The 62766-nt window shown below is 37.8% G+C and overlaps 3 protein-coding genes across 6 annotated transcripts in view; 1 reads left to right on the top strand and 2 right to left on the bottom strand.

Annotated features, from left to right (window-relative positions):
- Positions 1-3179: 3179 nt before the first annotated feature.
- LOC115429384 (guanine nucleotide-binding protein G(q) subunit alpha-like) lies at positions 3180-19642 on the bottom strand. Of its 2 annotated transcripts, none has more exons than XM_030148759.1 (8): positions 19321-19642; positions 18943-19108; positions 15703-15887; positions 10165-10319; positions 9711-9839; positions 7781-7910; positions 4379-4532; positions 3180-4187 (listed from the first exon to the last, which is right to left on the bottom strand). In XM_030148759.1, the coding sequence occupies exons 2-8, from the start codon at positions 19076-19078 to the stop codon at positions 3994-3996; spliced, it is 1083 nt and encodes a 360-aa protein (XP_030004619.1). In that variant the 5' UTR covers positions 19079-19108; positions 19321-19642; the 3' UTR covers positions 3180-3993. The 2 variants fall into 2 exon arrangements, with proteins under 2 accessions (XP_030004619.1, XP_030004618.1); XM_030148758.1 differs by having other exon boundaries at positions 3181-4187; positions 18943-19102; positions 19321-19641.
- Positions 19643-23571: 3929 nt separating this feature from the next.
- hnrpkl (heterogeneous nuclear ribonucleoprotein K, like) lies at positions 23572-44848 on the bottom strand. Of its 3 annotated transcripts, none has more exons than XM_030150364.1 (16): positions 44702-44848; positions 43741-43850; positions 41120-41217; positions 38746-38802; positions 37779-37822; positions 34271-34343; positions 31831-31944; positions 31581-31709; positions 30604-30911; positions 27713-27766; positions 27404-27443; positions 25726-25741; positions 24672-24704; positions 24482-24549; positions 24217-24386; positions 23572-23891 (listed from the first exon to the last, which is right to left on the bottom strand). In XM_030150364.1, the coding sequence occupies exons 2-16, from the start codon at positions 43799-43801 to the stop codon at positions 23861-23863; spliced, it is 1296 nt and encodes a 431-aa protein (XP_030006224.1). In that variant the 5' UTR covers positions 43802-43850; positions 44702-44848; the 3' UTR covers positions 23572-23860. The 3 variants fall into 3 exon arrangements, with proteins under 3 accessions (XP_030006224.1, XP_030006225.1, XP_030006226.1); XM_030150365.1 differs by having other exon boundaries at positions 43741-43847; XM_030150366.1 differs by lacking the exon at positions 24672-24704.
- An 8526-nt stretch (positions 44849-53374) lies between these two features.
- Positions 53375-62766, top strand: part of ntrk2b (neurotrophic tyrosine kinase, receptor, type 2b) — a 35660-nt gene continuing 26268 nt past the window's right edge. Inside the window, exons 1-4 of the mRNA XM_030151123.1 lie at positions 53375-53647; positions 62257-62331; positions 62436-62507; positions 62602-62670. Coding sequence (XP_030006983.1) covers positions 53451-53647; positions 62257-62331; positions 62436-62507; positions 62602-62670 — 413 coding nt within the window. The 5' untranslated portion in view covers positions 53375-53450. The remainder of the gene's footprint in view (positions 53648-62256; positions 62332-62435; positions 62508-62601; positions 62671-62766) is intronic.

Raw genomic sequence — 62766 nt, 5'->3', positions numbered from 1 at the left:
CTTTTCAAAACAAGTGAAATATCTGTCCATGCAGTAAGATAATTTCACTTGACAAGATTTCTTGAATTAAAATTGTTAAATCTAGAAATAAACATGTCTACAGATGTACAAACACTTAGAAAAAAGAAATGAACTCTTAAAACAAGATAAATTACCTAACACTTCTAAATCTAAGTTATTGTTTGTTGTGTATTCCTTTCTCCACTCTAGATAGATAGATAGATAGATAGATAGATAGATAGATAGATCACTCTAGTCCCCTAAATCTGAACATGATGTGAAAATCATGAAAAATCATTAAAAAAACCTGTTTTTGTAAATATCATAATAAATCCTGAAATAGATTGAGCTCAGTGAAGTCTGAAGACTTGTGACCTGTCCAGTTTCAACCATGTACCTGCGCCAAAGTTGGACAAAGTCATGTATCATTAGAAAAGGTGTTTTGTTTCGTTTTTTGTTTTTTTTTGTCTATCTTTATATTAGGAATTAATCACAAAAACGTCCATTATTACAATTTGTCCTCATTTTGGAAATTAAACACAGAGCAAACAAACTAAAAGTATTCCGGAAGAAAACTATATATATAATATATGATTCTTGGATTTTCTTTTCCCCACTTATGGGTAAGGAGCCAAATACAGTAACTTCATTAATCTTAATTTTCTACATCAGACAAATAAAAAATTTCATAAAAGTAATAACATCTTATGTCCTCCAGTAACACACTAAGGTTGAAATGTTGAATTTCAGAGTATTTCTGAGTGCCTTATAAGGATTAAATTGGATAAACTTGTGATGAATGGGAAATTTTTTGTTTTTTGCTGCGATGCTTATTCTAATCAATAAGAAAAGTCATTGTACGCTATTTTTCACTTATTGAAATGTGTGTTTTGTACATTTGTTCTAAACCGTTTTGCTTGTTAATCTTTCATAGGTCGGCCAAATAGGACATTTAATTGTTCCATAGATGACTGTGATGGAGAGTTTTTGACAATGTCTTTATTATAAAAAACATAACGTGCCTGCACTTGAAAACCTCGTCTTTCAGTCCATGTTTTTGCACATACTGATGGACAGACGGACGTTGTGCTGGACACCCCCCCAGGACCTCAAACCATAATTGTGTAACATGACAGACCTGTATGTGGAGGACGTGTCGATAAAGCTGAGACAGTGAGAGTGAACGCCCCTCACCTTATCATTGTTGACTCTCTGCTGCCCCCCTGTGGTTGAGAACCAGTGGTGCATGCCAAAGTTTTTGCACATACATGAACAGACGGACGACCAGCTGATGACAATACCCTGCAGCCAGTGTGACCGAGGGTAAAAACGAACCAGACAGGTAATCTGGTAGTACTGTGGAAGGATACATGATACATGCATTAGTACTGAACACATACTGTACTGTCGTCACATCGTTGGCTGCGGACGTTACTATTTTCAGTGTGACTTCCTCCTAAAGTACCACACTGCCTCTCCCTGTGTAACAATGAAAATCTGGACCACTGCAGAAGTGTGTGCTGTTGCGGGCTCCAGCCAGATGGATGCATCACAGAGGAGGATTTGAGGACGAACAGTGATCTGGATGAGCTGATGGAGCAGCCAAGAAAACACTGAAAACAAACAGTAGAATGGCCAAAGCCCAGAGGGTCAGAGCGGACGGTAAACACAGATGAAATGAGAACCTGAGCAACCAACAAACCTGTTTATTTGAACCATCGGTTCACATCAGAAGACGATATTCATAGGCAACAGTGACAAAGACGTGGAAATTCAATGGTAGAAACTGGACTGTAAAGTGAGAGGGAAAAGGTTGTGTAAACATGAATGCCACAGATCCACTCTCAGAAGCGTTTCATGCATTTTCTTTGATACCTCTGAACAACATACTGTATGAAATGGGATCAAGTATGCACTAGTTTAATGCCTCGGAGATTACTGAACACAATTGTTCTCTGTAGCGGTTACCCTTTCAACACTGACCTTGATGCAAACAAAGGAGGGAGAAAAAACAGAACAGCAGTACCATGTGATATTTACAAAACGCATCTAGATAAATTATGAAGCCAGTTCTCAGGCCTTTTCAGCTGGAGTTGATTCTCGTGGGGCTGACTGGAGGAGTCCCTTGGAAATGCGTCTAATCTACATAGAAATAGACTGATTCATTAGAGCTCGTGTCATTTTTTACTCTGTCAGAATCTTGATTGTGGTTAATACAGGCTTTTCCACTGGAACCACTGAAAAACAAAAAAACCTTTTGAACAGAAAGAACCAGCTCTACAGTTATCCCCTTTTTAAAACTGTCAAAGAGTTAAGATCTGGTAGAACGTAGTTTTTTTAGTGAAGGATGGAGGGTTGTTGACGCTGCTTTCTCAGTCTTTAAAACTCCTCTAATAGAAATACATCGTTTACACTTTGTACACAAGTGATTCAACACCAGAAACAGTGAGTTCTGATCAATGGAATTAGAACATGTTTGTGGAAATGAAGAGTGAGGTAAGAATACACGGTGTCAACACGTACATAGATGCTAAAAAAAACAAATACAGTGTGCAAATAAATACTGTGATAAATGTGTTATTAGTGTTGATTACAACTACTTCCCCATCAAGACAAGACACAGACAGCATTTAGAGCAGGGGTCTCAAACTCATTTTCTTTCAGGGGCCACATTCAACCAGATTTGATCTCCAGTGGGCCGGACCAGTAAAATAATAACAGAATAACCTATAAATAATGACAACTCCAAAAAACTGAAATTTCTTAAGTGCAATTTTAACAACATTCTGCCTCAACTTATCATTTCTACATGTGCATTATGAATCAGATCTACAAAGACACTGAAGAACAGGCAGAAAATAGTTCAAATTGTGCATAATTTTCTTTAGACACTTCAGGTTGCTCATAGTTACCTCCGCCAAGGAGGTTATGTTTTTGCTGGCGTTGGTTTGTTTGTCTGTCTGTCCGCGTGCAAGATAACTCAAAAAGTTATGGATGGATTTGATGAAAATTTCAGGAAATGTTGATACTGGCACAAGGAACAAATGATTAAATTTTGGTGGTGATCGTGGAGGGGGGGGGGCACTGATCTGCCTTGGCCGAGGTCTGCGCTCTCCGAGTGCTTTTCTAGTTCAGGTTATTCACATTTTATTGTTACAGGATAGTTTGTAAATGTAAATATTTTCATAATTTAATGTTATCTTTTGCACTAAAATAAAGACAAAAATTTGAAGTTGTCCTTGTTTATAGGCATAGTGTAATATTTTTTTCACATCAAACCAAGAACATACTGAGTCATGATTTTTTTTAGAGTATTATGCTGCTATTTTATTTTAGATCAAATTGATCTGTATGTGGAACCTGAACTATAATGAGTTCAACTGCCTGAATTGTTGAATTTTTACACTTTGCAAATTCATCCCAGGGGCCGGATAGGAACCTTTGGCGGGCCGCATTTGGTCCCCAGGCCGCATGTTTGAGACCCCTGATTTAGAGTATTTGAAACCATTCTAAAAATTCTATTAAAAAAATAAACTGACAGAGTTGGTTTTAGTGGTGTGAGGTGCTGCGCTGCATCTACATTCACATGCACAGATTGACTGAAGAGGAGACCCAGTACATGACCAGTCCTCAGAGGCTTATGCAGCCACTGGAATACTTCCACCCGTCTCAATCCATCTATGTGCATTTATCCAGCTCCACTAAAGAGCTCCATAGATCTCAGAGTGCATACTATAATAGACTTCCCACTAAGGCAGTACTTTAATTGTCAGGACACACTTCATTATAGCTGGAGACATCCGTTTCAAAGAGCCTAACAGGAAAATTCAAAATACATCAGCAGTCATTTGGTGAACCACTCCGTAGATTCTCCATTTCCTGTTTGGTGATTATAGTGTTGAGCGGCAGCGTGAGGTGAACCCGAGCGCCGCAGAGCTCCCCTGACCGCCAGCTGTACAATGCAGATTGAATTACGGTGGCACCGCCGCAGTTTTAAACCAAGTTGTACACCGCCAGGTTTTCCTGCAAGATGTGATCTTTCACTGCACTGAAGACAAATCGAATGTTGTTGGTGTCTGTGGCGCAGGTGAAGTGGGAGTAGATCTTTTTTTCCACATCCAGGGAATTGAGACAAAGAAACATGTTTAAGATGAAATCTCTTCCTGCCATGACATCTTGCTGGGGGCCTGGAGGAGACGCAGGGCACAAAAAAAAAACAAAAAAAGAACAAAAGAAAACAAAGTCAAGGAGTTACATAAAAGCTTCAAAAGACTGGCAGTGCTTTACAAAACGGACTTGAAACAGTGGAGGGACAAAGACTTTGTCTTTATATTTAATAAGAACTGAATAACTGTTAAATAATACATTCATCTCTCACCATCATATTCAGGGAAGTAATCGACTAAATGCGAATGCATGATTTTCTCCTCCAGCAGATCCATTTTGTTCAGAAACAACATGACTGAGGATCTTCTGAACCACTCGTAGTTTATGACGGTCCGGAACAGGGCCATGCTCTCCTCCATTCGATTCTTGAAGAAACACAAACACAAACATCTCAGGACAAACATAAATGGAATGGAATGTGTCGTTTGACAGCTGCGCTTCACTGGGTTTTGTATGTGTGAGCAAATAAAAATCTAGTATCAAGGGAACAGCCTCTACAGAACAGAGCAACTAAACAGCTCCCCCTGCAGGTGGACTCCAGACACCGCTGCAGAGGACACAGCAACATTTTCACCATTACCACACATTTGGTTTCCTTGTGCAATGCTGCAGAAATGTAGGTCATCATGTCCACCTAACAGACTTAACAGTGACACAAGACAACAGCATCCATCCAAGTGGGATTTTCTTTTTATTAACCTCACAGAACCATTTTCACTTCACAACGGACTGAACATGAGAACATTTAAGCAGTGTTTCCACTGATGTTCACACACAAAAACCAAGTCAGCAGACAAACAGCAACCTTTTACATCCTCTAAACATAAGTAGTGGTATCATTTCACTGACATCTGGGACTGTCTTTAGACACTGCATGAATAAACTTACAAAACACAGAAGTGCTCTACAATGTAAACCAAGGCTGTCAAACATATGGCCCGTGGGCCAAAACTGTCCCACCAGTGGTTCCAATCCGGCCTGTGGGATGAAGTTATGAAATGTAAAAATGAGACTGAACATATTAATAATCACCAGTAAGATCTTAAATGGGTCGGACTAGTAAAACAGTATCATAATAACACTAGTCTACAATTTTTTAGAAATTATCTGCTTCAGAGATTAAATGTGCTAAATATTAGGTATTTTAATCCCATTAACTGAAAACAGATTACAAAACTGCGGGTTTGCTGATGCTTTCAAGGTATATGATACAGTGTTATTACATATATGTATATATTGGTTTATGTACATCTATACAATAGATTTATAAATGTTCCACTAGATAGAACCTGTAAAGTGAATGTATTGTCATGTGCAGACAGTATTTTGAAGTAGATCTGGTAGCTCTGAGACTAATATTCCTTTGGAGTAAAAATAATTCTCTCATTAATTCTTGAATTTCACATTTTGACCCAAGACTGGATCTTACAAACTTCAGCCAAACAGCCTTTTTGACTTGATTTTTCTTTATCAGTGACTCACACGTGGTAAAATTTCACTACTTTTATTTCTGGAAGTATTTTACTTGTAGACCAGTGCAACCTATTAATAATGACAACTCCAAAATGTTCTTTTTTAGTGTCCAAAAGTAAAAATTACACATCTATCTTTTAATCATCTATCCTTTCACAAAAAATGTGAATAACCTGAACAGCCATGAACAACTGGAAATGTAAAATTACTAAAAGTAAACTTTTAACAACATTCTGCCTGTTCTTAAATGTTTTGTGCCTTTGTACATTTATTGTGATCTGCAAGTTGTGATGCACATGTAAATGAAAAACCGAGGCATGATATTGTTAAAATTGCGCTTATTACCTCCGCCAAGGAGGTTATGTTTTTGCCGGCGTTGGTTTGTTTGTTTGTCCGTTTTGTCTGTCTGTCCATGTGCAAGATAACTCAAAAAGTTATGGACAGATTTGGATGAAAATTTCAGGAAATGTTGATACTGGCACAAGGAACAATTGATTAAATTTTGGTGATGATCGGGGGTGGGGGGGACTGATCTGCCTTGCCGGAGGTCTGCACTCTCCGAGTGCTTTTCTAGTTTTTCTTATGAAATTTGAGGTCACTTTTGAAGGATAATTTGCAGATGTAAATATTTTCATCATGTAATTTTACTTTTTAAACTCTGAAACAGAGAAAAGTTTGGAGTTGACATTGTATATATGTTATTATCTTATTATCTTACTGGTCCGGTCCACTTCAGATCACATTGGGCTGAATGTGGAACCTGAACTAAAATGAGTTTGACACCCCTGATGTAAACTGTTACAGATATGACATTCACATGACATACATTTGAAAATAAAATGAGTCTACATTAAAAAAAACAAACTGCTCTCTTTTTTAAAGTTTTTCAATCTGTCCTTGTCTAAATATCAGGATTTTTCCAAAATTCCAGACCTCTAACTTACAGGCCTGCAACGGTACACAAAATTTTCAGTTCAGTACATTTACAGTTTTCAAAGCCACCGTTCGGTTTTTTTCCGTTCGGTACGGGAAGAAAGAAAACCCCTCAAAATGTCTATTAATGCATTTATGAATTTTTTAACATTTCTCCCCCAATTTTTGGAGACAATAGAATATAGAAAAACAGGAATAATATAATTCTGCTGCTACAAATCAAATAGAAAATAAAATTAACTATTAATATTAAATGTATTTTAAACATTAGTATTGCACTTTTCCCTGAAAGGCAGTTTTGAACAAACAAGAAAAATCTAATCACAGTTCTGTCAGTTCACATTCTGCATAAAAATAACAAAAAAATTCCACATGAAGTGCAACATTAACAAGAGGGTAAACTGGTATTCTGTTTAAACAAACTGAAGAGAAACATTGACAACACAGTGAACCAAATTATTTATTTTAGGACAGAGAACAAACTGTTTAGGACACTGTGTGTATTTGTGTGTGCCTGTGTGCATGGGGGATTTTTTTTTTTTTTTTTTTGGTCAGAGCCGGGGGGTGGGGGGCGCAGTTATATACCTGGTGCAGTCCATAACTAACGTAACTAACGCTGTCGTGAAACGAAAGTGAAACTTTACATACTTCCAACGTTCTATTTATTCCTCTATTATACAGCGTGCGTGATAGACAGACAGACAGAGCTAGTGTTAGTGTTTTAGAACTATCATAGTTCGTAGGGGCCAAACAACGTCCGTCTTATTAACGTCTCTTTCCTCGTTGTCTTTCACCTGAACTTGAACTGATCCAAACTGGACTGGACTGATGGTGGAGGGTCTTCAGTCTCTTCCTTCTAGGTTCACATCATATTTCTTGTTTTTTTTAACCTTATATCAACTGCTATTTCATATTTCGGGTCAATGTGTGCATCCTTCCATATGTCCGTGTGAAACTTGCGCGGATTTAAAGTTTCGCATCGAACGACGTCTTTCATTCCTTTTTCTTCTTCTCATCGTACTGTGCCGTTTCGGTACAGCTGTGTACCGAACCGAACAGGTGTGTACCGAAACGGTTCGGTTCGCTACGTGTACCGTTACAGGTCTACTAACTTACTCCACTAACTTTGCCAGCCCTGAAAAATAAAATCCACTTTTTCATGACCCTGATAAGGAGACTGACGTTGAAATAAAAAGAATTTTCTCACCTCACTGGCTGACTCGACGAGGACCTGATCATATTCACTGAGCGCCACCAGGAACATGATGGATGTGACATTTTCAAAACAATGGATCCACTTTCTCCTCTCTGAACGCTGGCCGCCCACATCCACCATCCTATAGCCAAGGGGTTAAACCGACACTTCAACACATCTATCAGTGATTGACAGCCTGTTGGACTGTTAGTCTGGATGGAATTACAGAGACTAAGTGGTGAAGACCTTACAGCTACAGGTAAAATATCAATGCTGTATCAACTTTCTGCCCAATTCCATTTGTAGTGGTAGTATCTAAAATCATTTGTAGAAATGAAAGAGCCTTTTAGCGCTTCTCCTGCAATCCCATGATAACCAGAAAACTCTCTACTTTTGCCTGGCAGACAAAACCAAATTCTGAGAAATGAAAGTTTCACTTCTCAAAAGTACTCAGAAGAAGACAGGAAAATGTTGTAAGGCCTTGAACTCAGCCAATAAAATAAATGACTTTTATAATCAATCTTTTTTTTTACAGCTTTAAACTATTATGTCAATGTAGAGCGAAGAAAACAGTAAACATTAATAAAGAAAAAATAGATACTTTTTGGCATTACTTCAGATCATCTACTCCCTTAATAAATATTACATCAGACTTTTAGTTTTGATGTTACTTATTTTATCATTAATACAGTGAGCCTTATAAGAATACAGACAGCTGATTACAAGTGCTGACTTAATACAGAGGGACAAATACATATATTAACTAGGGATGCAACAGTACAGGTTAGCCACGGTTCGGTACATTTTGCAGTTCTTGAGTCACGGTTCATGGTACGGTTCGGATGCACAACCCGGCTGGAGCCCTGTGCGCCGAAACATAACTGGAAACTGATGGAGAACCTTAAGGCTCATTTATGCCCACTTTACGTACGTTAATAGGTACGTCCATTTTTAACATTGTCATGCATCACTGCCTTCATACTTCCATGCGTCATGTACGTTGGAACAAGTGTTTCTCAATCAATCCACCAGAGGGCGCCGCTCTTAATTTACCATACTGGCCAAACACCACAAAGAAGAGTAAAGTTTTTTGAGAAGAAGAAGAAGAAAGTCAACAAACATGGCGATGACAGAGGAGCTTTTACTAATGTGGATAATAATGTTAATATTCAGAATGGTAGTTGTCATAAATATGTTACTAGTTTTTCACTAACTCACACAGTTACTCTTTGAAAAGTGCCACTATTTATGGAAATTATTTGGTTCAAATCTCGACACTGCCTCCACGGTTCCCGGTGGTACTGCTCTGTATTCTCCGTCTGGGTAAGGAGCTCCCGGAAAGCGGACAGAAGTATATGCATAATGTACACAGGGGACGGACAGGACGCTCCGTCTGTATCGTTCATCTGCATCTTTAACGTAGAGCATAAATGAGCCCTTACTTGGAACTGGATCCGAGTTCTGTTTAAGTCAAACAGGCTGGGTGCAGTGCACAGCCAGGGCTCCACGTCTGGTTCCAACCAATGACAGTAGAATTCTGTAAGTCAGTCGTCTTGCAACGCTCTAATATGAGCACACAAGTTGTCCGGAAATATCATTTGAAAATGACAAGTGAGCTGTACATACTCGTACTGAACCACGAGGGGCGTACTGTTCAGTACGATGTGTACCGTTGCACCCCTAATATTAATGTGGGACTTCAATCAATCAAATTTTATTTCTATAGCGCCACATCATAACAAAAGTTATCTCATGACACTTTATATTTAGAGCTGGTCTAAACCAGACTCCAACATATTTTATCAAAAAGACGACAGAAAGATTTGTTTCCCTTTCATTTAATCAATAAACTCTTCTGGACTTACATTTCCTTCCACAGTTCAAAGGATTTTCATTGATTATTACCTCATAATATAAAAAGACAGGAAGAGGAAAGACTCACCGGAACACTACATTCTCCAGGTCAAAGAAGTACTCGATAATGCCTGTGGTGGGAACCCTGACCCTGAGAACATCCTGCTGGGTTGGCACATAAGCAGGATCAGCAATTCGGTCCAGGTCGTTCAGATAACTATTAACAGAGAGAGACCATGTAGGGTTATGAAATCTATACAAGGAAAATCAAGACAGAATAACATGTAGAACCAGCATAGACTAGAACACCTAAAATGCTTGTCAATAGTTTGACTTTAGTCATGGATGTTTCCCTTTTGGTTAATTCAACATATGTAATTTTGTAGAAAGCATTAAGTAGTATTTCTCATTTTTAACTACCCTTTCACAACAGCCTTAAACATAATAAACACAGAAACTGACCCTTCTTTGAGTATAAAACAGACAAATGGCTCAACAAAATATTTGGCAATGAAATTTATTATTACTCTGTTTCCACTCACTATTTAGTAGAGTCAGAGAGCTGATATTCCCTCTTCCGATCATAACATTCCTGAATCCCTGGGTCACCCCACAGGCTCTTGATGGCATCCGCGTATGGCTTTGTGAATGTGGTGACTTTCTCCACATCAACCTCATTGACTATCTTGGCGTGGGACTGAAAAACACAACAACACATGTCATAGCATGAGACTCAGATGGACATGAGGTCATGTATTTATAGGTGTGTGTTATGAAAGGTTGAGCTCAGTGTGGATGTTAGTGGAAAAGACTGGATGATGTCACTGGATTTACCAACCTTTCACATCCTGCTACATTCTCAAGTTTTACTGAGGATAAAACCGCTGTGTCAGTAGTGAACAGTTATTTCTAATAGGCCTTCATTCTGTTCTGTTATGACTAAAATTGTCTTCAGTCTTATGGATGAGTTATCAGTCAGATTGATAATGATAAGATAGATTGACGAGTTACACCAACTTAAGAAAAAAACAATTCAACTGCCACCACACAGGCTTTTTGTTCTGTCTGATGGCATCACTGGGTGTAGTTATTCGGGGTGTAAGAAAATATCTGTTCTGCAATATATTACGATATTTCATTTCACCATACTGTATCGATATTTAAAAGTACTGTATTGATACTTTTAGGTGTTTCTTCAAATGCAGATATTGTGGAGGTTAATTTTTGTTTTTTTGTTTAGATTTTATTTATAATTATTTAACACTCTTTTATTAAATAATGTTAGTTCCTTTGTGGGGATTAGACAAAAATAATGTTATGATGTTAGTTATGAACTGATAGAATATGAACATTTGAACAGGATCTTAAACTGTAATGTTTGTAAAATATGATTTAAGTTTTAACACAGGAAAATTTTATGATATTGCATTAGATCCTGTTGTGATCAAATAAAAATGTGTTTAGTATTTGTGCATATTTCTGGTGTAATGAAATTCTTCAAGGAAATAGTCATTTAAAAAAAGAAACAAACAAAAAATTGCCTTTTTAACAGTATCATGATATATCGTGATATATCGTAGCATGATCCTAGTATTGTGATTTGTATCGTATCGCCAGATTCTTTCCAATACACAGCCCTAGTAGTTATATGGGCAGAATTTCTTCAATCCCTGTAGAGGCTAATCCAGTGCTTTAAGTCACTGAGGTGCTGCACTGGGATGACCTAATTGACAGGCTGATTGTTACCGTGTCTGACGAATCAAAGTGTGAGTCAAACTTGCCAGTTGAACACTTAGTCCATTTATTTTCCATCACAAAATGTTGGTGTCCATTAAACTTGAACGGGTTTCCCAAAACGCTCCAACATCCACATGTGTAACTCCAGCACCTAGCTGCTTCAGCGGTCAAAAACTGTTTACCCTTCTGGGTGGAACACCTGACCCAACAAAGGAAGGTTCCTACCATTTACTTATGACCGCTAATTACCCTGTGAGACCTGATGCCCTATACACTATACATAAACTAACTGATTCATTCACATTCTGCTCCTACAATCCCATTGAAATTATTCTGACAGACTTCCAATTTGAGTATTTACATAGACACTGAACTGATAAGATGTGCATTCACATGTTCTCAGCGTTTAATCAAAATGTAACTTTTGATGTGTGCAAAGTAATACTGCCCATTCTACAAGAAAAGACGAATAAATGAAGAAGCTATTTTCAAGCTTTTTATTAAAATAACTAAGATGGACCAACAACATTTTTTTTTCTATTATTATGATCCTTTTAACTATCAAGCATTCAACAAACTTTAACTCTTTAATGTATATGGCTCAGCTGCGGTCCAGCTTTGTTCTTCTGAAATCTTAATGGTTTTAATGGTTAATATATTCCTGCTGAATGGATGTTCTACACCTCTCTGTTAACTGAGGCAGTTACGTGTGGTATTTTTAATCTGATTTGGCTGTGATACCATTTATTAGTGGAATATTAAGATCCATGTAATTACGGTCACTGTTGCATCCTGAAAAGATTAACCTGGAAGGCAGGCTCATCAGTCTGGTACTGCTTCCATTTCAAACCAATTCCCAAATGGACTTTAGTGGTATACTACAGGGCAGGGTAAAGGCTACCATCAGCACATCTTGGACACAAGCTTTGGCCTTTCACTGTGTAGGGAGTCTTTATTCCAGTCCTAACTCTGGAATAAAGCTTACAGGTTGGTCAAATGCACACACCAGCTGTAGCATCTGTAAGTAATTGCACTACGTACTATTTTGTCGTATGTAATTTATTGTGCTGTGATATATTGCAGTTTCGTTAATGTGCATCAAATAAATGAAATTAAAAATCCTTGTAAATGTTGAAAAAATGCCTAGCTCAGCACAGCACAGCTCAAGTCAAAAGAGCTGAGTAGTTTGGACCAGCCATGTAATTTTAATGCACCCAGGAAGAACAACAGATCCATCCCACTTTGTCAAAGACAAATTCTAACAGTGATCAATCTACATCTCTCAAATCTGACGGATTGGTTGATATAAGCTGAAGTCTGACACTGGGGCTGACCAGCAGAATCACCATTAGCAACCAAGAGGCATTCATGATCCTCCAGTGTGACTGGCTGACCAAGAAGCAAAAGGCCGAGAACAGCATCTGTCAGCTTCCAGAGACGTAATAAAGTTAGTCTGATTTAATTATGAATTATGCACCACAACGCACTGTGCACAGATGCACCTTTACTGGCAACGACTTTAAAGTCTGTAAAGTACATTCATTATATGATGACAGTACAAAAGCTACGATCAGGTGAGGATTTGACTCTCAGGACTTAAAGCAGTGTCTTCAGACTGAGCCACAGGTTGCTTTTCTGTTCTTCAGTAATCCAAGTCTCCACAGTAAATGAAACTGAATACGTGTAGTCTCACTTTCCTACTGAGCTCCTTCACCTGTTTTTAAAGTGTATATTTTATACAATCACATACACAAACAACAGTTTAAAACAGTGTCTTCTGGGTTTGTAAACCAGTATCTACATCTTCCTGAAAGTCCTAATATTTAGCTCATAATTAACTGTACAGTTTTAGTTGGATTCATTATAAATATATTCAGTTCCATTGCTGCACATGTGTACTTGCGTGCCAATATGTGTACTGGGTGTTGATGGTCACTTTTATGAAGAAATGGACGTAGGAACTCAATACTGCCATTATTGTTGCAGTTGATAATGATGGATGTGTAGGTTTGAATGCTTGATTTTTCATTTTGATTAAGTGTTTTCACATTCAGGCTGAGAAAATTATTGCAACAAATTTTGATCTATAGGTATTTTTCTTGTAACACTCAGTGCTTTAATACAGAGAAGAAAAACCCTGCAGTCAATAAAGAATGACTTTATTAAGATGTATGTTGTATATAAGTGTTTGCAGAAATGCACACAGATGCTGCAGCAGCATTTGTGTCCATCTTGCCTGGCATAAAGCAGCACCAGATATTGAACCTATTTAAAAAAAAAAAAAAAGCATCTGTAGAAGCTATTTTTTGTCTTTATAAACATTCCTGCAGGAAGTCATCACATCCACAGCCTCTCACTTTCCATGCACCTTTTAAAATTGATTTCATGGCTCCTGCTTCAGGGCTTTATCCTTGCACTGTTCCCTTCTCTGTGCCGTCTTCAATCAAAAACATCTCAGCAACTTACTTATAACCCACATTCACCTTCCAACTCGACACAAATATTCACTGCAACCATTACTCTTCTTTTGCATCTCAAATTTCCTGCATCTCAGCACATACATCTACACAGTTGCCTTTTCTTGTTACCAAAAACTCCCAGCTCTCTGCGTTTTCATAACTTCTGAGAATGTAATGTATACAGTACATGCTGACTCAAACTGAGTTAATCAGCAGCACACTCCCCCTCCTCCTTTTGTCACAGGACACGGGAAGTGTAGCTGTTTCTGCCTGAGTGTATCTCTACCTGGAACTTTAACTAATGTAGGACATTTGTGTGCAGCAGCAGACCTATGTGATTAATAAGCTGCTGCTGTTGGTATGAATGGGACAGATTCCTCTATGATTAATGAGGAATTCTGTTACCTTCCCTCTGGATGAGGAGTACCTGTCTCCACATGCCTGCAGTGTAACATCATACGTACTTTCCAGAAGACAGCGTGCTCTGTAAAAGGACATCACACTCTGGCAGCACGATTGCAAAACTAAACACTGTTGCAAATTACCAGAAGTATTCCGCAGTGAAGAAGACACAGTGCAGGCTCTTGTCAGTGTAAGAGACAATAAACCATGTACAGACTTCTGTGACACAGTGTGGTAAAAACTTTCTTGGAAACAAAGAGAGACAAAAAAAATAAGACCAATGGCCCTGTACCTCATGGGCATGTTCAATCAAGAATCTACAGCCACTTTTACACAGAGATCCCAGAAAAAAGGTGAGATGGTGATCCCACCTTTTTTCCACAGTCAAGCTAAAGGAGTAACAGAGGTGAGACCAGCTGGACTTTTACACAGCGGACCTGCCTTCTGGAATCAAAGGGGCAGTGACACAGCACAGTGGATAGCGTGCCATATAACTTACACGTCGAAAATACCCCGAGCCCAGCGGTTTTGCAAACCTCTCCGGAGTCGGCCTGTCTTTCACCATTGCACAAATGTTAGCATGGATAGAGTCCTCTGCCCAAAGTGACAACAGCTCGCGGATCTCGACATCTCCCCAATTCAACATCTTTCTGGTCATGTTGATATGTTTGTTTACTGTACATGGCCCGCACTCATTTTTGAATCCACCCGGCGCAGGGGTCGCACATGCAATACGCCATCAATACATCACACCTTGGTCGCGGAACGAGAGGTGTTCCTTTTACATAGTGTTCCAGAATCATGATTCCACGGCTCTGTTACTACCTCCAGAGGCGTTACAGAGCTGCAATAAGGGTGGGACCAAATGATCCACCATTTCATTTACACAGACGACGTTCCGGAATAAAGGGGAAATATTCCCAGAACAGAAGTGCTGTGTAAAAGGGGCTACTAACAAGTTGAATGTGCAACGTTTTAAGGTTCTGCTGCTATGTTAGAGTCCTGTGGTCTTGATGCAGGAGATCAATCTCCCAATAAAAGTGGGTGGTACTTTCGGTGGTGGATAACTGAACTAATTAAATGAAAGTCCATATATGACTTCCTATCAGTGCTCAACAGTAACTATATTGATATCTCTAATCATTTCAGTGTTATAAGCCATCAAAATATGGCCCATTATAAGTAAAGGCAAATTTTTAATATTTCAAAAATTTGTCAAAAATTCAAAAATCTAAATTTCTCAAAACTGGGAATAATCTTTGTAGACATTGTCCCAAGGAAGATATATATATATACATAATTGAAATTAATCCGACCAGTAGTTTCATCTGAGAAGATGTTTGAAGAAACTGCTAACAAAGACAACAACAAAGACAGCGACGAAGACAGCAACAACGAAGACGAAGATGGACACAGCACCTTCACAATAGCTCGTGGCCCGTCAGCCGGGGAGCTAACCAGAACAAGAGAGAGACTGTGTACCTTGTTGTGCTCATACTTGTAGGGGATTTGTAATGCATTCATGGCCTGGATCATGGCCTGCATGGCTGTGAAGATGTTCTGGTAGACCAGTCTGGTGAAGCTTCGCTTGTCCTCCTCAGAGTACCCGCGGCCATGGATGATCCGCATCTGCTTTATGAAAGTGCTTTTCCCGCTTTCACCAGTTCCTGGGGAAAGCATACATTACGTTAAACACACAGAGGGACCAAACGGGAAAGGCTGACATTATCCTAAATTTCTGGTTATAGAGCTACAAATCCCAAATCCAACACCTAAGGCATTTATCTGTCCTGAACTGACAGTACTGTGCAAAAGTATCTTTAGATTTGTTATTTTACCAAGTCATAATAACCATATAAATGCATTTCTTTGCAAGACACAACTGTAATATGCAAGAAATATGCAAATAGTGTCATAAAATGTTAGAAAAAAGTTTGTATAGACCAAAGTGACAAGTATTTAGTGCCACACTAAATACTTGTCCCTTTGTACTGAACACATCATTTGTGCAAATAATGCCAGATTTACAGGAATTATCTTCTAATGCTTTACACCAGGTTTCCCTCAACACATGTCAAATGTTTCTTATCATTTAGAATACTTGTCATGAAAACAGAAGCCACTCTAAATACTGACTTTTGCCTGTGAAGACATATAATTCTGATTGTTTTTGTATTTTTCATACAGTGTGCATATTCCCTGTGTTTTTTTGTATCCTAATGAACACAAACAAAAACAAATACATATGCTTACTGTAACACTGTAAAAACAAAGCTAAAGGTGGCTCATATTGAGTATGATATTCAGACTTCAAGAGTAATTGTGTCCAGTATAGACAGAAAGCTTGAAGAAATGCATTCTTTCAAAGCTTAATCCTGCCGGGCACTATTGAGTTAATATCAGATCAAACAGGAGTACGTTTTATGGCCTTTTGATAATTAGGACTATTTCACATTTTTGGTTTGATGGGTGATTTTTACTTAAGTAGAAAAAAACTAAGTAGGACAGAGTCATTAATGCATTTATATGTTGACAACAGAGGTCTAGTAATCACAACACAATAAGTCCTTGTTGACTTGATGAAACTTGTTTGTTGACAGTAAGAAAACCATAGCGTGTCTACCATGCCAACTGCTCTTGTATTTACAGGTCTGTCCTGTCTGGAATTTCATGTCACAACATGCTGCGGTCTCACTCATGCAATAGATAATGCAGGTTAAGTGAAGGATTACAGAGTTTTGTCTTGTATTCGGTCCCTCCCACAATACTGCTGTTGTTTTTTTATTGAGCAGTGGCAGACTGTCTTTCAAAAAAGATGAAGTTAAAGGAGTTGCAGAATTTCCTCTTTTAGCAGATGAGGTTTTAAAATGACAACGGTCCTTGCAGGCACTCAGTGAATGAGTGTTTTGTACAGACAGTAACATGAATAACGTACGCCAGATTGGCTTATTCTCATCTATCCCTCACACTTCAGACTTCTTACATTACATCCTGAGCCTTGCAGGAATTATCAGGTGACCTGTGATGCTACAAACTTTACTTTTGACCCTCTAAAGTGGGTGGTTACACATTCAGCATGAGTCAATCATTTCTGAAAGCAAAGTAATCGTGTCCAAAGCGAATGCATTAGAGCCTGCACTTAAGCAGAACTGATGCATCACAACATTAATGCTGTGGCTTCCTGGGATGATGCAGCTATCACATCACATCAGAACCCAACCAGTGATTTATGTGCCCAATATTTCCTCCCATTTCTGACATGCCCTAAACCAGGGGTGTCTCATTTTAGTTCAGGGGCCACATCTTCCCATGTATGATCTGAAGTGGGCCGGACCAGTGAATTAATAACATAATAATATATAAATAGCGCCAACTCCAAACATTTCAATGTGTTTTATAGTGAAAAAAGTAAAATTACATTATGGAAACGTTTACATCTATAAACTGTCCTTTAAAAATGTGAATAACATGAACAACCATGTGAAAAACTGAAATTCATTAAGAAAAATAAGTGCAATTTTAACTATATTTTGCCTCTGCTTATCATTCGTAAATGTGCATCACAACTTACAGATCACAATGGATCTGCAAATTTACAAAATATTTTAGTAACTGGTAGAATATTAGTAAAATTGCACTTACTTCTCTTAACACATTTCTAGTTTTTTGTACGTTTTGTGAAAGGCTAGTTTGTAAATTTACACATTTTCATGTAATTTCACTTTTTTACACTAAAACAAAGAGGAAAAATTTGGAATTGTCATTATTTGTAGGTTTTTATGGTAGTATTTTACTGATCTGACCCACTTGAGAATAAAGTAGGGCTTTTTATGTCCCCTAAAGTAAAACGACTGAATGTTAATATCTTCAGTGTAATTTTTGCATTTCACAAATTCATCCTACAGGCTGGATTGTACCCTTTGGCGGGCCAGTTTTGGCCCCCCAGCCACATGTTTGACACCTGTGACCTAAATAGACTAAAGCTGTATCTGTCAGTACTTTAATTTAATTACCTCTGCCAGGAGGTATTGTGATCACTTTGTTTTGTGTGTTTGCTTGTTTTTTTGTTAGCAAGATAACTCAAAAAGTTATGGACAGATTTTCAAGAAACTTTCAGGAAATGTTGATGCTGGCACAAAGGAACAAATGATTAAATTTTGGTGGTGATGGGGGGGGGGGGGGGGGGGCAGATCTGTCTTGGCAGAGGTCTGCGCTCTCTGAGTGCTTTTTTAGTTGAATGTGCAATAACCTGCTCTATGTCCCAGTACTTTTAATTCAAATGTGCAATAACTTGTTGGTACCTCTACGTACTTTTATTCTTATTACTCTTTTTTATAATACTCTATTTTACAAATGTGTATTTGTGCTTGTATGTACAATAACTTTTTAATATGTTTTAGCTGTGTTTATGTTTTGTATGTCTTTTATGTCATATCTTTACCTTTTTCTAACTCTTTTTCTGACTCAGGGAAACGCACAAGAATTCCAATGTACCTGTACTGCTATATGTCTGTGCAAATGGCAAATCTATTCTATTCTATTCTATTCTATTCTATTCTATTCTATTCTATTCTATTCACTGTGGTAATATAACTCACTGATAAATGGGTCACAATAATGCCTCATTATCAGGTTTCATCGGGACGTATTATGAAAAGAATATGTGCCAGTTGTGATGAGGAGCCTCAGCAGACTTTTTTTTTTTTCTTTTTTTATCATTACCGAGTAATAGGAGCTTGAATTCCCGTCGGGAGTCCCTCTTGTCCCGGCGGAGCTGCCTCTCAATCTCATCGTTGATCCTTCGAGCCTCTTTGGCCTCCGGGGTGAGGCAGCAAGCCCCAACACAGCTCAGAGTCATTCCTCCTGCTGGTAAACCCTTCACCTTAGGAGGAACACACACATACGTGACCACTGATGTACAATACAGAAAGAAAAAGAAAAAAAAAAGTCAATATAATGTCACTATCGCTAACAGTATTCCCGACGCGCGAGCCTAAGACAGAACAAAAACAAACGTCTTTTCCGAGCTGTAAAACTTTGACAAATGTTCTTAAAACACACTAAAGTTATCATTTGTCACAAACTGTGCGTGCGTTTTACCTTATTCCTCCAGTCGACAGGAAAATAAAGTTTGTGTACCAGCTGCAATAGTGTCCACTCTCGTGTTTGAGCCCACTTCAGTTCAGCTCAGTTCAGTTAGTCTCCGGGTGTGGTGGGCTGAATATGGCGGAGGAATACTTCATAGCGCTGCTAATTAAGTCACAACACTGACAAAAAGTTGACGCTCCGCGGCCAGAAGAAGAGCCCTAACGGTTACTTTCCGGTCTCCCCTTCAGGTAAAACCGAACTTGTTATCCTCCTCCTCGTCGTTCCAGTTTTGTCCGTCACGTCCCTTCGAGTCCTGGGGGGAAAAAAAAAAAAAAAAACCACTAACTGCGGACCATGTGACGGAGGGTTGTGCTCTGATGGGAAACCGTGTGGGCTTTCACTATTACATTATAGGAACTAATTTCCGGTGTTAACAAGAAATACGGATGCGCACGAGAACAGACGCCGAGGAGATTTAACTGCGAAAAAAAAAACCCCATCTAAACAAAACAAGACTCCAAACAGACACCAAGTCCTCACGAATTGATTATTCCAATGCTTGGTAAAAGAACACCCTACAAAGTAGTGAACTGAGACACAAACTTTTATTTATTCAACACCTGCAGCGGTTACAGATATCAAACGTAGATACAGATAGAACCGGACTGCTGCTCAGCTATGGAGGACTGAAGCTGCCATATTAAAACATATATACAGAAATAGAAATATGGCTTAATAAGTTCATTTCTGTACCATTTATTTATCTATTTTGTCCTTATTTATATTTTTCCTTATTTAACCCTTTCATGCATAGTGGTCACTACAGTGGACAGTTGTTCTCTTGTATATTCATGGATTTTGTTGTTTCAGTTCCATATTTTATTCTTTATTTTACGTTTATTAAACCAGGAAGTCCCATTGAGATTAGGAATCTGTTTGCAAGGGAGACCTGGCCAAGGTAGCAGCCATACAAAGTCCAAACAACACAAAACACACACGATACACAATGAACAATAAAACACGATAATTATTCAACCATAATGTCATCAGCTGACACAGTGGACACATGCATGATCCCGTACACTGTGATTCATACCAATACTGTAATTTTGCTGTTCTTGATGAACCTGATCTGCACTAACATGTTTGAATGTAAATCGGTTGCTTGTTATTGTTATTAGACGGTAATTAAGTTTGTTTTTTTCTTCTTTTTTTTTTTAACAATTTTTTTTTTTTTCATATTATCTCCATGAAGTGAGAAATAACTAGTATTAAAGTATGTTTAAATATGAGAAAACATCAAATTAGCTGCATTTAAAATGTTTTTCTTTCCTAGTTTTCACACAGTATATCAGTAAATACACATTTCTTCACTTCAAAAATGAAACACATGGTGTCCATCTGAGTGGACATCATTTTAACTCCATGAAAAATAGGTTTATACAAAAATCTCAATCGCACTGTTTTTTTTTTTTTCTTCTAAGAGGAATGAAAACGGGGGGTCATGATTGAAGTTCTCATAATTCATGCATGAAAGGGTTAATTTTTTTATCCCTGCATTTATTTCTGCATTGTTTTCTATTTACATTTTCTTCATTCTCCATACAGAAATAAATAGGCTTGTAGAAATAGAGGAAGAAAATGCAAAAGGGGGAATACTGAAGAGATAAATATGACTATGAATAAAAAAATGACAATAAATTAATAAGATATCAGATGAATTTAAAATATAGAAATAAAGAAAAGAGATAAAGAAAATGTAAATAGAAAGCAACACAGAAATAAATGCAGGGATAAAAATTAAATAAGGAAAAATATAAATAAGGACAAAATAGATAAATAAATGGTAAGGAAATGAACTTATCAAGCCATTTTTATATTTCTGGATATATTTTTCAATACGGCAGGTTCAGTCCTCCATACGTGTCACACTGCTGCAAAAAACCTTTTAAAAACTGCTCACATAGTGTCCCTGAAACACTTAGTGCAGGGGTGTCAAACTCATTTTCATTCAGGGGCCACATTCAGGCCAATATGATCTCAAATGGGCCGGCCCAGTAAAATACCAGTGAAAAATGTACAGTTACATTAAGAAAATGTTTACATCTACAAACTTTCCTGAATAACACAATCGGAAATGTCTTTGAGGGCAATTTTGACAGTATTCTGCCTCAGTTTATCATTTACACATGTGCATTGCAACTTAAATTACAATTACAAATACACAAAACATTTAGTAACAGGCAGAATATTGGTAAAATTCCACTCACTTTTCTCAACACAATTCAAGTTTGTTCATATTTGTTCAGATATTCACATTTTTTGTGAAAGTATAGTTTGTAAATGTGAATACTTTCATGTAATTTTACTTTTTTTTTTTTTTTTACACAAAAATAAAGAAAAAAATTGTAGTTTTCATTAAACTGTTTTTAAAGCAAAGCTCAAGATCCACTTGTTCACTTTGTGTTATAAGTCGTGATGTGCTTTTATTGTTAATGTTTTTAGCGTTTATGTTTTATTGTTTTATTGGGATTGATTTTATATCTGTACAGCACTTTGATTGAAAGCGCTTTACAAATAAACTATTATTATTATTATTATTATTATTTCTAGGCTATTAGGATAGTATTTTACTGGTCTGACCCACTTTAGATCATATTGTTCTGAATGTGGAATCTGAACTACAATGATTAACATCTTCAATGTAATTTGTGCATTTCGCAAATTCATCCTGCAGACCGGACTGGACCCTGTGGCGGGCCGGTTTTGGCCCATGGGGCCGCACGTTTGACACCTGTGACTTAGTGAGACCAAACGGGTCTGACCGACATCATTTATTGAGGTCCATCCTGTGAGAAGGCGGAAAATAAACCAGACACAAAGTAAAGAAGAGAAATACAAGACCTTCTTTTGGCACAATCTGACTCCGCGAAAAGTAGAAAGTAAGCTGGGTCAATTCAATCCACTCAGGAGAGTACTGTGTCTATGCAAATATATGTACACACACCACTCTATACGACAGTATGTATAATAATTAAATGAAAACAAAGCTCTCTTCATACTATTTTTTTTTTATATCACGTGTCCTTTTTCAAACTTAAAGCCCGTATTACAAAAAGAACTTCATTTTACTGTGAAATAGGATTCTGAATAGTAGATAAAAAGTAAATGTTCTTTTTTTCTTCTTTTTTTTAACATTCAGAGACTGCATTCTGAGTGTGCTTACATGAGAAAACAAATGAAATCACTCAATGTTTCCAAAAAAACCAAAAAGACAGAGAGAAAGTTCTGCATGCTGTGCCCAAATGGGGGAAATAAGATCCGGGGGGAGGCTTGAAACACCAAAAGTAAACACACAGATGAGTTTACATCACAAGCATCTCCTAAAAAGTAATTACATCAGTACAGAAACAACTTACTGATTTCTTCATCTTCTTATTTGCTGTTTGACAGCTTAAGATTTTTCCAAACTCTTAAAGCAGCACTAATTTTACATCACATCTGTAAAACCTGAGTCATAGCCTAATGCCACGTTTCTACAACGTGGAACCAACTCAACACGACTCTGGTACCAGGTCCTATTCCTGGGTCCGTTTCCATTACAGGATACTACCGACTTTACAGTGCTTGGTCGTCATAGCGATGCAGCGCGTTAATTCCATGTCGTCTGCTCAGAGAGTCGCTGATAAACTCGCTTGTTGCGTGTTGTCTCGTCAAGCTCATGGTGAATTTTTACGTCAGCTACCAAAGACTGAATCTCCTGAATGACTGGTGTAGTTTTGTGGGCTGTCATCATGTGGATTAACCTACCGCTATATTTACTGTCAACTTCCACATCTGTTTTTTGTAAAACAGCGGGTCACAGAGACAACACTCTGACCAATCAGTGGTCTACAGTGTTTACATGTCACGTTTTAGTATCTGTTCCCCAGTCCTGGAACCTCGGCGGAGGTGATACAAAAAAACTAGTACCGGGTACCAGATTCCAGGTCCTTTTTCGTAATGGAAACGCAAAAAGGCTGAGTCAAGTCAAGTCGAGCCGGTACCACGTAGTGGAAACGCGGCATAAGTATCACGAATCCATTAGTCTTTCTGTAATTACGCACCAAAACAAAACCGCTACTCTGCATTTTTGGAATTCCAAGCAGCTGCAGCAGCAATGAAGCCGTTTCCATGTTTGTTGCTACTGCGGCTGCGTGGAATTCCGAAAAGGCCAGAGTGACGGCTAGGTTTCAGTTTGGTATGTAAACGAACGGACTGCTTGTGATGGAGCACACTTCGAAGTTGTTTACCATGAGGGAAGTGATTCAGGTGCATAATCACGGAAGGACTAACTTAGGCTATCACTCGGGTTTTACAGATTTGGTGAAAAATTGGTGACGAACGTCATGCGCTGCTTTAAATAAAACTTTCGATGTATATTATTACACTTGCAGTGCATGATAGTAAGGGGAGGAGCACATCTACCCAAAGCACAGGAATGTAGGCTCTAAATAGAAATGGCAAACAGTTTCGCAGCATGGCTTCACTCGTCTTCTTTTCTTTCGTCTTCCTAGAAGAATCGACCCGAGTACTGCCTGACGCTGAAATAAGAGACACATAAACATCAGCACGTTTCAAAAAGGCATCAATATGTTACAAAAGGAGCATGATATGGATTCACTGTGATCTATACTGGAGTACAATTTGAACAAAGTGTGTCAAGGTCAAAGCTGAAAATAAACTGCATGTAAGAAGTAAAATGACAAAAACTACCTCAAAACTTCTCTAAGCAGTAGTCGTGTAAGCAGCAGTAGTAGTATACTATATATAACACAATTCACATTAGAGTAAAGACACTAGCTTAAAGTCTGACAACCATCTGCTTCACTCTTTCCAAAGTGCTGGGGGAATGTCCTGAGCACATGCCTGTTCTGCAGCAGGTACTGGGCGTTCTGGATCTGGTCCTGTGTCCCTGTTATGGTGATGATGCGGTCCTCAGAGCCCTCTAGTGGTTCATCAATCTTGATGGATGCTCCAGACTCGTGGCGGATCTGCTTGATTCTTTGGCCGCCCTTCCCGATGATGGAGCCAGCCAGCTGTTAACGCAGGTGACGCGGGAATGGATTTAAGAGTGACGCGACTTCCCTGCCCAGACTTGTGCATTCATAGTGCGGACAGATGTCTCACTTACATCTTTTGGGATGGTGACTTGTGTTGTGATGACCGGGCCTCCTATATCGCTGTACGACCCTCGTCCGCCTGGGGGTGAGAAGGTACGTTTGAGATAAATTTGTCTTTAACTAAAGTGTGCGACAAGAGGAACAGATCCCTGCAGGTCAGGAAACAAGTCACAGGGACAACAATGACCCATCCCCACTCACCAGACTGGAAGTGCTCCCAGGAAGAATTGTTGTCTTAGAAAACAGCGGAAAGGAAACAAGAGAGTGAAAAACGAAAGTGCACCAGAGGAACACAGAAAAGAGATAGTGTGACAGTAAACAAACAACACAGCCATAATTTCTTGAACCAAAGGGTTCTGTTATCAAAAAAAAAAAAAAAAAACAGCACTATATAAAACAATGCCAAATTAATTTTGTCTCCATGTTAGTGACTTTTATGTCAAACGCTGTTGATTTCCGCAGCTTTAGTCACTGAAAGATTTTCAGAAACACAAATAATCATGTATGGAGACAGTATTTAAAAGATCCTTCAGTTTAACCAAAGGTAGGCCTGCCGAAAATACTTCACGTCACCTTTTTATAATTTACATGTTTCGATTAACACTGCAAGTATTTCTGCCTAATCATGGTAATTGTTTCCATTCCTCTATAAAAAACACATCTGGATCAAACTAATAGACACTAAGTCAACTGATGCTCTTTAAATGTTAAATACTCGATGCAGATAAATGTATCTTCTGCTTCTTCATTAGATACACTCTATGTGCATAAATAAAGTACCCCCAGGTTTACACTAAACTAGCAGCATAAAATGAACAGCAAAAGACAAATTGTTTGAATAAACGCTATAACGTGTCTAGCAAAGATAGACCAATTCCACTGCAAATGCATTTGCTAGGACAATTTTGTCAATTAGCGTACGATACACCAAATTAAAGCGGAAAATCACCCTGAAAAAAGCAGTGATCAAAATCACGGAGATTCTGCAGGGTGACATTAATATGTAATAAACCATTCTTTTAGATTAGTGTCACACAGATGGATTAGATAATATGATTTAACTGCGAATTTAAAACCCTACTACTCGTGTGTAGCCAGCCAAGAGAGGCAGTTGTTACATGATATAATTAAAATAAATCATGGCCAAAACTATACAAATAAGATCCAATTTTAAAAAGTAAACATGATTCCCTTTTGATAGAAAAAAATAAATAAAGTGAAAATCTGCACAGGATTTACATAAATATTAACTCACCATATCCGCCTCCACTCTGCATTTCAGGATTAATGGAGGGAGAGAAGAAGACAGAATGCCATTTTAGTTTTCCCCACAATAATAAAACATACCACAGTATCCACTGTACAATATACCACCAGGTCAGCGGTGGGTAGAACCGTTTCTGCATCCACAACATGCTGAAATATCTGAGGCGTGTAGTCGGTGCGGTGCAGAAGCCGATGCTGCTTCTACAGTCATACACCACTCCTGCACACTTTCTGCGACATTCATGCTTCACATCTCCAATTACATTTAACCTGAACAGTCGATTACTGGCGGAAGGCCTGACGAGTACAGGCCATTTAACTAATATAAAGTAACTGTAGAACCATTCGGGTACATGACTGCATCTACATCTTTGGTCTGTGCTGTTTTTAATCTGTCCTCTGTATGTGTTCTGTGTTTTTAATGTTTTGTGTATAACGTTTGAGATGCCCTCTCCAGACTGCAGAACAAATCTACCTCTGGGTACCAGTGAAGTCATCTTGACCTTGACATAGATCATCATGTAACAGAGACTTTCAATGTTTACTTCCAAAATGTAATGGAGAAATAAGTTGTAATTCCAATACTGGCAACAAAAAGTTACAATTAACATATAAATGAAGAATGTCTGATGTTCAATAATTATCCAGGAACTAATATTTAAATATCGCTCACTGCCATGAATGAACACACCTGGTTAGTAAAGCAGTGATGGATTGATAATGTGTCTACATTTTCGCAAATATAGTCATTAATGTATATCAGGTGGAACTAGGCCCTGCTCGAACGTCCAGATGTGTGCCATCTGCAGGCGAGGGAATGAACGTCTTCACTACTGTCAGATGTTTGTTACTTTGTCAGCAGGATTATCCAAAAAGGATACCATCATGTTAAATGAAGCTTAAACAGTAGGACGTGACCCAAGGGGGAACCGTTTATGTTTTGGTGCAGTTCCATAACATGGAATTTCTGTTCAATTCTTACAATTTATGAGATAGGTTGAATGATGTGATATGCATTCTACTGAATAACCTTCTAGATTCTACCTGTTCTAGGACTCTGAAGCTGTTACAGGGCATGGTTTCTCATACGTGTCATTTTGGATAAATTGTCCACCTAAACATCCATGTTCAATATACTAATATACTAATTTAAGAACTGTTCAGAACTATAAAGGTTGCGAAAATTTGAATTTTAACAAATTAGCTAATTTTATCTCTCAAGGGTCTAATTACTGTAATTTGTATGCATTTCGAAATCAAATCACAATAAGAGCTGTCGATGTTAAGATAACTTAATGATATTAATATTGATCACTAATCATTGTCATTGTATGTCAAGAATGTATTTGTTTTTAATCAGACTGAATGTTACTGATATAAGTTTGTATCCATGAACTTAGGGAAACCTGTTCAGGAATCGCTATGGTTTCAACATGAGTTCATCTGCTAGCCTGGTGAATATCTGTAACCAAGGAGACAACTGTTGCCAGGCAACAACAGGCCTAGATCAGTGCGCATACACAGTGAAAAGCACCAGTGTCCAAGCCTTTGAGTTTGTACTACAGTACAAACAGGAACTGGCAATTCCAGACACTGTTTTGAGATGTACAGTAATTCACTATGACCCACATCTATGAGGCTAGGAAGCACAAATCCATGTGACTTACAATACTGTCGTAACGGTCTCCTCCTCTGCTTCTTCTGTCACTACAGACAAAAAGAAATATCTTAATAGAGTTTCAGTTCACTGGGGAAACATAGTGTAACTCCTAAGTATCATGCTCTATTAAATTAGTACTTCACCAGCTGAAGTATGAAAGGCCAAGCAGACTCTAGAAATGAACTGTGATCAGACTGAGTCAGGGCTTATGAGGTGATGTTTTGCTGCCAACGGCAGACAGCTACTAATCACATGTCACTGATGTCTGTTAAATCTGCTTCAGGTAAAGGTGACACTACAGGTATACTATACTAACCTGGGTCTGTCATCCATACTGCCATGATAGCTGCTGTGTGAGAATCTGTCTCCTCTGCAAACAAACAAAGAAAAAACAGTGTGGAAAAATCAAAAAATAGGACCAATGTCCCAGTATCTCAGCAGCATGTTCTACCAAGAATCACTAACATGCTGAATTTGTGAGGTTGTCAGGTTCTGTTCTATGGTAGAGTCCTGTGGTCTGGATGCAGGAGATCAATTTCCCAACAGAAGTGGGTGGTACTTTCACTGGAGCTGGAGGAGAACTCAACTAATTCAAACAAAGTCCATATATGACTTCCTATCAGTGGTACATAGTAACTAAATTGATATCTATGACCAGTTCCATGTTATAAGCCATCAAAATATGGCCCATTATGAGTAACATTTTTAATATTTCAAAAAATTGGTCAAAAATTTAAAAAAAAATTCTGAACTGTTAAACTTTGTAGACACTGTCCCAAGAAAGCTACATAAAAAAATTAAACAAATCTGACCAGTAATTTCAGAGATGATGTTTGAAGAAATTTTGTTTTAAAAATTCCATGTTTATAACCTTGTGCTGCCTTTTAGGGTGACAATTCAACATCTGCCCAGGGACTGCAGACGAAAGCAAGGTTCCCGCGGGAACTTAAAAAGTCTTAAAAGTCTTGAATTTACAAATCTGCATTCAATACCTTAAAAAAGTCTTTAAAAGGTATTAAATTTGATATGGTAGGTCTTAAGTTATTTCACCGTAAACTTGTTTGCTGTATTATGTTTAAGTGTGTCTGGGAAATGTCCAAGCTGCAAAAAAAATTAGTTTACTCAGTTCCACCCGTTCCAACTTGACAATTCATACAGAAATTAGGAACCAATTATCGCTAACTTTGCAAACCCCAGTGAGAAATGCCTTGGAACGGTGGGAATTGAGGCATTGGAGTAAATAAATACATATTCATACATTCTATGAGTCATGAATTTTTGCCAGTACGGCCGTGAAATAAGCACTAAATTCTGTTCTAAATAGTCTTAAAAAGTTTTAAATATAATTTGTAGAAATCTGTAGTGAAACATAACCATTATGGCAGCTATGGTGCATTTATAACAATGTGAATCAATGTACACTGTCCCTGTTAAATAAACCAATAAATAAAATAAATTTGCTAACGAAGACGGCAAAACATGACACCAGACACAGCGCCTCCACAATATCATTTCAATATAACACCTTATATGAACACCCTTTTGCACCAATGCGCTGACTGCTAACAGCCAACTATAGCTAACATTATGGGTCTGACAGCATTGAGCCCTCCTTCTATTAAATATTTCAAATTATAAATATATTTATAATGTATCAAATTGCTTTACCAACTGATAAAACTGATCATGCAATGTTTTTGATCATGCAACGATTACAAGGAAATGGCAGCTCATTACTTTTGTCATGATATATTATTTTAATCATATACTTGACATTTATCTTCAATAGGCATATTACACTAGCAGCTGCACATGGCTGTTGCCATGGATTTAAAATAAACAAAAAGTGTAGTGGTTCTTTAGTAAACTGTAAGGATGACTGTCTGGTACAATTGCCTTAATTGAAGGAGATAACTGCTTAATTTCCTGCCAGTTCTGTAGCTTCCTCTGTTAAATACTTCCATGATGCCATGATCCCAGTGCTGGGGCCTGTTCTGGGGGAAAGTGATGTCAGGCCATACTCACGTAACTGCCCTTAATGATCAACATCGCCTGTCGGTAAATAATTTCACCAGATACAACAGCTGATGTTCATCTGTTGTGTTTTAGTAACAGGTTGTTTCATAAATTGGTATAATTCAACATGTGCTTGTTTAAAGACGTAGTGTGATAACAATCTGAATGTCTTTCAAACACTACAGGGAGAATAAATAAAAGCAACAATAAAATAACATTATTATTATTATTATGGGTGTGAATGTGACAGTGATTGTTTGTCTCTATATGTCCAGCCCTGTAATGAACTGGTGACATGTCCAGAGTGTACCCCGCCTTCGCCCATAAGTAGCTGGGATAGGCTCCAGCGACCCCCGTGACCCTAGTGAGGATAAAGCAGGTTCAGAAAAGGAATGAAGGAATGTTATGGGATGCAGGGTTCCTACAGGATTCTACAAGTTACATTTAAGGCTTTTTAAGACCTTTTTAAGACTACTTAGAACAGAATTTAATGTCCATTTCACAGTCTATTTCACGACCGTACTGGCAAAAATTTATAACTCCTAGAATTTAGGAAAATGTATTTAATTACCACACTTTCCGGACTATAAGCTGCACTCACCCCATCTCCAATGTCTCACCATCGCTTCATTGATGCCAAGCTTACGTGCGGGAGCTCTATTTCCTTCTTCGTCAGCCAGCTCGATCGTTAGCCCAGAAAACATAAATTTGCCGCATCATTTGTGTGCGGAAAAAAGTAGTGGCTTATAGACCGGAAATTACGGTACTCAAATGCCTTGATTCCTACCGTTTCGAGTCATTTGTCACTGGGGGCTGCAAAGTTAGCAATAATTGGTTCCTAATTTCAGTATAGATCGTCGGGTTGGCACAGGTGGAACTGAGATGACCAACGTTACTTTCTTTGCAGTTTGAACATTTAACAGACACATTTAAACACATTTATGGCAGTTTATGGCAACATAACTTAAGACCTACCATAGTAAATTTAATACTTTTTAAAAACTTTTTTAAGGTATTAAATGCAAGATTTGTAAACTCAGGACTTTTTAAGACCCCACGGGAACCCTGTAAATAGGGGAAAAATAAAATAACATTATTATGGGATGGCTAACTTGTTATTTTAGGTGTCAAATTTGACCCAGATTTTCACTCCCAGTGCATCCTTAATTTAAGTGGGTGTCAACTCCTCACCCTCCTCTTGGCAGCGGTGGTGGGGGAAGAGGCAGGTTACGGGCTCTGCTGCCCCCTCGTCCACCTCTGCTCAGCGGTGGCGGAGGTCCTCGGCGGGGGCTCATATCGTCATAGTCCCTTCTGGACGGAGGCAAAGGTCTACTGCCTCGAACAGGCGGCAATCGCTCAAAGCCTCCACGTACACGGATGGGAAAGCCCCCGATGGGTCGTCTGCCTCTTTCCTCAAACAACACGGTGAAGCCGCCATAGTCATACGTCTCGTCGTAGAAGTTGGGGTCATAAGGCTGGGCGCGACCTTTGATTGGTGCCTGAAAAGTTCAATGGGAGGGCATTAAAATGGTGGACTTCAGCTTCCAGGTTTCTGAATATCCCTCAGACTACACACAGGTGGTTGTGCCAAGGTTATCGTTAACGAAAACTAACGAAATGACGAAAACTAGAATTGTAAAAACATTTTCATTAACTGAAATAAAGAAAAACTATAATTAAAAGAAAAAAAACATAACTAACTGAAACTGTATTGTGTGCTTACTAAGACGTATAAAAATGATGGATAAAATTCCCTCAGTTTTTGTCTTCGTCAATGTCGGATTGATATGAAATCAATTTATTTCCCTCGAGCAATTTTAGCTGCTGGCACCGTATGATATTTAACAGTCTGTCACTTCTTGTCACTTGTCGTTTAGAGTCGTCTTCTGGTCCCCACTCTACCTGGAAACATGGAGACTAAAGTTGGGAGAAAGCAGCAGAGTCCTGTCTGGGATTTATCTGAATTCGACGGAGAAGAAGATAAGAGATATATAAAAACTAAACTGAAACGAAGCATTTAGAAGAAAATGAAAACTAATAAAAACTAGCAAACCTGCTCTAAAAACTAATTAAAACTAACTGAATTAGAGAAAAAAAAGTCAAAACTAAATAAAACTAAACTATAATGAAAAGTCTAAAACTATTATAACCTTGGGTTGTAAACTCACCTCTGACACCAGCTCCAGGATCACTTTTATACATTCAATAACACGCTCTGGCTTTCCTCCCACCAGCACGACTCTGTCAGTTGAGTGAGGACAGCACTCTTGGAACAACTTGATGGTAGTTTGGGTGTTCTAAGGCAAGGAAACGTGAAAATGTTAAGGTTAAGTCTCCAATTCAAAGCTTCAAATCTATTTTTGTTTTCTTAGCAACTGAACCGATCCGTGACACCAGCAAATCCAGACCCTGGCATACCTCTCTTAGCTCCTTTATCTTAGCACCTTTCACTCCAATGATGCCCCCTGCAAGGCTCTGATGGATCAGCAGGCGCAGCTCAGAGTCAAAGTCAATCCCACTGTAATGTTGGTACTACAAAAACACAAGAACATCAGTCATTTCACTATGGTCTCGACTATAAATGTATGAACAGAACAGAGCACCAATGCTTCTTTCCAAATGTGGAGCAAAGGCGCCACAAACAAAAAACAAAAAAAAAAAAAAAAAAACATTTTAAGCTCATGTGAGAAAACAGCCAGTAGCAGTAACAGTATAAAACAAAAAGCAGTTTTGGACTTCTGGTCAAATACAGGATCTGACCTTTTGAGTAATATTCATCAAGATCTGGTGTTAATCCAAACACATGTTAAGTGCATTTCTATAAACATATTTTACGCACTATAGATGGGTGTTTCAGCCACGTTTTGAGGTTGAATAATAAAGTCATTACATAATCATTAACATATGCCTACCACCAAAATCAAATTAATAATTATTTAAAAACTGAGCAACAAAGGAGTGAGTGAACCATATGTACGCCATTTAATTTTTAAAAATCCTTAAAAAAATTTTCAGATTTTACTTAACATATTGTTAGCCTCATAGTATAATTGTCTAAGTCATGTTTTTGGCCAAACTGTGATATCTGCATAACTTAACTCTCCTAACGCTGCTGCTTCATTTTTCATCACTGGCTATGACTTGACAAAAAATGACTTTGGCAATCATGCAACGAGGCTAACGATATGCAGAACACTGCAGAAAAAACACCATAAACATTAGATTCATGTTTCTATGGCGTAAAACAACCTCCTCTCAACCCCGTCACCACCCCAAATAAAAAGCAGTCAGCTCGTGGTTACCGTTTTGTCTAATCAACTGATCGATCATTCTTGTGCATGCCTACTGTGTACATTTTGAAGTTCATTAGAAAAAGCTACACTGAAACAGTTAAATTTTCTTAACATTCAGAGTTTTAACATTGCCTCACAGCGCCTCTTCAACAATGCATGGGGAACAGGGACAGTACCTCTGGACTGGCAGACTGGGGTGGTGGCTCCCCTTTTTAAGAAAAGGGACCGGAGAGTGTGTTCCAGCTATAGGGGGATCACACTCCTCAGCCTCCCTGGGAAGGCCTATGCCAGTGTACTGGAAAGGAGAGTCCGACAGATAGTCGAACCCCGGATTCAGGAGGAACAATGCAGTTATCGACCCGGTCATGGAATACTGGACCAGCTCTGTACCCTCCACATGCTTCTAGAGGGTTCATGGGAGTTGGCTCATCCAGTCCACATGTGTTTTGTGGATCTGGAGAAGGCATTTGACTGTGTCCCTTGGGATATCTTGTGGGGGGTACTGGAATATGGGGTCCATGGCCCACTGCTGTGGTCGATTAGGTCCTTGTATGACTGGAGCTAGAGCTTGGTCCGCATTGCCAGTAGTAAGTCGGACTCATTCCCGGTGCGGGCTGGACTCCACCAGGGTTGCCTTTTGTCACCTATTCTGTTTATAATTTTTATGAACAGAATTTTTAGGCACAGCCAGGAGGAGGAGGGGGTTCAGTTTAGGGGCCTCAGGGTCACACAACAGTGTAACCCCGTCCTGTATGCATCTCATCTGTACTGTCAGACATTCTTGCAATTCCTTTATGTTGTAAATATGTATATAGTCCAGTGGTTCCCAACCTTTTTTGGCTCATGACCCCATTTTGACATCACCAATTTGTGGTAACCCTGACATTAAAAACTGAGACTTTTTTTGCCAAAATTAATTTGTTTTTGATCATGTAATAGTTTGCTATACTATGTTGCAAATAAACGTTAATTTTAGATGACATTTAGTCTATATAATGTATATTATTATGGACGGAGGCAGTAAAGGCAGGTGTAGATTACTGCACAAAAGGAGAATTGGATTTTCCTTGGTCAGGATATGTACAGTCAGTCCAGCTTGGATTTACAAGGCTGACAATTAATACTGAACAAACACGAACTGAAACTATGAATTATGACAGAGCTGCAGCATCTGAAACTGACCACAATGAACATTTGACAGTTGAACAGAACCACAGTGCTTCAGTTTCACAGTCAGTTTGTCATGTCTTTTATGTACTCACCATACATTTTTTATTAGTAAGTTTTTTTCTTTACTTTTATCAGTTACTAGAAATTTCAGGCGACCTCCTTTGAATTCCAGGTGACCCCAAGGTTGAAAAACACTGATATAGTTTGTATAGTTTTTATTACTATTATTATTTATTTTATAATGTTTGTTTTTTGCACTATATTTATGCATGTACACTTTCTTTCTTGCACTTTATTCTGTTGCTTCCTAAACCTTTGAATTTCCCCATTGTGGGATCAATAAAGTCTAATCTAATCTAGTAGTTACCGATTAGTTTATTTAGATGGTGGCTTACCTCCTCGAGAGTTGGTATAATTTTCAGAAGAATGTCTCCAATGGTGTCAATGCTAGCGTTCACACTCAGGATCCTGTCAGAAGCATTTTGACCAAAAGGAGGCATGACATTACGACAAAGACAAAAAGTAGAACAGCAAGAACATGACCTGACAGAAAAGCATTCAGGACCAGAAGCAGTCCAGCAAACAATTACAGAGAGTTTTCAAGCTAAAAGGAAAATTCTGGACTGCTGCATTTACACACTTTTTTTTTTTTTACTTTTCCCCAACACTAGACTGATTAAAAAAAATCAGCTGCCATGCACTCACTCTAAAGTCACTGTCAAAATAAGAGAAGCCTTGGGAGGATGGGCAGCTTCAGAACGGATCAAATTAATATGCGACTGGCCACACAAAGTTGGAGGGAAGGGAAAGGGAAAGGGGGGGGTGACAGAGAAAGAGAGAGAGAGATCTATAACCATCCCACCACCAGTAAGTTGGGGAAAAGGAAACGAACTGAAACAATAACTTGTCATGACAATTGTGCCACCATCACACACCTTCTCATAGTGACCAGGGTCGGGGGAGGAGGGGGTGAGGTGGAGGGAAGAGGGAAGAAGAGGGCTTGGGGGTGGGGGGGTGGGGGGGGGGGGTGAAGAGGAGACGAGGTGGGCAGTAGTAAAGAGTAAACAGAGCAGAAGGTTGAGCACGGGACGTGGGGGGAGGAAATGTGAGTGGTTACCAACTGTTTTGTGGCACAGGACAGGACTGGGGTGGGGGGTGGGGGGTGGGGGTTATGAAAGATTTGGCAGGCAGCTCGGATCTAATGTGGCCGGAGAGGAGTTCTGACAGAAGGAATGCAGCACAATGAAATTAAGAGACAACATTAATGAGTGACAGAGTGGGGGGGACAGAGCCTCCAGACAAGAACCACCGGCCGCTCTTTTAGAGATGGACAGTGATGCTGAAAACAGTGGGATAGGGGATGGGGGTGGGAGAAGGGGTGGGGGGGGTGGGGGGGCAGACGACAGAACAGGAAAAAGAGAGGTCTGTTTTCCACAAGTTTCATGGTGAAATCAAAAATCACAGCACAGAAAAACAACATCCAACATCTGTGCCACTAACAAAAGAACTCCTTGGTCGTGTGTAGGGCTGGGCGATACCACCAGAAATCAGATTTCAATATATGTTGCATTGGGGTGTGCATCTCTCCCTTATTAGACAATCCAATAGCACTTTTATCTGTGTGTTTTCCTTGTTTTTATGTGTCAACTGTGTGTGTTCAAGTTTGTGACAAGTGTTGCCTTTTAAAGCTACTTTCATGCTCTTTTTATATTGCCCCTCGGGGACAAATAAAGTGTGTTGAATTGAACTGGACTGGTATCTAAATATACTTGAGGGACAATACATTTGAACACAGAACGACTACGGAATCGCTGTGGTGCAATCTCATACAGCTCATACCGACTATGCTTAACATACACTTTTATTTTCCATTATATATAGAAATAAGTTACAGCAAATGTCATTCTTTTACTTCAAATTGATGTATTTCATAGCAAACCACTGAAAACCAGGTTTTGTGGCCAATACTGTCAGTAGAAACTGACAGTCTCTGCAACTAGGGATGTAAGAAAATATCAGTTCTGCAATATATCACGATATTTCATTTCACAATTCTGTATCGATATTAAAAACTACTGTATCAGTATTTTTAGGTATTTATTCAAATGCAGATATTGTGGAGGTTCTAATTGTTTTTTTGTTTTTTTTTTCTTTTTTGTTTACATTTTATTTATTATTATTCAACACTTTTATTCAATAATGTTAGTTCCTTTGTTGGGATTACACAAAAATAATCTTATGATGTTAGTTCTGAACTAATAGAATATGAACATTTGATCGTATCGTGATCCTAGTATTGTGATTTGTATCGTATTGCCAGACTCTTGCCAATACACAACCCTATCTGCAATGCATTTGTCAGAGAAATGCTGTCTACTTGATATCTTGTATCTGGTCTCTAAAGTATTTACTGTGTCATACAAGCCCTTTCTCTCAGCTGCACTCTACAACCTTAAGTCCTGAGCAGTAAAGGATGGTACAGATGTAGAATTTGGACTGGAGAAAATTCATAATATCCTCATATTTGCATTGTTGCAGTCACAGGTTTCACTTTAAGTCTCACCAGGTTTAATTTTTGTCAAACCAATGGATTTAATTGCTGTTCAACACATTTACAAACAGCAAATATTTTCTCTGATTTTCCTTCCTTCGTAGAAAAAAATACTCTACACTTTGTACTTTAGATGTAGTGCATATCACAGGGTAGGTGCTTTTTCCCGACACTAATAGCACTCTCATAAAATATCAACAGGAGCAGCAAAGTTTCAGATTCAAAACTTCAAAATCCAGACATCATTTGGATCATAATACATTAAAACTGATTGTGTTGAGACTGATTATTAAAGTTACGACTGGCTTTTGATTCATAGTAACTTTGCTTGAATGCTGATATATGAGGGAAAGTCAAAACGTTCTCAGACGAGCACTGGGAATGAAACTTGGATCTACCAGTTTGACCCAGAGAGCAAAATTCAATCAGAAGAGCAGCATCCAAAAGGAGGAGCTGAACCTGTGAAATTCAAGGCGGAGGGGGTCTGTTAAATAAATAAATAAATAAAATAAACTTTTTACTACATTATCTGAGAACTTTTTGACTCTCCCTTGTGTGTACGTATTTTTTTTTTTTTTTTTCAGTTGTCAACAAAAGACATACGGAATGTCACACAACCTATGCCCTAACCACATAATTATAATTACACACAACAATATTTATGCACAGTTATGTGTATTTCTTTAATTATCATAATGATAATTTCTTCTCTGTTACATTTATTATACTTGAAATGGAAGGACTGTAACACCCAATAATTTCCCCCTGGGATTAATAAAGTATTCTGATTCTTACAGTGCCAGCGAACACATCACAAAACTCTGGCAAGTTAACGTTTAACTACTATATGGACTTAATATACTCTGTAGCCTTGCAATATTAATGCTGTAAATGACACAAATCTGTCTATGAAATACCATAATAACACAGGTATTCTGCACTGTTTTTAATGAATCTGTGTTTGTAAGAGGGAGAGAGCAAGAAAAAAACAAACACCAAAATGAGTCTGATGCCATCGGCTTAAATAGGATTATATTACAATTTGTACTAGATATGCGTCACACATCGGATATATTCTACATATTGCCCAGCCCTAGAAGTGAGGCCTTCAATTACTTTCTGTATGGACAATGAACTGTAATGACAGTAGGTCCAAATTGATGGAGATGGACAGAGAAATCAAATGAAACCATACACGTCTCTTAAAAGTGGAGGAGTGGGTGTTTGGGGGGAGGGGGTGGGGAATTCTGTCATGTATATAAATATGTTAAAATGAAACAGAAGGCAGGTTATCAAAGACATGTTTTTCACTGTTCTAATCAGGCAGTGAGGCAATAACTGGTGGGACATACCGCTCTGGGCCACTGCTGTCTGGGACTGATACACTGGCATTGTACTGCATGGGCCGAGGTGGTGGTGGTGGTGGTAGTGGTGGTGGTTGTGGTGGAGGAGGTTGGCATTGGGCGGGGGCATTCAATCACAAGATGTCAAGTTAGGTGCCCGTTTAAGGAGGGGCACAGTTTATGGGCGGGGCCAACCGGGAGTGTCAGGTGGGCGGGCGGGCGGATGTTCAGGGGCGGGCGGAGGTTGGGCCAACGTCAAGGTGGGCAACGCAGGAGGGGCATGTCGATCCAGTACATGGGCAACGGAGGAAGGTGGCCAAAAATAAAAACAAAAAGTAAAAGGAGAAGGGAAAAGGGGGAGAAGGAATACATTTTTAATTGAACACACGCTACACTTTGTCCCAAAAGTGAAATTGTGGTGAGTGAAAAAGAACAGGAACAGTGACCTGGACAAAGATCAGGTAAATACACAGTCTGGAGCACTGCAGAGATTTATACAGTATCTCTGTGAAAACGTCAACTCCGCTGATGCACCTGTTGTCACATCGGGGTCAACCATGACTCTGAGGGGAGCTGAGGTCAGCTGACACTCACAGGGGGACACGGGAACAAGATCCAATGCATCTTTATCAAAACACCCGTCACTTCATCCAATAGGGAGATAAAAGCTCAGGCGCTGTCAACTTCATTGTTATAGATGGTTGTGCACCCCAATTATTTATGTCAAATGACAGAAATGCACCAACAAGAAATCTGGGACTGTTTCTGTGGGAATCGGATGGCTTAGGGGTGGGATTTATTAGGTCAGTATCTGGAATGGAAATTTAGATCCTTTCAATTTTCGGTCTCTTTGTGTACAGATGCATTTGTTAAGTCGAGTAAAATCTGGGAATTTTCAGCAACAGGGGGGTCAGCAGCCTACTAAGGGTTGTTCTCAGCTGCATAAATGCTAGCAGCTAATCACCTCTTTACTCACGTCAGTGCGCAGAGCTTTTATGTTCTTTCCACCTTTTCCAATAACAGCACCAGCATTCTGTGGAGAAATGCAAAAAGACAACTAAGATCCACTTGGAAAAAAAAACAAATAGATACTTAAAGGCTACGTTCAGACTACAAGGAAAGGGGGCCCAAATCAGATTTCCTTTATCTCATATGAGACTCAGCTGTATTGTCATTTGATCAATGGTACCTGATACAATGAAATATAGTTACCCAGGTCTTGGTTTTGTAGCATAGAAGATAAAAGGATAAAATATCTAAAAAGGTAAATAAGGCAGAAGAAAAACTACCATAAAATGTACAGACAATAGGGGTGTAAAGGTGCACTCATTTGCACCACACCGTTTCAGTTCGGGGCCTTCGATACAACACGGAGGTGTACTGAACGAACACATGTAGCCTGTGCGAAGAACACAAACACTCAGGGTGAACACAAGCAGAACGCGTGTGCAGAACCCATGTGCAGAGTTTCCTCTATATACATTCAGCAGTAGGGGTGTTAGAAAATATCGGTTCTGTAATATATTGCAATATTTCATCTCACAATACTGTATCGATATTAAAAAGTACTGTTTCGATATTTTTACGTGTTTATTCAAATGCCGATATGGCGGAGGTTCATTTTTGTTTTTAGTTTTTCTTTATTATTTATATCTTATCTATTATCATTACCTCCACCAAGGAGGTTATGTTTTTGACGGTGTTGGTTTATTTGTCTGTCTGTCTGTCTGTGTGCAAGATAACTCAAAAAGTTATGGTTTGGATATGGATTTGGATGAAAATTTCAGGAAATGTTGATACTGGCACAAGGAACAAATGATTCAATTTTGGTGGTGATGGGGGGGGCACTGATCTGCCTTGGCGGAGGTCTGTGCTCTCCGAGTGCTTTTCTAGTTTAACACTGTTTTATTGAATAATGGTTATTTGAAGCATCCTAAAAGCACTTTTTACTGTCTGAGAGAGGCAGATGTTAGTTTCTTTGGAAACTAGGAGAACTAGAAAAATTTTGTGATATAGCATTAGATCTTGTTCTGATCAAAGTAAAAATGTGTTTAGTATTTGCACATATGTCTGGTGTAATTCAATTCTTAAAAAATGAAAAAAAAAGAAACTTAAAAAAAAAGAAACAAACAAAAAATTGCCTTTTTAACAGTATCATGATATATCGTGATATATTGTATCACGATCCTAGTATTGTGATTTGTATTGTAACGCCAGATTCTTGCCAATACACAGCCCTATTCAGCAGCGGTGAATTCTGAGCACCACTGCATAAAAACAAAACAAAACATGACAATAGAGAGTATAACAGAGGCACAGAACCCAAGTCACACATTCAAAGCATGTTAAGTTTCACTTTCGGCTTTCGGTTTGTTGCAGTTTTGTGGCACAAAAGAGTCCATGGGTTCCGTTATAGCAAAAAGTTTTTTTTGTTATTTTGTTTTGTTTTTGTTTAACTCAAGTTGGCAAAATCAAGTGAACCTGCTCCTCTTCTCCGTCACCGTGCCTCTGCTGTGGTGTTACTATGAGGTCACATTCACAGCACCTCAGGGAGTACTGTGAGGCGTTCACAAACACTCGGTAAATTATAGTGTTTGCCATAAATTAATATTGAACATTCAAAAATACATAACATGTAGGGTGTCCGTTAATGCACAAATGACTGAACAATATTTTGTAGAAATGCCCCACAGGTAGTTAAGGAGCACACCCCCCCCCCATTCACTGGTCTCCTTCACCGTCCCGAAAATGTACCAAAAATTTATCAAACCGAATTTTTTCTGTACCGTTACACCCCTAGCAAACAAAACAAAAAACAATTTAATTACTTCTTAATATGTAAAAAAAAATTCACAGTATGCAGATACAGTGCAGTTTAAAGTGATGAGATGAGACATACAGATGTGAGACTCAGATCTGTTTTTTGATGACAGTGTGAACAGCACAAATCACACAGAATCAGACCTGATACTGTTCTAGTTGTGGTCCTTTATCAGAAACAGAAGATCTGATTTTTGACACCGTGACCTCAGCCAGAAGGGTCAGATAAGAATTAATGCAGCATTTGTCATAATTGTGTATCGGAACTAGTTATAATAAAATATGTCTCTTACTCATACTCCTCGGGAGCACAAATGTTTCCGGTGTACCTCAACTTATGACTGAAACTGTGAACACTGATGTGACTGATCTCGGCTTACTTCAGTCAAACAGCATGTTACATTAACGTCAAACCACGGGCCATGACCCTTTCACGCCACATTAAAAAAATATGCGAACAGCCAAACAAATCTAATCTGGGCTATAAAGCTGAACTGAACTGAACGTCCACTGTATCAAAGAAGCTTTACTTTGCTTTGAAGCAGAACGCGCAGCTCCACCATCTCGTCTGTGTTGCGTGAACGTTTAAAGGCCTGCTCCTCGTCCATGTCTTCAGCTGGACGTTTACCTGAGAGAGAAGATATTTCAGGTCAAAGGTCGAACTCTAAATCATGCTGCAGAAGGTAACAAATGACAACAAACCTACCAGAGAATTCTGAAGCTCTAAATAACAACTTCCCAATACGGTAATAGCAAAAATACATCTTTCTTTTTCCAAAATAATTATTTTCTTTCCTAGTGACAAACATTTGCAATATTCTTCTATGAAATATATACATTTATACATATTAGTTTTGCTGAATAGTCAGTTCTAATTTGTCAGTGATGGTCGTCTTAAATAACCATATTAGTCTTTTGTACCACAATGCTCAGTAACAACCTTAGAATTAACCTTTTTTTCCCCAGAAACAAAAAAATACATATTGAATAAGAAAATTCACATATTTTTGCCAGATAATGTCCAGTGTGCCTATCATTACAAAAGCAAAAGGATGATGCATGACTTTAATCACTTTCTATTTACTGACCCACTGTATATTATCCCTATACATTACATACAAGAATTAGACAAAGTGGTTTCATTATTTATTATCCGTTATAAATATATGTTTACCAGAGCATACCAAAAGAACCAAATTTATCTTTAACCAACACAGTGATCGAAGAGTTAACAAATGTAATATACTGTAAATCCACAGTGAGTTCCAGGTTTACAGTATGCTCCCCCTCAAATACAGGCTTCATACAGTAGCCAACTGTATTTGGAATGGACCCAGCACCACCAAAGATGTACCCTTCCTGGATTAAAACACAGGCGGATCTGCTCAGGGACCCCAGAACAGCAGTATCTTGGAGAGGAGAATCCCTCCACCATCTGACATGTCCACATGCTACGCAGTGCCGGCCAAAATCTATTTTTCTCCTTTGATTGAACTAAGCATCACCTTCAGTTTCAGGATATAGAAGTCTTGGTACATTTTCCGTGGATATGTCAATTCATGTTGTTTATAGTATGGTCCTGAAGAGGGGTCGATGGATTACAGATCCAATACTAAACATTTTTGGGATTCCTGCTTTAAAATAAATAAACCGTATTTCATCACATTTGGCTACATTCTGCTTTCAGAACTTCCAAGCGTTTACCTTCTGTTCACTAGTGCTACAACATCTAATAGATTAACTGATTACTTGTTGGCTACTAAATTAATCAGTCACCATTTTGGTACTTGATAATCTGTATTATAAAAGGGGAGTGGACTCTGTGTGTGTGTGTGTGACTGCTACAGTTTGGCATATTTATGTATTTTTGGTTAATGAACAGAATAGCGAAAACAGCAAGATGATAGGACCAATATTTTGGGAGATATTAGTAATTCTGGAATACAGTAGCCTTACGATCACATTGCTATGCCCAGAATTATATAATCATCATTGACGTGGGTTACCTAGCAACATACAAACAATGGGGCCATGTTGCCATGGTGTCAAAAGAAACAGACATGCCAACTGAGAGGTTATTCAACTGAAAATGCCAGTAGAATTTACCAAGAAAGTAAAGGAATGAACTGTATCAGAGGATCTAAAACCCATGGTTCCCCATGGGTCAACATGCTAGTTTGAAATTTTATTTTATTTTTTCTTTTAAGTAAAAAAAAAGGTCCACATTTTGAGATTCCCTCTTCTTAAAGTGAGTATTTTCTAGTTTCTTTCCATCTGTGACAGTAAACCAAAAATATTTGGGTTGTGACTAAAAAAAACATTCAAGAACATTATGTTGGGCTTTACGGAACACTTTTTTTTTAAACAACTTCCCAACATTTTATAGACCCAACAACTGGTAAATTGATCTGTAACTGACAGACTGATTGTAACTGAAAATAATCATTAGTTGTAGCCCTACAGTTCAATCTCCTCCATCTTTATTTGTGTGGTTTTCATTATGACACTTAGAAGATTACAAAATGTCCAAACGAAAAAAAAAAAAAAAAAGGTGACAAAGAGTGTGATTTGAGACACAATATCCTGCTGAGACCCACCAATGCAATTTTGTCCTCTGTAGGAGACAAGAGTTTCACAGCTCTAATAGTAAAAAAAAAAAAAAAAAAGTATCTGAAAAAACTGTTGCATCATACTTTTTCCAATCAAGATACTTATTCGGTGTAAAAAAAAAAAGCCACAAGTTTTACTTTCCTGGGTCTCAGGAGGATACATAAAATACATTTACTATAAAACAATACACACACCATGAATATTGTCATATTGCACATTCCGTTCTTTATTTGATTTCAACAAGGTTGTTTTTGTGGAAATTAGTCTAGAATTTCCTCTTCAGAGTCAGAATTTATTTATGTCATTGCACAGCAGTACAATGAGATTAAAAGCTAACCTTAAAGTGCAATCACACAAAACAATAAAAGTATTTACTGCAAATGTGTCTCAGCTCCCAATATCAGTTATCAGTCTAATTGATTACTAATAATCATACATGAGTCCGGGAAGGAAAAAAAGACAAAACACTGAATCTTCAAACCCAAATCACTAGCCCTTAACAAAAGTTATCGTCAAGTGCCAGGACCACTCTTCATCTCACCGTTAGTGTCACTGTTGCTGAATGAGATATCTTCGTCCTGCTGATCGATTTTCACCTCCATTGTCTAACACCTGCAGTGAGATGCAAACAGGCTCCTCTCCTTGGATCTGCTGAAGACACAGGCCATAACACAGTCAAGCAGGTCACACAGCAGACACAGTACATGCAAAGACAGTCTGGATCAAACTGCCAGGGTTCATATGCATGCATGTCATGTTCATGATTGGCTCCTGTCATAGCTGTCACACATCAGCCTGTGTTCATCCAGCCTTTGAGCAGAGGTCCTGCACTGCTGCTCATTGATCACTGCAAAATGCATCGCTCCTGAAATGAGGCCCCGGTAACATACAAGGAAGATGGTGGTCAACGCCTACATATCTTAGGAATTAGCAGCACCTATTTTAACTCCCATGTGTCCAAGAGCAGCCAGTGACATCTCATGCTTGGATTAAGGCTCCAGAAAACACAACATACTCTTTATCTACATGGGAGGAGAAGCTCGTCACGCACTTCAACTTCATACAGTATCCATCATATTGAGTGTTAGCTCAAAATAAAACCTCAACAGCTCGTGGATGCAATACGTGAATGGAATAAACGGATTTTTGTTTTTTCGTGTCGAATGAAAAAAGCACTTCCAGTCTGGAGGAACACAGAAGTTAGCTAGCTTCTTCAATTTGAAGCTAAGTTGTCATGACTTTGCTAGGCTAGCAGGTGTGCTAAGCTAGCCAGGCAGTAGCCTCCCGTGTGTGTTTTTGCGAGGCGTGTCTACCAGCTTGTGTACACGTTGCGACCATACAACATTCAGCAGCAGCGACAAATAACACAAGCACAGTCGTTTGTGTGTCTGCAACCGGCGGAAAAAAATCTAACGTACATGAATTACAGTTAACACACACACATTACATAACTGAGCACAGTATCCGAAACTGTCACAACAGAACACTGAAATAAAACCAACCTGCAGCAAAACCACATACACTGCGGTCCACCACGGTTTCCTCCCCTGAAACGTTTGCACGTTTTTCGGCTCGGAGTGAGGAGGAGGAGGAGGAGGAGGAGGAGGACGACGACACTGGATGAGCTCGATTCGTCGAACCTGACCGGCTGATGTGCTTCATATGTGTCTAAAGTCAGCACGGGCGGGCGGGGTTAAGACGCATTACCTTTACCGTGCAGCGCCAAAGCACCCGCAGGGAAACAGAGAACAACTTATCAAACTCATCCTGTAAATTGAGAGGGATTTTTGTCCTTTGACAGGACTCGTAGGCAGACAGAGCTCAAATGGAGGTAAAGTGGCATTTACTAACGTTTATATATTCAACATCTGCGTAAATTCTATCTATATCTATTTACCCATTTAGCACAGATTGTTTCGAGTTCTCTTTATGACCTCCTGTTGAATGTAAATTTAAACATATGAATATTTACTCCTCTTTCCCTTTAATTCAGTCTCCATCTTCCTCATTGATGGTCCAGTCTAGGGATGCACCGATACCACTTTTTTCCAGACCGAGTACAAGTACGAGTACTTACATTTGAGTACTTGCCGATACCGAGTACCGATATGAGTACTTAATAATCCCATTCCAGTTCTTAGTTCCTTTTGTAAATGTGCTTTATTGTCGTTGTCATTAGTCTGACTGGAACAAAGTGCTGCTACTGACATTTAATGTGTTGGAATGAGCGTTTCTCAATTAATCCAACAGGGGGCGCCGCTCTGAATTAAACATACTGGACAAATACCACGAAGAAGAGGAAAGTTTAATGAGAAGAAGAAGAAGAAAGTCACTTTGGACTAAACAGCTGATGCTGCTGACTACTGTCACAGCAGTGAACCAACTAAACAGTGAATATTTCTGTCATATACATACCATTGGTTTGTTTGACAGTCGGATCCACTGCGATCGTTGTGGTCCATTAGTTTCTTTTAATCCTACATACATTTCTTCTTCTTTTCTTGTATTTCTTTACGCTTGTGTCTTATATTTGGCTCCGACAGCTTTTACTCACTCGTTTCGTGTCGGCGATTCAAAGTCCGTCTGAATTTCCTCGTCGTCCGTCCACTTGTTGTAGCTTCTCTTTTGGTCCATTTTCCGAATTATCAAAATGCAAAGCTTGTGGAAATTAAATGAGTTAAATATTGGCGGTGAACAGAATGCGGAAATGCTGCCAGTCAGTCCACCACTCAGCCTTCTCCAAAACACAGCTCCGCCCCTTAAAGTTCCTGGTAATCTGGAAAGTACTACCTCTCTACCAGGAACTTCTTTGGGGTAAATTCGGGGCCGGGGGAGGGTCAGTTACCAGGGTAATTTTCGGTGGAAACGCACCAGGAACTTTGAAAGTTCAGGGTAATACAGAAAGTTCCTGCAAAAGTTCCTGCGGTGGGAAAGGGCCTACTGACATTTAATGTGTTGGAATGAGCGTTTGTCAATTAATCCACCAGGGGGCGCTGCTCTGAATTAACCATACTGGACAAATACCACGAAGAAGAGGAAAGTTTTTTGGGAAGAAGAAATAAAAAGTCAGTAATAATAAACATGGAGACAACAGAGGTAACACTAATGTGATCCTAATATTGCAGCGTTTTCACTGGTAAGGTTTAAAAGTTTAGCTTCAGCAGGAAGAGAAAAGAGAAATGAGCCAGAAGTTTGGTTTTCACTACTTTTGGCGCACCACTCTGTACTCCCGCTGGTATTCTCATTCTATTTACGCATCCGCGAGCACCTGGTAAACAGATGGAATGTACACAGAGGACGGACAGAACGCTGCGTCCGTATCTGTCTGTGTCTGGAACGTTACTTGCAGTCAGCGTTACTTTTATCACCGTCATTTATTTTGAAAAATCTCCACACTCTTCACACTCCACACACATTATTCCTCCTCCTCGTATCTGCTGCACTGAACTGTGAATGTCACACAGCTGTAAGTGGTATCGGTGCATTTGTATTGGATATCTTTTACGAGTATGAGTACACACGCTGAGTATCGGAGCTGATGCCGATACTCGTATCGGTATCGGAGCATCCGTAGTCTAGTCCCTTGGATTTATGAGGTAAATTTGTAGAAATGGAGTATAATATATATAATAATGAATAATAACGAGAATTATTGTGTTTTCACTACCTTACAGTGAGCCTTTTATGGGTAGGTTGTCATCGTGGCTGTCATCCGGCATATTCCCACACTAGTTGATTTAGATTTCATCTTTTTTTTTTTTTTTTTGATCAGTGTATTTTTATTCATATTCAGTCTTTCAAACACAAAAAGTAAGACAAATACTGAGACATATAACAGAGGTATAAGATGCCACAAATAAATAAATAAATAAATAAATAAAAACAAAAATTTAAATTAAAGGGTTCCACTATGTCAACACCCAATCACTTTGTACACAGCAGAATTAGACTTCATCTAATTCCATTTTTTTTTTTTTTTTTTTTTTTTTTGTTGGCCAGGGGGAGGCATCCACTGGATTTGAGTTAATGTCCCATTGACTAAAAATCCCATTTGTGGGTGGGGCTTAGTTACTACTACTAGTACTACTACTTACAACTTTCTCACCACTAGATGGCATTAAATGAACAATTCACAAACCTCATTTCGGTAGGTCTAATGCAGTGGTTCCCAACATTTTTGGCTCGTGACCTCATTTTAACATCACAAATTTCTGGCGACCCCAGACATTCAAAACTGAGACTTTTTTTTGTTGCTAAAACTAATCTGTTTTTGATCATGTAACAGTTTGCTATACTATGTCACAAATAAATGTTAATTTTGGTTGACATTTAGTCTATATAATGTATATTATTATGGGCAGAGGCAGTAAATCCAGGTGTAGATTACTGCGCAAAGGGAGAATTGGATTTTCCTTGGCCAGGATATGTACAGTCAGTCCAGCTGTGATTTACAAGGCTGACAATTAATACTGAACAAACAAGAACTCAAACTATGAATTATGAAAGAGCTGCAGCATCTGAAACTGACCACAATGAACATTTGACAGATAAACAGAACCACAGTGCTGCAGTTTCACAACCACAGTTTGTCATGTCTGTTATGGATTGGGATTGTCTCTCAACTCACGATACATATTTTGTTAGTAAGTTTTTATTTTTTATTCAATTGCTAGTAATTTCAGGCGACCCCATATGAATTCCAGGCGACTCCACGTAGGGTCCCGACCCCAATTTTGAAAAACACTGTATTACACATTAAATGCGACTTCAATCAGTTTTGAATATGAGCTGAATGCCAACAGGAAGTGACCTGCATGTGCAAAAGAGGTCCTGATGTAAAACGTAATCACGTAGGCACACACTGTGTTTATGTAAGTAACATTCTTGGGACGCAGAATTGTGTCGCATTTCAATGGCATAAAGGTCGGATAAAGGTGACCTGGCCATTCAGACTGAAGTCGCATGACAAAATATCAGATGTGTGTCAGATTTAGGACCACATATGAAATTGGCCTGGGTCGAATTTGAAAAAATCAGACTTGTGCTTTTCAAACTGTCTTAACAGATCGGATACAGGTCGCATAAGGGCAAAAAAAATCATATTTGGACCGCATTTGCCTGCAGTCTGAACGTAGCATGTGATGCAAAGGCTCAGCTGGTACAGATGGTGATTGAACAACTGGACTTGTGTCCCATTCATGGCCACGTGGACGACATGAACAATAAAACTATGGGATCAGATAAGTTGTGAACTGTGTCTTGAAGTCAATGGAGTGAGGAAACTGGCACCTATATTTCATAATCAACAATGCCTGGGCCAAGCTATTAACTGATTTGAGAACACTAACAGGACAAGGACTTGTGGGAATACTTATGGACCTGTGTTCATACAAGTGGATGTTTGACAGTGACCCCACTGAAGATATGTAATTCAACTATAAAGCCTCATACCAGGGGTCAGCAACCCTGGTCCTAGAGAGCCACTAACCTGCATGTTTTAGATGTATCCCTCTTCCAACATACCTGATTCCGATGATAAGCCAATCATCAAGCTCTGTAGAAGACTGATAACGACCATCAGGTGTGCTGGAAGAGGGAAACATCTAAAACATGCAGGATAGTGGCTCTAGAGGACCAGGGTTGCTGACCCCTGCCTTATACCATGACTCATGACCTGGATGGATGGATGGATGGATGGATGGATGGATGGATGGATGGATGGATGGATGGATGGATGGATGGATAGATAGATAGATAGATAGATAGATAGATAGATAGATAGATAGATAGATAGATAGATAGATAGATAGATAGATAGATAGATAGATAGATAGATAGATAGATAGATAGATAGATAGATAGATAGATAGATAGATGCAAAATAACAGTGCACTTGAACAAAATTTCATTGCACGACTCTCAAACATAGTATAAAAGATAAATAAAGTTGTCAAATATGCAATCTCAATTTGTCAAAAGTGCCATGTGATATAAAAACTGCCCTGTTACATAAACATGCTGTGTGCATACTATTAAAAAAAGCTGTTTAAAAGTGTAAATTAACATTAATGTCATGTATAACTATGCCGCTAAAGCTAATGCCGTTGATTATTTCAATATTCAGATGTTTTTGACGGTCAATACTAGTCTTACGGCTGGACTACCTATAAAATACAACATGTGTTTCTGGGGGTTGATAGGGAACTTTGTCCTGGACTGAAGTGAAGTGATCCAGCTTTTCTTCCACTGATGGGTGACTGTGGGTAAAAGTTGCCCACAGAGGGGTTAAAAGTTAATTTTGGGTTTAAACTGTCCCAAAATCACCTAATTTCATGGCCTGAATTGACCTGAGTTTAGTGTCCTAAACTGACCTTCTCCTGGGCTGGAGAACCAAGTCTATATCAGACTCTTATCGATCTCATCACCAGGTGTATCCTGTTCTGAATCCTCTTTGTTATGATGAACGTGCTGGTGACCACACATCAGATTGTCTTTATAATCTTTCCCTGTCCTATCAAAATGAGATTTCCAGATTCGTAAGCCTTTGTCTCGTGTCTTTACTTGTGAATTTCCTCCACCACGACAAGTGTTGTTATGCTTTCAGATACAGACAAGAGCTCTCTTCACTCTCCCATAGTCTAAGGTTACCATGGAGACAAATACAATTCAGTTCTTGTTTCTCATAAAAAAATAAAAAAAAAAAATCCTGCGTGCATATTTTCATCTGCAACCATAGCAACACTTGACATTTTCCGTGCTATTTGTAAAAAGCAAGTCACCATAGCAACACTAACCATCCAGATTGTGTCATAGATCATGTGTCCTAGCTGTGTATGCCTCCTCATTACGGGGGAAATTTAGGAACCCACAGGTAAACAAAATTTATTGAATCATGTCGGAGGTGATGTATGTTGGACTGCATCTTAAATCAGGCTAATTTTATCTCCTCATTTTATTATAAAAGTATAAGAGCCAACTTTGGAACTAAGGGAATGAGTTATTAGTAGTAGTAGTAGTAATTTGGACCCTGAATATAGTTTACATGTTTTAAACACTCTCATCAAAGTATGTTTCTCAAGTTTTGAGGTTTTCAGAAAATTTTCTGTATAAATGCAATCAAAACATATACATACAGACTTTTCTGTGATAATCTCAGACTAAAATACATTAAACATTCAGGGGAAAATGTTACTTTTTGGTAAGGGAAAAAAAACACTAAATTTTTCCAGTTCCTTCATTCAAGATGGGGGAGAAAAGCTAATTTTCTATCCTCATTTTATGATAAAAGTATTAAAGGCAACTTTGGCACTAAGGGACTGAGTTTTGACATAGTAATAGTAATAATAATAATAATAATAATAATAATAATAATTTGGACTCTGTATTGTTTATGTACTTTAACCACACTCATTAATGTATGCTTCACAAGTTTTTAGGTTTTCAGGAAATGTTTTGTGTAAATGCAACCAAAACATATACACATACATTTTTCTGTGATAATCTCAAAATAAAAAACATTAGGCAAGGCAGATTTATTAGTATAGAGCAGTTCATACACAGGGCAATTCACAGTGCTTTACAAAAATGGAAAAGAGACAAGTTAAAGACACAATTACATTTAGTACATAATCAATAAAACATAATTAATAATCAATTAAAATAAAGTAAAAGAGAAGAGTGCACATAGAACACTTTCAGTTAAACATTCAGGGGAAAATGCTTCTTACATATAATAATAATTATTTTATTATTAATTTGGACTCTGTATATTGTTTACGTACTTTAACCTAAAGTATGCTTCACAAGTTTTGAGGTTTTTAGGAAATGTTCTGTATAAATGCACATTTTTCTGTGATAATCTCAAACTAAAAAAACATTAAGCCTTCAGGGGAAAATGCTCATATTTGGTAAGGGGATAAAAAACAACATTTTTCCAGTTCCTTAATTCAGGATGAAGGGAAAAGCTCATCTTATTTCCTCTATTTATGATAAAAGTATTAGAGGCAACGTTGGAACTAAAGGAATGAGTTGAGACATAGTAATAATAATAATTATTATTAATTTGGACTTTGTATGTTGTTTAAGTACTTTAACCACACTCATTAAAGTATGCTTAACAAGTTTTGAGGTTTTTAGGAAATGTTCTGACCAAATGCATATTTTTCTGTGATAATCTCAAACTAAAAAACATTAAACAGTCAGGGGAAAATTCTCCTTTTTGGTAAGAGATAAAACTCCAACATATTTCCAGTTCCTTAACTCAGGATGGACTGAAAAAGCTAATTTTATTTCCTCTATTTATGATAAAAGTGTTAGAGACAATGTTGGAAATAAGAGAATGAGTTGTGACATATAATAATAATAATAATAATAATTTGGACTCTGTATATTGTTTTACATATTTTAACTACACTCATTAAAGTATTCTTCAGAAGTTTTGAGGTTTTTAGGAGATGTTCCGTATAAATGCACATTTTTCTATGATATTCTCAAACTGAAAAAACATTAAACATTCATTTTCCAGTTCCTTAACCTCCTAAGACCCAGTAAATGTCAGGAAAGTACAAGCATTTTTTTTTTTTTTTTTTTTTTTAATTAAATAAGTGCCTATATTGGAAACATCATGATGCAACATTTTTTCAGATGCAGTTTTTAAAATTTTTATGGAATGTCCTTTGTGGTAGACAGTTTTCTTTTCTTTTCTTTCTTTCTTTCTTTCTTTCTTTTTTTTGTATAAAGTTGTGAAACTCTTGTCCACAAATGTGGACAGTGAGTCTTAGCAGGTTAATTCAGGATGGAGGGAAAAAGCTGATTTTGTTTCCTCTATTTATGATAAAAGTATTAGAGGCAACATTGGAACTAAGGGAATGAGTTGGGACATATAATAATAATAATAATAATAATAATATATTATTATTATCATTATTATTATTATTATCAGTTTGGACTCTGTATATTGTTTATGTACTTTAACCACAGTCATCTAAGTATGCTTCACAAGTTTTGAGGTTTTTAGGAAATGTTCTGTTTGCACATTTTTCTGTGATAATCTCAAACAAAAAAACCATTAAACATTCAGGGGAAAATGCACCTTTTTGATAAGGAATTAAAAAAAAAAAAAAAAAAACCCAACATCTTCCCAGTTGTTGCTTGTGTATCACTCTCCTATCAGTGTTTGGAGTCAGACCCATTTGAAGCTTGCAGACATAGTATAGGTAATTATTTTTCAGAGATGCACCCAGTCTTGTGCGTCAGCCGTATACGTCACACACTATAGGCCTAATAAGCAGCCATACAAACAGTCCTGGTGCATGTGGACTGGAGAAGGCGCTGCATGTCTCTGATGCACACAACAACATAGTTTCCATCCATATTGTTGCTGCTGCTGCTGTTGGGGACACATCGGAGCTCCCCCCCCCCCCCCCCCCCCCCCCAGCTGCATGGATGCATATGGTGTCAGACTGACTGCAGGATCCACTGACTACACAGACTCCAACAAATTCCGATAAATACAACCCTGATAGGAATACAGCTCCATGGACGCATATAGTAAAGCGTCTGTGCTGTATAACCCAGTCCCAGTGTTGTTGGTCTGGTCTGGTCTGGTCTGGTCTGGGGGAGACTGGAGATGCACGCGCTCTGTCCTCGGTGATAATCGATAGTCGGATGCAGGTATAGGCTTCCTCCTGCTGCGTCCCTGCACGCGCAGCATCACCAGGCATCCTTTTACTCCACTGTGCGGTCTCCTCATATTTTCATCCCCATCAACACACACACACACACACACACTGTGGAGAAAAAAAATAAATATATAAATAAAAAATCACAGGTGCTGGTGCTGGTGCTGCTGGTGCTGCTGGTATTGGTGCTGGTGGTGGTGGGTGGGGGGGGCTCTGCCTATTGATCCGTCCACATCTGGTACACATCATATTTGTTCTATAAGGCAAGAGGCGAACAGTCTGTGTCTGACACATAGAGGAGTGAGACAGAAGAAGAAGCACCAGGACCAGGACCAGGACGGACCACTTGACACCTTTGCTTCACGTCATCGATATGCAGTAGTGTGATAGCAGCTCTGCGGAAAACCGTGGGCTCTGCGCATTCCTGACGGCGCGTACTCTCTCTCTCTCTTTTTTTTTTTTTTTTTTTTTTTTTTTTTTTTTTTTTTTTTTTTTATTCCTGCGGAGTCGAAAGGATTAACTTGGCCAGATAAAGGCGGCGAGGGAGGAGAACCTGGACCTTGGACCTGCGATGGACTCCAGCGCGGGGGAATATGGCATGGCTCGTCTTGGATTGTTTTTGGTTTTGATGGGGCTGTGGAGATTTAGCGATGCCTGCCCCAAATCCTGCACTTGCAGCATCTCAAGGATTGTTTGTATTGATTCGGTACCGGGGATCGAGGATTTCCCTGTGCTCACGTTAGATGACATGGAAAACATCACCGAAATGTGAGTGGATGGAAGAAAAAAAAAGCGTATTAATTAAGTTATCCTATTTGGATGCAATGCGTTATATATATTAAAAAAAAAAAAAAAACACCATACCTCCGATTGTATAGGTTGTAATAATACCGAAGGGATAGGATGATCTGAAATAACAGTAGGTTGTCGTTAGAGTGGAAAAGCAGCAGGCCGGATGACAGATCAATGAGAAATCTGACTTTGACGCTTGATGTCAACGCGTAAAAATATGGGATTTTAATGTGATAAACAGTGATGTTCTCAGATCAGATCCAATGTGTATGTGTCTTGGAGGCTGGGGCTGCTGCGCGTGTCACCGATGATGTGTATGTGTCTGGGGCGCGTGTGTGCGTAATGGTGGAGCGAGTGCGCGTCAGGTTTATTTGGATTAGTCGGTGTTTTTTTTTTTCTTCTTCTTCTTCCAAAACACCTCCAGATGTAGTGATGGAGTACAAATGTACAGGCCCATCCATAATCCATATAAGGTGTTTATTGGTGCTTTTTGGGGTGGAGGTGGAGGAATAAATAGTCCTGAATATTTTCCAAAATCAACCACGTCGTGCCACATTACACACGAGACCACATTGGTTTGTATAGACACCGGTAGGCGAGAGGCTGCCCACGGAAATGTAGTCCTATCTGCGTCAGTGTCTGTGTAGGCCCGTGTCTGTGGAAGGGTATACCTGCCAAAGCGCAAATGTGGACAAGTGGTACCCGGAGGAGATGAGGGGAGACTGGGCTGAGTTTTCCAGAAGCAGACCAGGCTGGAAGTGTAAGAGTCACATTGACCAAAAGGGTGGATGGAGTGGAGTTTACTGGGCGTTTTCTGTTATTGCATATATATAGAATAGACTTTATTTGCCATTTGCACACATACAGAGCAGTGTGGGTACATTGGAATTCCCTGAGTCAGAAAAGGAGTTAGAAAAAAGGTAAAGATATGACCCAAAAAAAAGACAGATACAAAACATAAACACAGCTAAAAAACATATAAAAAAACAGTTATTGCACATACAAGCACAAATACACATTTGTAAAATAGACTATTATAAACAAGAGGAATAATAATAACACTGGTCTACAAGGAAAATGCTTCCAGAATAAAAGTAATGAAATTTTACCACATGAGAGTCACTGATAAAGAAAAATCAAGTCAAAAATGCTGGTTGGCTGAACTTTCCAAGATACAGCCTTGGGTCAAAATGTGAAATTCAAGAATTAACGAGAGAATGGGTTTGACTCAAAAGGAATATTTGTCTCAGAGCTACAAGATCTACTTCAAAACACTGTCTGCACATTAGAATACATTCACTTTACAGGTTCTATTTAGTGGAAGATTTATAAAACTATTATATAAATGTACATAAACCAATATATATGTGGAATAACACTTAATCATATACCTTGAAAACATCAGCAAACTGGCACTTCTGTCATTTATTTTCCAATTAATCTTATTACAATTTTTAACATTTAGCACATTTAATCTCTGAAACAAATCATTTCTAAAAAAAAATTGTAGACCAGTGTAATAATAATAAGAGTACTGAGAGGTAACAACAAGTTATTGCACATTTGAATTAAAATTAAAAGTACTGGGACGTAGTTAGCAGGATATTGTACATTCAATTTAAAGTACTGACTTCATGTGAAGAGATCCAAACATATAATCTAAAGCAGGGCTGTCAAACTCATTTTAGTTCAGTTCCACATTCAGCCAAATTTGATCTGTAGTGGGCCGGACCAGTAAAATAATAATATAATTATCTATAAATAATGTCAACCCCAAACTTTTCTCCATGTTTTAGAGTGAAAAAAGTTAATTTACATTATGAACAGGTTTACATCTACCAACTATCCTTTCAAAAGATGTGAATAACATGAACAACCTGAAAAAATAAGATTAATTTTAACAATATTCTGCCTCAGTTTGTCATTTCCACATGCACATTATAACTTACAGATCACAGTGGATCTACGAATACACAAAACATTGAGTAACAGACTGAATCTTGTTAAAATTGTACTTACTTCTCTTAAGACATTTCATGGTGGTTCATATTTTTTGCAAAATTATACTTTGTTTTAGTGTAAATACATGAAAATATTTACATTTACAAAGACAAACTTTTGAATTGGTCATTATTTCTATGTTATTATGATAGTATTTTACTGGTCCTGCCCACTTTAGATTGAATCTGAAAGTCTGAATGTGGAACCTGAAATAAAAGGATTGTTAATATCTTAGGGTAATTTCACAACATAGTCTAAAACAGGGGTGTCAGACTCATTTTAGTTCAGTTCCACGTTCAGCTAAATTTGATCTGCAGTGGGCCGAACCAGTAAAATAATAACAGAATAATATCAACTCCAAACTTTTCTCTGTTTTAGAGTGAAAAAAGTTAATTTACATTATGAATAGGTTTACATCTACAAACTATCCTTTCAAAAGATGTGAATAACATGAACAAACTGAAAAAATAAGTGCAATTTTAACAATATTATGCTTCAGTTTATGATTTCCACATGTTTATTTTAACTTACAGATCATCAGTGGATCTACAAACACACAAAACAGTTAATAACAGACAAAATATTGTTAAAGTTGTACTTACTTCTCTTAAGACATTTCAAGTTATTCACATTTTTTGCAAAATTATACTTTGTTTTAGTGTAAATACATAAAAATATTGATATTTACGAGACAAACATTTGGAGTTGTGAGTATTTCTATGTTATTGTGATAGTATTTTACTGAATCCTGCCCACTTTAGATTGAATTGGTCTGAATGTGGAACCTGAATTAAAAGGATTGTTAATATCTTAGTGTAATTTTTGCATTTCACAAATTCATCCCCAGGGCCGGACTGGACCCTTTGGCGGGCCAGATTTGGCCCCCGGGCCGCATGTTTGACACCTGTGGAATATAGGCTTAATGTGAAAATATCCAAATATAGTCTAAAACAGGGCTGTCAAACTCATTATAGTTCAGTTCCACATTCAGCTAAATTTGATCTGAAGTGGGTAGGACCAGTAAAATAATAACACAATAATATATAAATAATGTCAACTCCAAACTTTTCAATGTGTTTTATAGTGAAAAAAGGAAAATGTCATTTTGGAAGTGTTTACGTCTATGAATGTGAATAACATGAACAACCATGAACAACCATGAAAAAACTGAAATTTATCAAGAAAATTAAGTGCAAATTTAACAATATTATGCCTCTGCTTATCATTTGCACATGTACATTACAACTTACAAATGACAACGGATCTGCAAATACACAAAACATTTAGTAACAGGCAGATTATCAGCAAAATTGCACTTACTTCTCTGACTTAATTTCTGTTTTTCATATTTTTTGAGAAAGGCTGGTTTGTAAATTTACACATTCTCATGTAATTTCACTTTTTAAACTGAAACAAAGAGGAAAACTTTGGAGTTGTCATAATTTTGTAGGTTGTTATGACAGTATTTTACTGATCTGACCCACTTGAGACTAAAGTAGGGCTTTATATGACCCCTAAAGTAAAATGTCTGACTGTTAATATCTTGAGTGTAATTTGGATTGGACACTCTGGTGGGCTGGTTTTGACCCCTGGGCCGTATGTTTGACCCCTGTGATGTAGATGTTCATGAAAACTCAGAGTAAATTCAAAATGAACGATATCAAAACAGAGAAAAAATGAAGAAAAAGTTACTTTTTCAGCAAAGATATTGCTAACTGAATGTAAAACCCAGTGTGTCCATCCACTGTCATTGATCCAACTAAATGGGTTTTACTGGTGAATCGATGCTGTAGAAGATGACGGTGTTTCCATGGTTTCCTACGGAGCCTCTGAACATCCAAATGGGTCATAACTGATGACCACGAAAAGATGACAAACTGTATTTTACACCAATTATTTACATGTATTGATAGGATTAGTGGATCAACATGTATTAAACAGTTTAGATCTGTAGATGGTTTCTGTCACCGGTGGTTGTTTGGATCTCAGGCTTAATGTGAGAAGATCCAAACATATAGTCTAAAACAGGGCTGTCAAACTCATTTTAGTTCAGTTCCACATTCAGCTAAATTTGATCTGCAGTGGGCCGAACCAGTAAAATAATAACATAATAATATATAAATAATGTCAACTCCAAACTTTTCTCTATGCTTTAGAGTGAAAAAAGTAAATTTACATTATGAAAAGGTTTACATCTACAAACTATCCTTTCACAAGATGTGAATAACATGAACAAACTGAAACAATAAGTGTAATTTTTTTTAACAATATTCAGCCTCAGTTTATCATTCACACATGTACATTATAACTTACAGATCACAGTGGATCTACAAACACACAAAACATTTAATAACAGACAGAATCTTGTTAAAATTGTACTTACTTCTCTTAAGACATTTCAGATTGTTCATATTTGTTCAGGTTATTCACATTTTTTGTGAAATTATTCTTTGTTTTAATGTAAATACATGAAAATATTTACATTTACAGAGAGAAACATTTGGAGTTGTCATTATTTCTATGTTATTATGATAGTATTTGACTGAATCCTGCCCACTTTAGACTGAATTGTTCTGAATGTGGAACCTGAACTAAAAGGATTGTTAATATCTTCAGTGTAATTTTTTCATTTCACAAATTCATCCCAAGGGCCGGACTGGACCCTTTGGTGGGCCAGATTTGGCCCCCGGGCCGCATGTTTGACACCTGTGGTCTAAAAGAAGTCACAAGTGCCTTCAGGGGCATTTTAAAGTGGGCACTTTGTAATAATGTTGTTACAGACAACAGATCAGTATCACCATGAGAGAACACAGACTAAATATTGACATGTGCCGTAATCCCACTTAGGTTTTTTTTTTTTCCTGAAATGTCCTGTATTAACCCTACAACCTAAACATATTCATAACTAACCTATACGTAGTGGGTTGTAATTCAGATTACAAATTAAACAAAACTTTAGATAATATTACACACTCAAGAGTAGGGCTGTGTATCAGCAAAAATCTGGTGATATGACACAAATCACAATACTAGGATCACGATACGATATATCACGATATATCGTGATACTGTTAAAAAAGCAATTTTTTGTTTGTTTCTTTTTTTAATGATTGTTTCCTTGGAGAATTGGATTATACCAGAAATCTGCACAAATACTAAACCCATTTTTATTTGATCACAACAGGATCTAATGCTATATCACAAAATGTTCCTGTGTTCAAACTGAAATTCTGTTTTACAGACATTACAGTTTAAGATCCTGTTCAAATGTTCATATTCTATTAGTTCAGAACTAACATCAGAACATTATTTTAGTTCAGTCCAACAAAGGAACTAACATTATTTCATAAGAGTGTTAAATAATAATAAATAAAATATAAACAAAACAAAAAACAAAAATGAACCTCCACAATATCTGCATTTGAATAAATACCTAAAAATATCAATACAGTACTTTTTAATATCGGTACAGTATTGTGAAATGAAATATTGCGATATATTGCAGAACCGATATTTTCTTACGCCCCTACTCAAAAAAAAAAGCTCTTTATTGGTATGAATAAAATAACATTTGTCCACTTCTGGTGCTGTGTCATACCCTGATCAGTGATCAGACTGAGATCTGTTTGTAAAATTAATTTAGTTCTTAGCTTTTTACAAATAATATCAGTCAAATATTCCAACACTATTTTTCTCCTGCAGATTTCCTTTTCTTATTTGTAACTCTTTTTCCATCTGTCTGACAAATAAGAAAAGGAAATTTGTATAAGTTCTAGTAGACAGTATGAACCTATTTGGACTATTTTTCTCCTGAGTGTATGTTGTGTCACATTTAAAGATGCCTAAGCAGCACTGACACCTTTATTTCCTCTCATTTTGTGTTATGGTTAAATGTAGGCCACGATCCACATGTACACAAAGGATGTCACTACAGCCAAAAATAACAACAACAACAACAACAATACATTCTCATATAGTAACACTAGAGGCAACTACAGCCACACTGTTAAGTTTTATATAGAATTTGTAGACGTGTACATAGAATAACCCTGGTGATGAAAACGATTAATAAGGTGTTTGTTTTTTTTTTATCTTTAACCTGCTAAATGTGGACAATTATAAAGAGCTGAAACACTGTGTGAGTGTCCAGACTGTACAGCAAACTGGTAGTTTTACAACTGACATCATTTTGTTGATGTTTTTTTATGCTTTATTTTAATTGTAATTGCCTGTGTTTCTATTCTATTCTATTCTATTCTATTCTATTCTATTCTATTCTATTCTATTCTATTCTATTCTATTCTATTCTTCAGATCATTCTGCAGTTTAAATACCAGCTCATTTAAAGTGCAGAACATTATCTAATATCTTGCACACCTACACACTGTAAGACCGGATAAATTGAGTTCACTTAAAAAATTTGAGTAAACCGGTTGCCTTAAAAAATGTAAGTAATGAGTAATGAAAACTTGAGTGTATTAAACTTAGATGCTTGATTTGAATGGAATTGCTATTTTAAGTAGAACACACTAAATGCCAAGTTCATTTAACTTAACACTTGTTGCGATGTCAATTGCTTTGTATAATCATTAGACTGAATATCATCAGTTCATTGGACTCGATTCCAAGTTAATTTTTATTTATTTTATTTAACTTTTATTTACCCAGGTAAGCAATTAAGAACAGATTCTTATTTACAAATGCAGCCTGATCAAAGAGCAATGGCTCCTTGAGGGGTAGGGGGTGAGGGAGCTAAAAGTAAAAACAAGGTTAACCCTTTCATGCATAGTGGTCACTACAGTGGACAGCTGATCAAAGGTGTTTTCTTGTATATTTATGGATTTGTTTTTTTGTGCATCAATCCCATACGCTGTAATTCATACCATTACTGTAACTTTGCTGTTCTAGATAAACCTGATCTGCGCTAACATGTTTGAGTGTAAAAAAAAATGCTAATTGTTACTAGACCGAAATAAACAGTTTTGTTTTGTTTGTTTGGTTTTTTTTTTAACAAAAGTTGCATGTTTGTTGTTTTCTTTTTTTTTTTGCGTATTATCTCCATGCAGGTATGTTAAAATGTGAGAAAACATCAAATTAGCAGCATTAAAAATGTGTTTATTTCATAGTTTTCACATAGTATATCAGTAAATACATGTTTCTTTGCTTCTAAAATTAAACGCATGGTGTCCAGCTGAATGAACATTTTTGTAATTCCATGAAAAATAGGTTCATAAAAAATCAATTCCGTTGGTTGTTTTTTTCATGCCTACAGAGGAATAAACACACTCCAGAAAAGAAAATCTTGATTAAGGCTTTCATAATTCATGCATGAAAGGGTTAAATAATTACAGACACAAACATTTAATAAATAAATACATTACAACAATAACAGTGTGACATGTAAATTAAAATGTTTTGCACTGTAAATTGCTTTGTATAATTATTCAACTTAACCCTTTCATGCATGAATTATGAGAACCTTAATCAAGATTTTTTTTTTCCTGAGTGTTTTTATTCCTCTTTAGGCATGAAAAAAAACCCAATGTGATTGAACTTTTTTTTTTTTAAATCAACCTGTTTTTCATGGAGTTACAAAAATGTCCACTCAGCTACACCATGAATTTTATTCTTGAAGCAAAGAAACATGTATTTAAAACCCAATATCATAAAGTGATATGAAAACAGTGAAATGAAACCATGTTTAATGCAGCTAATCTGATGTTTTCTCACATTTTAACATATTCTAATACTAGTTATTACTCACTTCATGGAGATAATATGCAAAAAATAAATACTAACAATTGATTTTCACTCAAGAACCAACCAAGAACAGCAAAGTTACAATAATGGTATGAACTGCAGTTTATGAGATGATGCATAAGTGTCCACTGTGTTGGTTGATATGGAACTAAAACAACAAAACCCATGAATATACAAGAGTAAAGCTGTAGAGGAACTGTCCACTGGAGTGACCACTATGCATGAAAGGGTTAATATATTGCAGTGTGGATGAAAGTTAGGTAGGAAGTTAACTAAGTATAATTTGCCAGTACAGGAAGTGCTTTAAATTTGGTAAGGTACAAAGATTTACGTTGAAGAAGAACAAATAGAGATGAACAGAAAAGCGATTATTCTTCCTCTGGCTCTGACTCATGGTGCAGCTGTACAAAAATACAAAAACAAACACAAAAAGGCCAATAAACACTGACATACACACATTAAGTCAACATTAACACTAACACCACAACCCTGTCGAACCCCTGCACAGAAGAAAAACACATTTACAACAACATGCCCACTACCCACAATGCAATGCACAGATAAAAAGGTGTGGTCATGACTAAAACTGAGTGATTTAATTCCATTCAACCGAAACTTTTTGTACTTTCGACTATGTCTGCAAATTAGTAGAACATACTGAACATTTTATAGTAATGGAATAAAACTGAAATCGTTTAAGTACATTGGAATTAAAGCATTGTAGTAAATACGAAGTCTAATCTTACAGTGTAGTTTTCTCAGTGATGAAATGTGATTGCAAGTGTTATAAGTGTGAGACATATAGACATTTGTGTGTTTTACAGATACATCGCGAATCAGAACAGACTTTACGACATCAACGACAGCAGCTTGAGATACTACATAAACCTCAGAAACCTGTAAGTATCACAACACGTACAATATTTTGCATTTTGACGTGGGCTCAAAGGATAATCCTGTCATAGAGCCTGTTAGAGCTGTTTAATGTTTCCCTCTTTAACAGGACAGTGACCAGGACCAGGTTGACGAATATATCGTTAGATGCATTTTTCAACAATACAAGACTTCAATATGTGTAAGAAGCCTCATGAAAAGTTTCACATGTTCACTGTAGTTCACAACAGAAGCCATGTATGGATTTTAATTGTTGTATTTTTTCTTCCTTTTAGAAATTTCAGAGATAATAACATATCAACGCTGTCATGGAGAATATTTCAGAACTTACTGAACACCTATTCGTAAGTATCTGACATGAGTACGTGTTATTATTATCAGTCTTTTTTTTCCGTGACGGTGAGTTTTGTCATGCACTGTAAAAACAAACCTTTGGAATC

Source organism: Sphaeramia orbicularis, chromosome 12, assembly GCF_902148855.1.
Source record: "Sphaeramia orbicularis chromosome 12, fSphaOr1.1, whole genome shotgun sequence".
Taxonomy (NCBI): Eukaryota; Metazoa; Chordata; class Actinopteri; order Kurtiformes; family Apogonidae; genus Sphaeramia; species Sphaeramia orbicularis.
This window is presented reverse-complemented; position numbering and strand designations above follow the sequence as displayed.

What these genes read in the sequence shown, in the direction of transcription:
- hnrpkl (XM_030150364.1), bottom strand. Translation starts at nt 43,801, where the DNA reads ATGGAGGTGAAAATCGATCAGCAGGACGAAGATATCTCATTCAGCAAC. An exon ending in GCGTTCTGCTTCAAAGCAAA is followed by an intron (nt 38,803 to 41,119) that starts GTAAAGCTTCTT and finishes ATTTCTCCACAG; the next exon opens with AATGCTGGTGCTGTTATTGG. An exon ending in CTGGGAGCACTTCCAGTCTG is followed by an intron (nt 24,550 to 24,671) that starts GTGAGTGGGGAT and finishes TCTCACCCCCAG; the next exon opens with GCGGACGAGGGTCGTACAGC.
- LOC115429384 (XM_030148759.1), bottom strand. Translation starts at nt 19,078, where the DNA reads ATGACTCTGAGCTGTGTTGGGGCTTGCTGCCTCACCCCGGAGGCCAAA. An exon ending in CTGGAGAATGTAGTGTTCCG is followed by an intron (nt 7,911 to 9,710) that starts GTGAGTCTTTCC and finishes CCTTGGCTATAG; the next exon opens with GATGGTGGATGTGGGCGGCC. An exon ending in TCGTCGAGTCAGCCAGTGAG is followed by an intron (nt 4,533 to 7,780) that starts GTGAGAAAATTC and finishes TGTTTCTTCAAG; the next exon opens with AATCGAATGGAGGAGAGCAT.